This window comes from Lepidochelys kempii, chromosome 11 (genome assembly GCF_965140285.1).
Source record: "Lepidochelys kempii isolate rLepKem1 chromosome 11, rLepKem1.hap1, whole genome shotgun sequence".
Taxonomy (NCBI): Eukaryota; Metazoa; Chordata; order Testudines; family Cheloniidae; genus Lepidochelys; species Lepidochelys kempii.
In genome coordinates this window covers 57,099,132-57,165,696 of record NC_136390.1, presented here as the reverse complement: position 1 = coordinate 57,165,696, position 66,565 = coordinate 57,099,132, and the positions used below count along the sequence as shown (strand labels likewise).

Here is a 66,565-nt window from a genome sequence, read left to right as displayed (position 1 = left end):
TAATGTTAAGTAAAGTAGATTTTCCTCTATTTGGATAGTAAATACCTGTTTCAAAGGTTAGAAATAGCATTAACACAAAATATTAATCTTTCTTGAGAACTAGCAAACAATTCATTTTCATCATAAAACAATTTAATTTGCCATTTTAATGTGATTTTTTTGTATTTAAGGTATTTTAAAATGCATTTCCAAAATAGGTTGCATTAAGACAACAATTTTCTGTGTCCTACACAATTTTTTTACCATTATGTTAATGAACAAACTGCATTCCAATAACAATTTAGTAAACGCTAACAGAACACATGGCTTTACCTGTATGTTAGCATAGTTTTAAAATGTTGGAAGTTTCAAGGATGCGCCTTTATTGTAAGATAGGTTTGTAGAAATGTGTTAAAGGTAAAGTAGTGCAGTAATTTCAGCTCACCTGGATTAAAGCTTTCTTCACTTCATGACGGCTCTCTATTTAAGTGAAGAAAACAAACATTTAACAAGTCATTTTTTAAAGAAATGAAAAATATAATAAGGATGTCTCAATGATACATCTGTACACTCCTATCAGAAAACTAGAACCTGTTGTGCAAAAAAAAAAAAAGTTTGAAATGTGGTAAGCACTTATCATGCTTGGCTAGCTGTACTGTGTAGCTCTCATTTTAAAGAAAATACAAAATAATTTATTTAATACATAGCAGAAAGGTACAGGTCTCTTGGCCTTCATGGACCTTTTGAGATATTAATATTTTTAAATATATTTAAAATGATAGCTTTAAGAGAGCCATACAGTATTACAGAGTATAAACAGAGCCATATATATTTTATACCATAACCTCTTTCCATCAAAATTAGCTGCAGTTAATAATAAATGTATACATTAAATATAAACAGAATGCTCTTTATGTGGTTCATAATAAAGGTTCTTGAGTATTTTGATTTTTGGAAATGGAAGCATGATAAAACTAAAGCTGACATGTGACATAACAGTTTAAGTTTTGTCTTATATTAGTATGCAGGATTTTAGCTAATCGGATGAATGTTTGCTTTGATAATGTATTCCAGGTGCATTTAATCTGGTTACTGCAGCCTTGTTCAGTAAGGTGCTGTTGATGTACAGAAATAAATGTTTAAACAATAAATTCATAGACCTTAAGATTTTAGTAAACCTGTTACCATTTAGAATAGTAAAACAAACATCTAATTTTGTGTTAAAACTGTACATGTGAAATACAGTCATAAAAAACAAGTTTCTGTAGTTTGTAACTTCTAATAAAACTCTGTTTTTGTAACTAAAAGGTTAATTCAAATAAATTTTCCTGTATTTACTGCTCATGGTGTAACTTATTTTTGATCAAGTAGACTAGAATAGTGTAAATGATAAATATAAACATTTATATTTATCAGGGAATTGTTTAAAAAATGAATTTGTAAACTTGTACAATGAGTCTACTGCTTTACTGTCACTTAAACAGAGTTATGTTTTCATATGTGTTAGATTAATTACACTATCTGTTTAGGAAATTAGGTTAAAATAGCATCCAGGTGGAGGAATAGAAAGACTTTTCTTGCCCAAACCATCATCCTCAATGGGCCCATGTTCAAGTTTCCCTCTCTCAGGGTCCCTTAGCAGCCTATCAGTTTCTTCACACAACTAGGAGGGAGATTATGGATTAGGGGATATTCCAGAAAAGGATGAGACACAGAACAAAATAAGTAGAATTTGCCAAACCAAGTAACTTGTAAATGGTATATTCTGTTCTCTGAAAAATAATCTTCAAGTATGTGTCAGTGTGGCTCCCACTATAGGTGTGCATGATCCTCATGTTTTCAGGGTTGAGCATGTAAAGGCATAAAGGGTGCAGCAGTTGCTGTTCTCCCTCTGTTCCCGCTTATTGCCCATGACAGTAAAATTGAACCTGGACTGTGTCCAACGCACTACTGTTTTTGAGCTTCAGACTCAAACTTTTTGTGAAGAACTTTTCTTCACCTTCTTATGAATTTGTTTGTTATTCTTTTTTCTTGGCTGTTCCTATATATATATATAAATAAAAGATGGAGGAGATACCCCCACCAAACTGCTTTACTGCAGGGCGAGCAACTTCATATCAGCTGCTGGCAATAGTAGACTCTAACCCACAATACTGAAACCTTGTTCTTCATGCGATGGTCTTATGCCCTTAATCAATGTACACAGCAGATGTCTTTCCTGCCTCTGGGAAGGACACATCCCTGACAAGTGTTCCATCCACTGCTTATTCTCAACCTGAACCTGAAAATTGAGATATGGGAGTCTCAAATTACATCTTGGAGCAATTGTCAGGAACTCAGCTGGCTCTGGGCACAGTTGCGTGGCAACTCAATGAGCTTGACTGGGCCAATAAGCTCAAGCTAAGTGACTGTGCTCCCTGATTGGACAGAAGAGCCAGCAAATAATCATTTAAGCCTTGTAGCAACAGCAGCTGCTCAATATGTTCTACACCTCACCTGTGCCAGACCTGCTTCCTGTACTGGTCTTTGCTCCAATCTGCACCTGTTCCTGCTTCAGCCCTAGTCTCTACCTTGGTCTGCACACCCTGGCTCTGAGCACAACTCCGGTTTTGTTCTGAATCCTGCCTCTGACCATTGGCTTGTCTCCTGACCACAACTCTGGTTCTGCTTTCCAGCTCTGCTCTGACCAGTAGGTATAATGCCTGTTCCAACAACTAGGTCACACCACCTACACCCCCAGTGTGTGTAACAACAATCCATGACAGGTTTCAGAGTAACAGCCGTGTTAGTCTGTCTTTGCAAAAAGAAAAGGAGTACTTGTGGCACCTTAGAGACTAACCAATTTATTTGAACATGAGCTTTCGTGGGCTACAGCTCACTTCATCGGATGCATACCGTGGAAACTGCAGTAGACATATACACACAGAGACCATGAAACAATACCCCCTCCCATCCCACTGTCCTGCTGGTAATAGCTTATCTAAAGTGATCATCAAGTTGGGCCATTTCCAGCACAAATCCAGGTTTTCTCACCCTCCGCCCCCCCCCCCACACACACACACACAAACTCACTCTCCTGCTGGTAATAGCCCATCCAAAGTGACCGCTCTCTTCACAATGTGTATGAATATCAAGGTGGGTCATTTCCAGCACAAATCCAGGTTCTCTCACTCCCTCACCTTTTTGGAGGGGGGTGAGGGAGTGAGAGAACCTGGATTTGTGCTGGAAATGGCCCAACTTGATGATCACTTTAGATAAGCTATTACCAGCAGGACAGTGGGGTGGGAGGGGGTATTGTTTCATGGTCTCTGTGTGTATATAATGTCTACTGCAGTTTCCATGGTATGCATCCGATGAAGTGAGCTGTAGCTCACGAAAGCTCATGCTCAAATAAATTGGTTAGTCTCTCAGGTGCCACAAGTACTCCTTTTCTTTTAACAATCCATGAAGTTCACATCTGGTCCCAAAGAGGCAGAAATCCTCCAAGATGGAGTTGAGACTAACGTCAGCAATTGCCCCAGAATCCAAGAATCATACCACCAGTTCCAGTGGGAAGAAGTAGTCTAAAAAGGTGCCAAGACCACTGACACTTGACACCAGAATCCTTCGTGTTGATCCAATTAGCACTGATGATGTTGGCACCAAATGCGTCTGCACCATTCAGTTTGGATGCCAAGCAACACACCTGCATTGAGTGCAAGCTCAGACTGGACAATATGTCCATCCCATCAGGAGGACCCAAAACACTACTTCTTCAATATTGAGGGATGGGAGCAGGGCACCGACAATGAAAAAAGGCATGAGAGGCTATATTGACATCGACACAAATTTACCCCAGTATTAACACTGGCACTGACAAAAGAGCCCATCCTATTACAGAGGTGTACTTTCAAGGAACCACCTTCACCGCTCCTCTCAGCATTGGACCCAGCACCATCAGCACCAGACATGTATTCAATGGCACCACCATTCCCAGAGATGTACTTCTCCTTGCTGTCTCCAAGCCATTCCTTCTCCCTGGTTTTGAGCCAGGAACCCTCTCCTGGTAGACTGAAACGATAGCTACAAAAGCACCCTATATTGGGTACTAGTGCATTACTGTCTGTGGATGGGCCACCTGCAGTCTGGCCATTACTTATACAATTTACCACAATGGCCGTAGTAGCCCAATTGATACCCCAGCTTCCCAGAGTGGAGTCCCATCACATGTTTCAGCAAAAAGGAAAGGTCTTGATCATTGTTGACATCAAAAGCCAGCCCCTCTTCACTGGAACTGAGGACCTTCTTTATGAAGCAGCAAAGATTGCTTGAGAAACACGGCAACTGCCCTCCCCAGCTAAGGAATACTCCTCTTCTCCAGTTCAGGCTTTAACCTCAGCCCCAATATCTGTCATCGATGACTTTAGGGACTTCCAAAAACAGCTGAAAGCTTTGATATAGAGGCAGAGGTGATCCAAGAGAACACACACAAATTGTTTGGTAGCCTCAGCTTCGCAGTGCTGACAAGAATTGCTCTTCCAATCAGTGGGAAAATATTGGTCTCAGCAAACGAACTGTGGCACACCCCAACCTTGCTTTCCCCCTACTTTTACACCAGTAGAAAAGTTCTGTCAGGTCCCAGTTCAGGATTTTGAACATTTTTATACGCATCTGACAATACGGTCGCTTGGAGTTTCTGTGGTCCAGGAAGAGTTCAGGTCCACCAAGGGGACGCCAAAAGAATAAGGACCCCAAGAAAGGGACTTCTTTGGCTGAAAGACTTACTTGTCAGCCTCTCTCCAATTCTACATCCTGAACTACTTGGCCCTGTTTGCAAAATACAATTTTCTGATGTAGGTCAGAGCAACTCCCCTTCCTATCAAGGGTCTGGCAGGACTCTAGGGAGGAGCTGAGATACACCATCAAAGAAGGGCAGATAGTAGCAAAAACAGCCCTACAAACAGCAATGGAGGAGCCCAGAATGGCTGCTTGATCCATGGCCATGGTAGTCACAATGTGCTGGGCCTCCTGGTTACAGGCATCTTGAATTCTAAAAGAAGTCCAGGCAACAATAGAATACTTGCCCTTCAAGGGCATGGAGCTCTTCAGGAACCAGACACACAAGACATTCCATTCCTTCATGGATTCAAGGGCAATGCTGAGATCTGTGGGAATTTACACTCCAGTGCTATATCCCAAGATGTTCCTGTACCAGTCCCCACAAAGCATAAAATAATCTTATTTCCACAGTCACCAACTGGAATGCTTGCCTAGAAAGCAATCCTGTTAAAACCAGGAGGTGCCGATCATCCCCCTACTCTACTGTGCACCAGGCTGCCACCCAGAGGCAGCAGATTTGACAGGGATATTGAGAGTCATGTCATCACCATGCCAGAAATTGCCTTGTCCCCACTTTGATTGGGCACGGCCAGAGATTACAGCCAACAAATATCTGCTGTACTTTGTCACCCATAGCTGCTCCATCCAATTTCTTTTCTGGCCCCCTACCCTTGCTCACTACCCTCGCCACTATCATTTTCTCTGTCCTTTAGACTGCTCCATCTATTTGTGACCATAGCTGGCTGCTTCAAAGGTCAGGCTATTTCATTGCAAAAACCGTCAAAATGGATGTTGCATTTCACTATGTTACCAGCTGGTCTCCCACCAATTAGTAAGGGTCTCTCCACCAGAGCCCAATCAACATACTTGTCATACTTCTGAAATGTGTCAATATCTGAAATCTGCAAGGCACATGAAGCAACCCGCTCGCATTTGTCAAGCATTATGCACTGATCTTAACTACTAGATAAGATACCAAGTTTGGGAGAATAGTATGTCAATCTCTATTTAACTGATGTAGCTGATACTAATCATTCCCATCATCCTGAGAGGATACTTATTGACAGTCACCTTCAGTGGGATCCACACTGACACATACTCAGAGAAGATAGAACGGTTATTTTCTGTACAGTAATTGTGGCTCTTGAAGATGTTGTGGTGGGTGTGGAGCCCATGACCTACCCTCCATCCCCACTTGTCAGAGTCATGGACTTAGAATTGCAAGGGAACTGAAGGAGTGTTACAGCCGTTCCATCCTGTATGCCCTCTCACTGGGTCATAAGGAGACTCAGGGTGCACGCATGGCCCCAGCTAACACTGCTATTCCAAAGATTCTGAGTTCATGCACATGAGGTGCACGCACACCTCCAGTGTGATTCAAACTGACTGCGTCATCTCAAAGAACCACAGTTATTGCAGGGTAAATATCCATTCTTTACTTATGAAATATTCTCTTTAAACCCTATACTAAATACATTTCTTGCTTTTTCATGAACCATGAAACAGTTCTTATACATTTAAATGTTGCTACAAAGAAACAACTAACTAATGTCAGTATAGCTTTTTAAACATACATTTTGTTTAACTAAAAAATATGTTGACATTAGTTCTTCATAAAAACATTTACAAGTGTAAGAACTATTTTGCTGTTCATGAAAAAGCAAAGATTTTTTTTAGTACTAGGTTTAAAGATTTAGTAGAAGGTTAAAATAATAGTAGTTGCTGGGGGGGCCTGAGCCAATACTGAGCAATTCTGTATATAAAACATTTGAATACTGAAGTACCCATCCACTTCAGAGTGCTGCTATTTTCTACCTTCATTCATTATTCTAGGACTACTGATTTGGACAGACAGCATCATTCTTATATCATGAAACAGTGGTCTTTTTGGACACTGGAAGGGAATTTAGCAGGGAAACGTAATTTAAGGTGAAATAGTTTTGCAGTCTGGTATGGTTCAACTCATGTAAATCTTTTGTACAGTGTGATTTACAGTCTAACTGTTCAGTTCCTCTCAAATTTCAGCCCAAAGTTTCAGAGAGCCTTTCTCAGTATTTCATCTTTTTTTGTTAATTTTTCTCTAGGTTTTTGAAAGTAAGCCAACTTTAATTTAACCCTTAGTAATAGGAATCCTAAAGGCATATTTTGTACATGCCTATACTTTATTAAATGTCTTATTTCAGTAGTGATTGATATAGTTCTTATTATAATGCTGATCTCTTAACCTTTACATTCATGTGCCTGCGTTGTCTAAAGACCTGAGCATTCAGATCATAATTATGAGAGATGCTTCGTCCAAATATTCTCTCATTCCTTGTTTTTCTGCCTGTGGGTCTAGGAATTATCCACTTTTTGCCTGTCAGTTGCATTTGTCTTGGATCTGTCTGAAACCTTAGGAACTAGTAAGGTTAGTTTGTTTAGTTTTTAGAAAATTAGTACAGCTTTAAGGTTGCTTTAGTTCATTATGTGGTGCCCATTACTCCCTAATCTCAAAATGGAAAATCAGGACGATAGGTCCAGCTTTAAAATATGTGCAGTCTGCAGTAATATGTCTATTGCACATCAGCCCACCAGTGATTTATAGTAGTCTGTGTGAAGACATTCTCAACGATGCCCAGCCAGTGTTGCTTTTTCCCCTTGGCTTGGATAAATTGTTTGAAGTCATCCTCCTCAAAGACCCTTTATGGACTCACTTAGCTCCAACCAGTTGAGTCTCTTCTTAAAGGAGTAGTCTCACAAGTTAGAGAAAGAAGTCTGATCTAAAACAGTTTCTAGATCCTCTGTGACAGTACTTGAGGTATGTTCTAAATCTCAGAAATCTTTGGTTCCACCCTTGGCTTAATTGACCCAAAGGAGCCATGAAGCAGACTGCATGCACAGAATATGGCTTTTTTGAACTAATTACTGGTAAACTTCTTAAATGAAAGCACAAACTATGTATTAACATTATATACACTACAATGGAACAGGAATAAAATCAGAGAACATGAAACTATATGAACTTAATGCACTAGATTTTGGTAGTCAGCCAAAGAGGTTAGGACTAAAGCTGGGTGACATTTTTTGGCAAAACTTTTCTTTGATGAAAAATGCAGATTTAAGTCAATCAAAACATTTCACAAATTCATTTTGATTTCAGTGAATTGTTCTGGTCAAAACAAAAAAAAAAGATTTCAGAAATGTCAAAACGGTTAATTTTGATGTTAAACAAACATCTTTTTTTGATTTTTGGTCTATATTCACACACCAAAAGCACAGGAGGAGGAGGAGCTGCCCCCTCATAACCTCTAGCCCAATGGTTAGGGCACTCAGCTGGGACGGGGAGATGATCTACGTTTGAATCCCCATTCCGGAGCAGAGACTGGAACCCAGGTCTCCCCCTGCCAGGTGACTGCCCTAATCCACAGGTTAAAGGATATTCTGGGGTGGGTCTACATACTTAAATGTTCAGTGCAGGAGGGACTAGAATCCAGGTATCTCCCTACATCCATTTCCCAGTGAATGTCCTAACTACTAGACTAGCAGCTCGTACTCACACTCTCCTCTCTCTCTCTGACAACCCAAAACAAAATTTTTCTGACTTTTTCGATTCACTGAAAATGCCAAAAAATGTTGGGTTTGCTTCAAACTGACCTGAACCAATTCCCCCCCCCCCTTATTTTTTGGAATTGCCGAAAAAATTAATTGCCCAGCTCTGTTTAGGACACCGCATGCAAATTGACAGCAAAATCCAACTCCATTCTCTCTGTGTCTCACCATAACCAGCTCAGATAAACCAATACACGAGACCTTTCCAAAAGACCCCTCCTTTCCAAACTGCTATCCTGATGTAATAAAATACCACACATTAAGCCAAATTCTGTCCTCTGTGTTTCATGTGTGCATCTCCCCCTGAAATCACTGACTATTATTTTGCTCTGATGTACATCCTGAATAACTGCATGCACTGGGTTGTATGTTAGGGCAGAACTGGAACCAGTTACTTCAATGTGAGTTCTGTTCCTGCACCTGAAGATAAAATTGGGTCTACTGTGTCACTGTTGTCTACATTGTTGCTACACCATCTCCCATTTCCTCCACTGTAAAAAGCTCTTTTATGTTACAGGTTCATAGAGCTATGTGATGTGATTTAAAAGCACCTCTTTACTAAGATGAAAATCTATTGCTGTACTAATCACGGTAGTAAGTCTGACAAAAGAAAAGTCTTAACTATTTAATGTACATGGAAAATGGAAGGGAAATGGCCACAGAACTTTATTCATACTGCATAACTTGAAACAACAGTCTCTTCGGTTTAACATAAGGTGCATTTTAGTATGACCTTTTAAAATAAAATATAACAAAAGTTGAATTGTCTTTTATTAACCTGGATTTTTTAAAATAAATTTTACAGTGATCATATATACTCTTCTTGCCAAGAAAATTCTTTATTACAGCATGATCATGTATGCTTTTCCATCAGGAAGAAAATTCCTGTGGAAAGAAAATAAGAACCAAGCTTTCAAATCTAAAATTGAGTCTAAACTGCTTTTCATTTACTTTCCTCCCTTTGAGATGCCAGAAGCAATTTCCTCTTGAAGCTGACTTCCTTTCTGGAAATGATTTTCGTCTCTAACCATATTGAGACTCTCTTTTCTCATTCTTTCATTCTGACTTGCTCTTTTTCCTCTCATTTACTACTGCATCTGAATAGATCTTCTGACAGTAGGTAATTATATATGTTTCCTTCTAACTTTATTATTTCAGTTCTTTTTTGCCTCATTATCAGTCAGCCAAGAGGGACAGACAAAGCACTATTGGTGTCCTCTGCAACAGAATGCTGATGGGGGGGCTGGCTGTAAATTGACGTGGCATGGAAAATCTTTGCTAAGTTGTAGCAGCTTGTACGTTTCTGTAAAATCAAGCCCACTCTTGATGAGTTAGTAGCTTGAAGTCATTACGGGTGCAATGCTTATTTGAAAAAACTAATAGAAAATGTCTTCACTTTCTAACTTGGGAACTGAAATTTTTCTGTCTTTGGATTTTTGGCTACTAGTAAACAAAATCCAAGGCAGTTAAGTTTGTTACTTTTTTTTTTTTCCCTCAGAGTAACAGAACTTGCTGCTTTCCCCACCCCCTTTCCTGTGATTTTTCCTTTGCAGATCTTGCCATGGGGTGCGGACTACGAAAGCTAGAAGACCCAGATGATAGCAGCCCTGGAAAAATATTTTCTACGTTGAAGAGACCGCAAGTGGAAACAAAGACTGACTCTGCTTATGAATATGTATTGCTGGATTTTACTTTAGAAGGTATTTTTCTTCTATTTTATCTTATAAGTTCTTGCTAAAGAAGGAACTACATTTTACTATTTTTATTTCTTCTGATTCAAATAAGAGAAAGTGAAGTTCATTTACCTTATCAAAGCTAATCATACCAGCCTTTTAGTTGGAAATTTTAAATCTAAGGTCCTCAGATAAAATAAAGTTGCAACTTCTTACATATTAAACAAAAAAAAGTTACACAGTTGTCCTTTTAAGGAAACTGGACAGAAATTGCTTGAAAGATTTTCCTAGATTCCGGTGAGCCAGATTCTGCCATCCTTATTGATTTTGAGTAACACACACACACACACACACACACATGCATTTAGTGTGGCTACTCTCAAAAGTAAGTACATTCAGCATGAAATGGTGGAATCTGGCCCTAAATGAATAACTCTTTTTTTAAAATTATTCAGCTTCCAAAAACCTATAGTCATAGCTCATTACTTTATATGGAAATAGTTTTTAAAATGCTATAAGGAAACCTTTTTTTAGCCTTATGGCAGATATTTTAGTGAGAGTCTTATAGATTAGTTATTAATGAGCCTATTTTTAAATCCTTCTTTCTACCTCTTACTTTGTAACTGCTTACTGGTCTTTTAAAATTGTGCCTGAAATAAAATTAAAATCTCTGTGTACAATTAGAGGCAGACAGTGCGCTGTGGGGTACTTCCATTTACATGGTTCCCTGTCTCTGACAGAGTAATTCCCTGTTCCAGAAAGTTGAAAACACAAATAAACAAGTCCAGATGGCTGCCCTCTGACAACAGACAGCTCTGTGCTGCAGTTACTTTGTAAGACTGCACATTTTATAACTAACAGTTTTACGAGATGTTCTTGTTGGTAGGGATTTAAAGTAAATACGCTGATAAATGGAAAGAGTCAAAAGGGGGGAAATTGTGATGTTATCTGTTATGTGACTTGGTACAGGAATATTTTAATAAATATAAAAGTCAGACCTCTATTGAACTAGGTCTTTGAACTGCCAGATTACATTAATGTTCATGTTTATACATATTGAAGTGTTGATGATTAAGTAAGCTGCATGACTTGATGAATAGAAAACATAGCATTGTACTAAATTATAGTACTTGACAACCAACAGTATTTTTAGCTTTTAATTAGAAAGAGGAGTTGTTCATTCACGTGTTCGGTTCAGGAAACAAAACTTCTTTGTATTGAGAAGTAGTAGTAACAATATACTCCAAGACTAGAGCTGGGTTGTGTAATACATAAATTAACTACCTGCTGCTGTATTGCTACGAATGTGTAGGATAATAAAACTTCTTTCCTTGACTCTGAAGTTTGTTTGGAGTTCCTAAATAGTTCATTGTGTTCTAAATCATATTTTTATGCACATACAAGTTTATGAAAACACTCTGGAAGGGATTTGTTTTAAAGAAGTTAGTTGTTTTCTATGTTAAACTAAATATGTACTTAGTAAGGTGTGGGGGAAAAAAGGTGGTTCTTTTAGCATCATCATATGTAATAACCAGTGTCACATTGCAAAAAAATTGTGGTCACATTTTCAAACCATGGTGCATATTACTAGACTCATGAATCCATATTAGGCACTTTACTAAAAGTTATTTGATATTCAGTGCTGCCTAGTACCTGTAGCTTGCATTCACTTCACTGGGAATTATGGGTGCTCAACAACATTGAAATTCAGGTCACTTTCAGTTAGTTGCCTAAAAATAGAGTTAAGAGCCTAGCTTTAGGCAACTAAGTTTGAAAATGTAGGCCTATCTGTGTAAAACAATGTCAGTTGCATGCATATATTTTATATTCTCATATACCTCTGCCTTTCAGAGCTACGTTCATACACACACACACACACACACACACACAATCTCAGTACACACTTGCTCTCGCCCTCTTTTACTAGGAAAATTCTAAATTATAGTGAACTTTGTTTTTGTTCATGGAATACAGGGAGTGGCCAATTTACTGTAGGGCCTGTTTTGAACCTGTACCTTTTTCCTTCATATAAACTATCAGCTCCATCCTGCATCTTATTGCACCAGTACCTTTGGGATAAAGGGAGCTATATTAAGAGCTCAGTTAATATAGTTTATGATCAACCAGCTTGTATCACTTCTGAGCAACATGAATCTCATGCTGTCAGAGACCTGAGTGCTGTCTTCATAGCACTTTCAGTTTCTACTCGTTGAGGAAAAAGAAGATCGTGCCCAACATGTACTGCTCATTGTGTGAATTTTTACACCTAAGTACCTGATCTGGTCCCAAGTAAAAAACTTTTTAAAATCTTACTTTTACACCCTTTCTATCCCCACTTTACATATATTATTGTATATTGGGATGAAAGTATAACAAGCACAGTTACATTAAATTTAAGCTAGTGCAGAGTTTAACTCAACAAGTTTATGCTCAAAGAAACAGAATGAAGGGCTTATCAAGGAGACTATTAAAACTCACTTGATTCTCTATCAAGCCTTTACACCAGTTAGAGCAGCCTAGGAACTATCAACCAGCTAAGCAGAGCTAGAGTACATTGTGATCTGGCCTCTCGTTCTTGTCCCTAACATGCTCCAGGGATGGTGGTCTAAGAACTGGATCAATGGCCACTGGATGCTCCCCCACACCAGAAAAATCCCTAGGTAGGAAGATGCAATCAGTCTTCACTTTGCACCACTTGAGTGGAATAAAGGGAGTGGAATAAAGTAGAGAATCTACCCAACTGTGGTTTTAAGTGTCCATTTCTTAGTGCCAATTTTATCTCCGCAGCTATGAGGTGTGTCTCACATAAGCAGCTAGACTAAAGTATTTTGGAAGGTCAACTAAAACATGTAACTGGGGATCACTAGAATTTTCCCACACTCACTATAATGCTTTATGCCTCCTTCACATCTCTTTTTAATAGAAACCTGTGTCTATGTTCTTCGTATCAGCATGCTGAAATTTCAAACAATAAAAAGCATCTATCACTTTGGATAAACACAAATGTATATACAAATTAATTTGCTATCACCTTTTAACATTTCAAACTTCTGGGTTATATTATTGTAACAGTTGTGATTGGCTGTTGTGAGCAAACACAACAAGATAGAAATTCTGTTTAAATTTTAGAATAGTTGCAACAGTTTGCAACATGATGGAAGTGGGCCATGTTTTACACAAACCTGCTTTTTTGGCTGTGGCATGCAGTCTAAGTTACACCATATGTGTTGCAGTAAACCTGAACATGTCCATTGGCTTCATTATGCAGAATGTGCTTAAAGGAACTATGGTTAGGAATTTTATAGCTCGGTTCACTTAGGGCTAAATTCTGTCATCTAGCATGCAAGGGTTGCGATGGAGAAGATATTTGAAATGAGCCTCTTTTCCTACACCGCACCTCTACAGATCTAGCAAGAAATGTTTCATTTGCACTGTACAACAGTGAATTGTAAGGTATAGCCGGATAACACAACAGCCCTTGCATCATGTCCCCAAGGTAACATAGTTTGTATTAGTGGGAGTATCTAGATTTGTGTCTGCTAGTGCCCATTCTGCCATCAGTGCATATATGGGGATGCATGTTGTTCCTGCCCAGAGGCGCAAAAAAATGTTCCCCACAGTATATTGTCCAGCTGTTGTCAGAAATCTGCCCTGTGCCAGCAAGATTCCTGTGGCAGAGGGCACATCAGGCATTAGGCTTTCCCCCAGGATAGGATTTAATAATACTTTGTAATTACTTCAATAATACTTAGTATTTAATTTTTCAAAGTACTGTACAAACATTAACTAATTAGTCGTTAAAAAAACCTGTGATATACATATGATATCATCCCCAGTTTACATAGGAGAACCAGGCACAGATAGATTGAGACTTTGCAGACCACACTGCAGATTAGTGGCAGAGCTAAGATTGGTTTCAGAGTAACAGCCGTGTTAGTCTGTATTCGCAAAAAGAAAAGGAGTACTTGTGTCTCTAAGTACTTTAGTCTCTAAGGTGCCACAAGTACTCCTTTTCTTAGAGCTAAGATTGAACATCATAAATTTAATCTTAACCACCAGATCCCAAAAGGCTGATGAAATGGAGTGTCCTGGTCAGTATCATATTCTACATGTGTGTTTACATGAGATATGGAAAATAGGTGCACACTCTCTGACTTGTATGTTAGACAGACCCTTTACATGCGGGGAGAAGACATGGTGCCATGAGTATCATGTGCTACAGCACATCTCTTTTCTGGGGAGGTGATTAAGAAGAGGGAGATGGGGAACCTGAATTGAACCATAAGGAATATATTTTCAAAGTGGTGTTTTTATCATTGTGCTTTTATGTACTTTTTCCCCTTTATATCAAAGAGGCTGATGTAAAATCAAAGGAGAGTGAACTCGTTTCAACTTAAGTTATTTTCTTTTGAGAGGGAGAGACAAAGAGGAAAATCCTAAACCAACTCTTAAAAGTGCTTTTTAAATCTAAAAACTACCACCGTGGTTTCGATGTTTAATTCCAATCTGAGTCACACATTGATACTATTGAACAACATTGTCCCTTCCATCTCTTCATCCACCAAAAGCATAGTGAAAAAACTAGGAACTGTAAGAACTCTAAAATGAACTAAAAGATTTGCAGCAGGTGTTCCTGCTGGAGAGTGTCAAATTCCAGTCAAAACAATCTCCTCTCTAGAATTAACAGTTGTGCAGTGGCATAGAAAACATGATACTGACAACTGTATCTGGGGCTGTAAGTGAGAAGAGTGGTAATGACACAGCCACTCCCAGTCTCTGTTCATATTAATATGCAAACTAGATACTTGGGTTAGAATAGAGACTGGGAGCGGCTGGGTCATTACACACATTGAATCTATTTCCCCATGTTAAGTATCCTCACACCTTCTTGTCAACTGTCTAAAATGGGCCATCTTGATTATCACTACAGAAGTTGTTTTCTCCTGCTGATAATAGCTCATCTTAATTAATTAGCCTCTTACTCCACTTTTTCATGTTCTCTTTATGTATGTATATATGTCTTCTTACTATATGTTCCATTCTATGCATCCGATGAAGTGGGCTGTAGACCACGAAAGCTTATGCTCAAATAAATTGGTTAGTCTCTAAGGTGCCACAAGTACTCCTGTTCTTTTTACAAAATAAAATGTGCCTCCAAAAGTACTCGTTTGTGTTTCTGCTAATTCAACCAGAAAATGAGACTATATTGAGCCATCACAGTTTGAACACAACTCCCCAGTGTGACCAAGGGGAATTCTGCTAAAAACTGATGGCATAGTTTGGCCCCTTGCTGCACACCATTCGATTTACTTTGGGATGGGATAAGGATATTAGTGTCTGAGGTCTTGTCTGCACAAGAAAGGTGCTCTCTTTAACTAAAAGTGTGATTTTTAAACTGGTTTTGTTAAACTGGAACAAGACTCCACATGGACACTTATTTTGCTCTAAACCACACTTATTTCAGTTTAGCTTAAATTGATTAGGAATAAGTTACTCTTAAACCAAAATAAAAGTGTCCACACATAGGTTTGCAATATTTTAGCCAAATTGGGTTAACAACTGATTCAAGTTAAACCAATGCAACTCTTTCATGTAGACAAGCCTGAATCCCAGTTTAGAAACAGAGTTTTTATTATGTTCCCTTTTTGTCATCTTCCTTTTCATCAGGAAGGATTGTTGGAGGTATAGATGCTGACACAGCTTTTACGCTCTATTAATAAAGCCAGACAGATCATTAAATTGATGCCAAACTGATTTAAAGTTACTCTGATCTTTCTATTTTGTAAGATGTATAACTTTATCACTGTTTTTATTATCCCTGTATAATTCCTGGTCAACTATGCATCCGCTATATTTTGTATATATGTACATTGGGGAATATAGATGTATTATATCTTTTGTGCTACATTAAGATATAGGTAAGTAGCTTATTTGTATGTATGAACACCTGCATACTGAGTAACACTTGTGCATAATGTCCATGTTTTCTGTTCATTCAATTCCTTTAGTGTCCTCGAATCCAGAAGTTATCAAAATCAGTTCTGTGTTGGATATAGCAACAAAAGTGGAAGAGTATTACATCAAAGGATATGTTGTAGGAGCAATTCATCCTATTATATTACCTGTTGGGCGAAGAAAGCACTTTTCTGCAAGTTATTTGTATCGAGTGGTACTATCACGACTCAAATTAAGGTAAAATATGCAGAGGAGAAAAATTATTTGAATTAAATGACATAGAACTTGCTTCATTCATATTTTAAAAATTTGCAAATGGCTTTTCAACATGCATTCCTTGTAACTTTTAATACTAATCAGGACGTTAGAAAGCACCTTCAAGGATGAAGCAAGGTCTGAATGCTCGAAAGGATTTAGGTGTTGTGACACTGAGCATCACAACGCCAAACTTTGAGCACCTGGATGAATCACCGCAATTCGAAGTCTGAATTAGGCACCTAGGCTCCTGCACATGAATAGGGAGAGATAGGCACCTTAGACTGCCATTCACAAAGGCCAGCAGGCTCTGCAGGGAACAGCATAAGCTAGCCAATGGGAAATGCTGACCAGAGGTGTGTGTTCTAAGCCCCACTTCTCACAGAGATAAGCACCTAAAACTAGTCTACAGGGAAGCTCCTATCTCTGTAAGTCAGGAAAACCTCTTGAGTTAGAGCACCTGTGCCATTTTAGCAAGAAAACAGCTGTCAATTTGTCCTGCAGTGGCTCAAGAGCATAAGTACCCAACCTCAGGGGAGACTGTCAAGAAGCAGGGCACAAACCCCACATTAGTTGTGAGTTCTGTAATTAGATTTCACCAGCCAATTATCAAGTGTAAACTCCTCATGTACTATAACAGCCTTAACATGAAGCCACATACAGTCCCCTTGGGTACTCTATTCTGTCTTGCTGACCAGGTAAGTCTACCTTTGCTAGATTGTCCTTTACACCAAGGATCACAGAAATATTAAGGTTGCTCCCAGCCTCAAAGAACCAGTCACTTACCCCCAGACAATTGCACCTTAGATCTCACACCAAAGACAATGCTTGTAGCCAATCCTATAATAAACAATCTAAAGATTTATTGTACAGGAAAAGGAAATGAGAGATCTTTACAAGGCTAAACCAGAAGACATACACATAAATTGAGTTGCAATCTTAAGTTTCAGAAGATAATAGAAGCAAATTCTATACGTCCTTTAGGGCTAATCCAGGCTAAGCACTGGGGTTCTTTTGCTTATGCCTAGAAAGCTTACCCCTCAGAGTCCAGCATAGAGATGCAATTAAACTAACTTCTTGTTAGGAGTTTTTATTCCCTTCCCCACTTGAGCTCTGAGGAATTCACTTGCATAACTCATCTTTATGGGAGAGAAATCAACAAATTATTTCATTGTCTAATGTTCCACAATCGTTCCATCTGGTGTTGATGAGTCTTCCCTGCTGGGCAGGACATGACACCTTCATTGGCCACCAGCATTTCACACTCTCCTGTCTGTTGATTTACACAGTTACAGAAGCTTACACTACAAATGCTCAATTATCATCTTTTAATATGGGATACAGATGTTAAATGAGATTAATGCATGCCGCATCTTACAAGCACTCCATAAAGTCTAAGCACTAAACACATTCTTTTCATTCTAATTCCTATTTTAACAATACTAACAAACAGGTGAGCCAGACTGATTCCAGCTACATATTTGTCAGTATTCAATTGAGGCATGGGGGTCTTGGCATGAGCTGGCACCTGATCTGCCAGCATCATACTGGGGTGAGTAGGGAGGACCACCCTCGTAACATGTAATCCAGTGGTTAGGGTACTCTCCTGGGAGGTGGGAGACCCCCTGCTCCAGTCCCCCCTCCACTTATGGAGGAGAAGCAATTTAAACAAGGATCTGCTACTAGGGTGAGTGCTCTAACCAGTGATCTGTGGGATATTCTGATGTATGGAGTCCCTCCCTCTCTCCTGTTAAAGCTGTTGCACTGTGGATAAATAATGAAAGACCCATTAGACCAGAGGGACTAGATCCTGGGTCTTCCACATCATGGGTGAGTGGTCTAACCACCAGGCTGCAGAGTCACTCAGGCTTCTGCTCTCTAGCCTAAATAATGGAAAGACAATAGAGCGAGAGCACACAAATGCACGCACAAGCATGAGAATGCCTCTAAAGCCTGGTGGTTCAACCATCACCCACACATGTATGTGTACATTTTGTAGCGCTAATTGCATTCTTTGCCAGTTTCCCTCTACAAATATGTATATTTCATGGTACAAAAACAAAGGGATTGCTGTATGTATCGTTTTTGTAAATGAACATCTTTGTCTGCTTTCCCTGTTTTCTTTATCTCAAATCTAAGCAGAGCAATTTTTTGTGAAAGCTGTATACTTTACCTCTTAAAGCTGTGTTCCCAAGATTAGATGAAAGGGAACTCTTAGCGTTTCTGAAAAAATTTTGTTAACATACTCTGACTTTATCCACTTTGAAAGTGTCTTTTTCAATCTCTAACTTGATGAGTTTTCATTTACATCACTCTTAAATATGTAAGAATGGTCAGGGGAATTCCAGTATTTTTAGGTACTAGTCCAAGTGAGCTCAAGCTTTTTCTCAGTCTCATTCTGCCTTGCACAGAGAGAATTACACGTGTCCTGAGCTCCTACATGACTTTTTTGAAATCTTCCATGGTTTAGTTTTCCCTGCCCTCCTTGTGCCCTACTTCTTGTGCACCTGCTTAGAGGGAGTAGGGAAGTGGTACCAAGTGAACACCATTTGATCTCTCCTTCATCCCTGGACCCAAGTTCCAAGGATTCCCAGCACAGTTATGCAGTGCAGTCTTGTTCTCCTGCATAGTTGCATTAGAGACAGACGCAATTGGGCCCTAAACAGATTGCTGACAGAGGAAATTTCGTCTTAACCCAACTGAACTAGTGGTTGGCTTATGCCTGAAAAGCATGAATTTTATATTCCTTTTCTTAAACGCTGTGAAAGCAAGATACACCATATAAGCTTCTAGGGCAGTGGTCACCAGCCTAGAGGATCTCCCAGTCAATGGAGATCTCTGGCAGTGCAGTGTGACTGCCACTAAGGCAGACTCCCCTGCCAACCCCAGCCCCACGCCGCTCCCGAAAGCGGCCAGCACAGCCCTGCGGCCGGGGGGGTTAGGGGGTGCAAGGGTCTCCCTTCGTGCGCTGCTCCTGCCTGCAAGCACCGCCCCCACAGCTCCCTTGGCCGGGAGAGCTGCTGGGGTGGTGCATGCCGAGAGGGGCCCACACATAGAGCCACGTGCCCCCCGCTCCTCCCCAGGGGCCACAGGGGAGTGTTGGCAGAGAGCCTGCCTTAGCCTTGCTGCACCGCCAACTGGGAGCTGCTGGGGGTAAGTGCTGCCCAGCAAGAGGCCACACCGCAACCCCCATCCCTGAGCTCCTTCCCGGAGCCAGGACACCACACCGCTCCTGCACCCCAAATCCCACCCTGAGCCCCCTCCCAGAGCCATCACCCCAAATCCCCTCCTGCACCCCAACACTCTACCCCATCCCAAAGCCAGCAACCCCATAACCCCTTCTGCACCCCAACACTCTGCCCCAGCCCAGAGCCCCCTCCTACACCCAAACTCTCTCCTAGAGCTTGTACCCCTCACCCCCTCCTGCACCCCAACCTTCTGCTCCAGGCTCAGCCCAGAGCCCCCTCCCACACTGCAAACCCTCGGCCCCAGCCCAGAGCCTGCACCCCCTCCTGAACCCCAACCACTTGCCCCAGCCCAGTGAAAGTGAGTGAGGGTGGGGGAGAGCAAGTGACAGAGAGAGGTGGGGATGGAGTGAGTGGGGCTTTGGGGAAGGGACGGGGTAGATCCTGGGTTGCCCTTAGATTCAAAAAGTGATCTTTTTGTAAAAACGTTGGAGACCACTGTTCTAGGGGGATAAACCTATGGCCACTATGCTCTTTACCCAGCTGTTCTTAAGATAACATCAGGAAAAAAGCACTCAAATCTGCACAGCGAAGCATCAGTGTATAGACTCTGCAGAAATGAAGTTCTCACCCTTCATTTTAAAGAAGTATGGTAAGCTGTGCAATAGAATGGTTAGCAGAGTTATTTCCATTATGTCACGGTAGCAATTAGGGGTTATGTAAATAATTTAAAACTGATATTTTTATATATAGAAAGTTAAAATGCCTAAAGCTTCCATTCTTAACAATGGAATTTAATTACTGCCTAGGGCAGGCACAAACTGCAAATTTACCTAAGAACTCTACCAATACATTTACGTTTTGACCTTCAATCCACTGTATATTCCAGTTCTGTGCCTCTCTTGAACGGAGACTACTCATGCCAATTTGTTTGGTGGTTTTGTTATGCAGATCAATGGCAGGCAACCACAGAGCATAGATTTTGATTTGTAGATTTTGTGCTAGAGTCTCTGGTTTTCTGCTGCCTTTGTCACAAAGGGATCACGAAGTCAGCATAACCAGCCTCTCTGGCACAGATCTATACCATCCACTTTGCAATTCCCAGCGAAAGGGACACGTGGAAGATAAGGATGGGGAAAAGGGGCAGGGCTGCAATGCTCCTGCTATCCCCAGCCGCCATAATAGTCCTGTGGGGATGTGAGCGCCTGGATGCAATTTAGAGCAGCCCTGAAGCTGCTCTATGGGTTTGTCGATAGAAGCACTTAGTCAGCAGTAAAGGGTGTAAATCTACCCCTCACTAGCCTGCTTCATCCTAAGTGTCCGTGTGGACCCTGCTACTGTGCATCTACCCCACCTCCAAACAGGAGTAGCCCAAAACCTCTCTCTCTGGGCTTTTTCTCAGAGCCACATTCCAAACACTTCTTGTTCTGGCTGTGTTTGACTTTTGCTGCTTCTCTGTTTTTCCTGACTCTCTCACACACTGACACATCATTCCAATCCCTCTCTCCCCATCCACCTTTTAGTTTATTAGACCACTGTGGAACCCACTTGGGTCACATGATTCAGCTTCTACTGCAGCCTTGCACATGGCTTTGTTTTGGGCAGATGCCTCTGATGTTTCAGCTATCTGGTTCCACAAAGAAACATAATTGTTTCTAATATTTATCCCAAATGAGTGGCAGCTGTTACATCCACCAGTTTCAACGGGGTTTAACCCAACCCAAAACATTAGTTAATCCTGTGAATCTACATTGCAAGTATTGATTTAAACAAAAACAAACTGAAAAAATCTGCAGTGTACCTTCTGTGAAACAATTAGTAACTATTAAGACACACTAGCTTAAAAATACCCAGTTACAAGCTTCTCTTCTAGTTGCCTCAATCCCACATTCATTCATGGATGCCTAGATTTACAGAGCAACAGTGAATACTTCCTGCCTTAGCTTAAACTTAAAACAAAGAGAGTCCTTAGGTTACAAGATTGCCCAGTTGGTCACTCTCCTGTTTGTCCTAGCTATTAAGGAGCAAACAGATGTGCCTTTAGTGGGTGTTCTTTGGTAAGTTGCCTTCAATCAGAGCCTGGAATGAATTCATTTACAATGTGATTCTACACTGAAATGTGACACTGTAAAATTATATTGTGAGGTTCAGTTTTCTCTCAATGCTTGCAGGCCAGACTGGCTCAATTGACTCATAAAATCATATGTTTTCTCATAGTCAACCATGCATACTAAACTTGGGATCTGATAATCAAGCTAGGTTAATTCTCACTTATACAGCATCTTTAGTCAAAGTTTCTACAATGGAAATTTAGCTAAAAGTTCTGTTGATACACAAGTCAGGAAACAACCCAATTTACTCTCACATAGCTGGAAAGAAGAGGAAGAAAGACTAGTGAAAACTGTGGCTGATATTCTGTACCTCTAGGAGATGCAGCACAGAAAACTTTTTACTACTTTTGCATCCTCCCTCTTCAAGCCTCTGAGGACCAGGAGTTAGTCTAAATTACAGTGCCCCTGCCCGACCACTGCAGCATATATTTGCCATTGCAGCAGGGAGAATCCCTCCTCAGACTCTTTGCATTGGCCTACTAAACCCAGGGTTGCGAGTTCAATCCTTGAGGGGGCCATTTAGGGATCTGGGGCAAAAATTGGGGATTGGTCCTGCTTTGAGCAGGGGGTTGGACTAGATGACCTCCTGAGGTCCCTTCCAACCCTGATATTCTATGATTCTTTTCTCCACATCCTTGCACTATGGGGATTCTTCTACTGCATGCTTCCCCCTGTCCTGAAACCCCTGAAAAGCCCTTGCATTCTCCACCAGGATCCATGAATTTGAGTAAGAAGATGGCCTGGGGGAGCATGTACCTCTCCTGATTCCTCCACACAAGAAACAGTATTTACACTCTGTGCTATGGATCCCCTGTGAACACATCCACTACAGCTGTGTTTGTGTAATGAAAATATTGACAATTTAAATTGACAATGTAGGTACCATATTGTAATTCTTAAAAACATTTTTCCAAGTAAGCAACTGAATAATAAACATACTAGGTAGCTAAATCTCTCTGTTGAAGTGATTTTAGTCACTCCATGTATGCTTTTTTAAGAAGAGATCTTTAACCTATAACTATACAACACTGATTATACCATGTAATTACTTGATATAAATTGTAAAATATTGTATTTGGAAATGACTGTCATATCATAAAAATCTGAACAGGGTACTGTGTATGTAGAACTCCAGAATCATGGCTATATTTTTGAGATTAAAATGACACTGTCTAAGACTATTAGCATTCTATGTATATTCACATAGATTTATTTACATTTGATAGTATAATCTAAGGTTTGTAACATTGTATGTTTCTATTATTTGAGAACACATGGGATTTATTTGCTACGAAAACAATGCCTTTTCACTAAAGTACTTGAATGTTTCAAGAAATGGGTACAAATTTATACTCATACTTAATATAGCTTTTGTTTGTACTTTCACAATAAGGCACAGTACCTGATATTTTGTGTAAACATAGGAAAGAATCACTTCTAAGCAGAAGTGTGAAAAAAGTATTGCCAAGATTTCATTCATAACTTTTTTCAAAAAAGAAAAGAATTCTACATGCAAGCATTTTGTGCAAGTTAGCAGCAAGCTGCTGACAAAGACTGCTTTCTTTCCGTGTTCCAGCCCGAAGCATACAGCACCCAGAAGACAAAGACACCCCAGGCTTGTGATTGAGGAATGTCCTTTAATGTATGAAACACTGACAAATGACGTAGTGAAAGGATTGTTAGAAAAGGTATGGCAGTTTTTGAAAAAAAAAATTAACTTCTCTGCTCACAGGATTCTTAACTGTAACATATGTATTTACATTTACAGATGAATTATTTTTCAATTTGCAAATTTTAACCTGGTTTTCTGGCTTATAAAAATTACCAAGGCATTCATTTAAGTAAGAAGGAAGTGTTGCTTTTCCCCCTTCAGCACTTCTTTTTTTGTTTAGCACTCTGTCATGAACCCATTGAACTCAAAAGGAGATTTCCACTGATGTCATTGGGAGCAGGCTCTGACCTTTATTTTGTTGTTTTTCATGGTTTAGGCAACAGTAATCAAACTTTCTGAAGGGATATGCACATATAGTAGCTCCTTCTAGAATTATGTTGTAATATTGTATTAAATTAAAATCTGAAAATGCATATTTACTTGTTCCTTGTTAAATAATATACTCAAATAAAACTGACATCTGTAGATGGATTTTCTAAGCAAGGACAAATAGATTGTCTCATCTCATTCTGTAAATTACAACTGGCATGCAAAAGTGTTGCTTTTATAGAAGTATTTACCTTTGGTTACTTGTACAGTAAATCTTTTCAAAATTAAAGAATATTCAACTTCCACCCTAATAAACTTTGTCTCTCACTTCCTCTTCTAAATTAAGACCTATTGAAACAGGAAAGTTTTGTTATTACAAAAATGATAGTAATATAGTTGTCTAAATTAGTTGCTAAGGAAAGTTTAAAGGAAGAGCATCTTTAAAATATTTTAGGATCACTGAGGTTGTAGCTGAGAGAGTTGTTTAGAGATTTTAAATGGCTGTATTATAAATACTCTGTGAGGTAATCAGAATTTAAAATGAGATACAGTTTCATGTTTATACCAATTTACTTTGGTAAGTCAGATATACATTAATATTAAATACATATATTAAATGATCAATAAACTTAAAATAAGCATTTGTTCAGTCTCGTACAAGGAAATCTGAAGTATAAGCATTAGGGGAAATATTTTTATTAGTCAAAAAATTACCCTTAAATTCAAATCTTTCCAGTATTTTTTAAAATGATTGCATCAATAATCCATGGTTAAACCTTTTAAAAAGTTAAAAATTTAGTAATTTGGAGGGAGAGTGTCTCTTGTCCTTCTAAATCCCTTAGGCACTTTTAAAAATCTCCCCCAACATTGCTTGCTGCCCTCAAGATAATTTTGGTTCTGTTGCAGAATAGATACCATTTTTGATCCCAAATGGCTGCATTTTAGTGGGTTGTGAAGTTCACACACATGTAATAAAAAGTTTGTTATTCTTCTACATGAAAGGCGCTATATACATTTAAGTTAGTATTACTAGCTAGTATTTGAACACATTTCTTGGCCTAATCATAGAAGCTACCCTGTTTGCAGAATGCCTATTGACTTCAGTGCATGGAGAGCTTGCAGAATCAAGTAAACTGATATTTGCCTTAAAATATAGAACATGAGAACTCCACAATCCTTAAGTACATTGCGTCTTGGATATATTTGCTTGCAAATCAGCATCTTCTTTTATGGAATATGTGTGACGTAGAAGTGTCTTATCTTCAATCTGTAAATTCATAAAGTTTCAGAATAACTCTATTTTATACATGCAGGTCAATGAAGCTGCTAAAAGAGGGAAGAAGTTTGTTGGATTTATAACACAGCATTTTCCACAACCTAAATTCTGTAATGGCACAAACACAGATGGAAATGTGGACTCTGAATCAGCACTAAGCATAAGGAGTAGAGAGCACAGGAAATACAATTATGATGAAAACTATAAAAACTGGAATGAAGGGACTTTGAGTGGTCAGTCATCTGAGAGTGGAATAGAGGAAGAAATTCAGCCAGAAAGGGGACAGTTACAGGATGCTGATTTCCAATTTGGAAAAGAAGGCAGCCCCAGACCTACTAAACCAAGGAAAGGAGAAGGTAAAAAAACACTATGTGTCTATTGCAGTAGCGGGATAATTACATTGAGTTATAGCAAAAAAGGATAACAAAAATGTAAAGCAAAACTTATTACAGTATATTCTAGCTTATAAAATATAGGTTTTAAAGATCTCTAAGTTTAAATACATATTCATTTTTAGAGCAGCTTGACAAATAGAAAACAATACTAATTCTGTCTTCTGTAGTATGTATCCAATATTATGTAGAAATTACCTCTCTCTTCTCATATCTCCCCTGTTTTAAGTGAACTGTTAAAACTTTAGACTGTTAAAGCATAGACAGTAAAAGCTCAATGTTTTTAATATTGCAAGCAAATAACTTTGTATGACAAGTGTGTGCATAAGTGAACACAACTGTGTGTGCCTGAAAAATAGTGTCCTATCATCAAAGGATGAAATTGTGTTACAAGATTTGTTACCCTTATTAATCAGCAAGAAACTTTTAATAGGCCCCTAAGATTACACCACAATTACTCAAACTCCCTAACTTGAATTCAATTTAAGACAAAAGGGACCTATTAGGTGCTAGGGGATATAATTCAAACATACTCCTCTCCAGCCCATGTAATGCATAGCAGACTAATCTATTCTTAATGGACTGATTTTGGTAACATACCTTCAAGAGATACCCTCAGAGAACTCAAATTAGTGCAACAGTGAAATCAAAGAGGATAACAGATAAAGAATTTATTTACATTAGAGGAAACATGCATGAAAAGTGGAGTATAAGAAAACTCATTGGTGAACATTTTTGTTAATATGGCAGAAAGCTTAGTTACAAAAGGAAGATGTAAAGATATTAAAATATATAACCCATTCTGTTTGAGATGTCATCTTCTAGAACACTGTGACTCTGGATGTCAGGCAACTTTACTTTGGCGATTCATTAAGTGTTCATTAAGAAAGAAAATGTGTTCTTCTTTAAGTTAGCTGACGCATGGTAACTAACATGAATAAAATCCTAGTGAAGGCAAGGCAGCTCCTAATTTTCACACATGAACAAGTCGTGGTAAAGCTATGAAGGAATCCAGAGTTTACGTCAACCTGATAACTCATATTACAATTACAAACTGCCATGTCTTCATGAGGACCTCATGTTAGTTACCATGCAATATCTAACACAAGTTAAGAACAGACCTTTTTTCTACTGAGATGCGCCCTTTGTGGGAAACAGAGAGAGGAACACATGGGTTTCCCTATTAGGTCTTTTTAGTCCGTTCATCCTTCCTTCCTTTCTGAGGTGAAGGCTATCAACCTTACCCACCTGCTACCTAATAGATGGGTTTTTAAATGACTGTTTAGCATAGTGAATTCTTCCATTATGTACCAGACACATTCTAATTAAATTCAATGGCAGTTTTTCTACCTTCCTGCCAGGAAACAAGTACCCTCCTTCATTTGAGGACTGTAAAGAAAACCAATTATTATTTATTATTATTATTATTATTTTATTATTAATACCTGAATTCAAGTGGTTCTTGTGCAATGTGCTGAGCCTTTATAACATAACCAGTTAAAGCATAACTCTTTCCTCCCAAAGTGAAAGCCAGGTTTCATTAGTCTCAAAGATTAGTGGAATATAAATATTAAACTTGGAACAAAAAAGTGAGAAATCTTAGTCTGTCACAGCACTCTATACATGGATATTTTTATAACCAGTTTATCAACCAAGACATTTCTTCAATGCAAACATTTTATGGAAATCTTAAAAGATTTCTATCCTGGATTTGTCTTACTTTTCTTCAGCTGTTAGTCACATGTTCATAGAAGTTATTAGCATTTCTAAGATAATAACTTGGAAATGTAACATCCACTCTTTTTGAACACTGCATATCACCCTTATTTCCTTTAAAAAGTTACAAGCATACAGTTTGAAAAAAATTCAATTAACTGCATGCCATTCTGCATGCAGATTTGCATCCTATTTTGATATGCCATGTTCATCTCAATCCTTGTGCAGGAGATACAAAATAAAATGACATGTCAGAGCCAAATTTAAGGAACCATCAGATGTTCAAGGTTTGAATATCTAGTTCTGAGTATATTACTACTGGTATGTAATAAGTCTGGTAGACATGAACATTTGCACAAAATGATAATTGCATTAAGATTTTGTACTTCCTATTAACAAATATGAAAGCATGAAGCAAAAACATTAACTGTGTTAAATTGTATCACTTAACAGTACCGGTACAGATAAAGCAGTATAAGCCCCTGGTATGGATGCAGTTATACTGGTATAAAGGCGGTTATACTGTACAGGAACAATACCATTATAAACACCTTTATACAGCTATAACTGCATCCACGCTAGAGGGGTTGTACTCGTGTTATATCAGTAAATCTATCTGTCTTCTCACAGCCTAACCAACATGGTTATACTAGTAAAAAACTTTGTGTAAACCAGGCCTTAAATGATCTGGTCAGTTGGACCATCTAAAATTGAGTGTGAAAACAAACTATTTTTATGGATGCACGTGTTGTGTGTTAACACAATACTACAAGTAAGGGTCAACTCACCAATGGGCCCCTCCATCAAGGCTAGATATGGCATAGCAGACTCTTCTCCTCTGGGATCCCCTGTTGATGACCACTCCAGCCCTACAGTGGTTTGCCTTGTCTCATGAATCAGCCCTCTAGCCAGGTCACATTTAATCACACCCCATCTGAGATAATAGATAGTCCAACAAAACCAATGTCCGATCCCTCCATCCAATCCACCACACACAATTCTGAGCCCAGTGGTCTGTACACTCTTTTCTCAGGGCTTCTAGTAGTCTATATTCCCTTCTCACGGGCTTCACACCACCTTGCCAGTGGCTGGAAGGAGAACCCTAGCCTGCCCTCTACACTGCGTTCCAGTCCAGGGTCTCTAAGACAGGCAATCAAGGTTCACTCCACCAGACTGCCTGCTGCAACCTCCCTTGACTTCTCAGGCCAGATCCACAGAGATACTTAGGTGGCAAGTCCCATTTTTTGGCACCACTATGATCCATGACACACACACCCCACTACCTTACCCCATATGTTCCTAAACTCACTCAGCACCTACATTTTTGCAGTAAAAGTTCTCTAGCTGCCTACGTTTCTGCCTCTGGTCTCACTCTAGGCACCAGGAGGCCTCTCTCCCACCTAAATCTCAGAGCAATCCACAAACCAGGAGAAGATAGGTGTGCCTCCGCCTAACTCACGTGTAGGGCCCAATCCAATAGGCATAGTCAGAGACCACCTAAGTCCACACAAGACAGTGCCAGGGAGTGAGAGGGACAAGGAGGAGCTCCCTTATTATTTTTAGCCCCTTGGTTAGGGTACTCGCTGGAATGTGGGAGACCCCACTTTCAAGTGCCTGCCTCTGCCAGATGAGGAGAAGGGATCTGAACAGGAATCTGCCACTTCTCAGGTGCGTGCTCTATCCATTGGGCAGTAGCGATTCTTACTCTCACTCTCATCCCAGTTGATTGTTATGCACTTGTTTAAGTAAAGTTCAGCAACTTCAATGGGAGATCCACATCAGAATATCCTGTAGCCCAATGGTTAGAGCACTCACTGACGAGGTAGCAGGTTCCTGTTCAGATCCCTTCTCATCAGGCAGAGGGGGAACTTGAACAGTGTTGGAAGGTCCTCCCTTATTCCAGATAAGTACTCTAACCACTGGGCTCAGCATTATAAGAGAGCACGTCCCTATTGTTTTGTGTGCAGGTAGGCAGACTTTGAACATGCCTATCAGATTGGGTATGGTAGGAGAATTAGGTGGAAGAACACCCATCTTCCCCTAGTTTGTGGATTGCAAGCAGAGATAGGTGCCTAAATCCAGGCTGTAGGGAGATCCTATCCCTGCAAGATGGATAGGGCTTAGGACACACCCCTCTCATCAGCATCTCCCATTTGCTAATTTAAGTGGCTACCTACCTAACCTGTGGCTTTTGTAGATTGTACTCTAAGGTGCCTCTCTCTATAGGGAGCTTAGGCACCTACCTCAGGTTTAATGGATCATGGTGCTGTTCTTGAGGCTTTCTACACACCTAAAAGTTAGGTCATGCTGCACTGAGCATCACAACACCTATATCCTTTTGTGGATGTAGGCCCTTCCTACCAAATATTTTTTGAGACTTTCTGCTCACCCTGCAAAAGGCATCCTGTTCTCTGCAGATCTCATGATTCCCTTCTCCCAAAAGAGCAACCATAGTTTCTTCCCTACAGCCTTTTCTGCTCTAAACTTGGTCTGTTTATAGCACCATCCAGCCCTTTCCCAGCTGCATTTCATCTTTAATCACACCTGGCCCATCCTCCGTATGCAACCAGATGGATTAATTGGCCTCTTGGACCACATTAACCCTTTCAGAGTCATTATGGGGTACATACCCCATCACAGTAAACTATGCATATTCAACCAACTTCTAAAATGTAAATTCTTGCTTGAATTGTCATTTCTATTTTGGCTGCTGTCCATCACTTCCCTGGAAAAGCTAGATTGCAGATGTTTTAAAAGGAAGTGACTTTACTAGCTGTTGCTAGTAAAATGTTCTTCCTTATAAATAGATGGAAAATACTGGAATTGCTTTTTACCATTTTGAAAAGGACAAGGTTTCACCTTTCAAAAAGCTGTATGTATTTTTAAAGGATAATGTTGGAATATAAGAAAAGGAGTACTTGTGGCACCTTAGAGACTAACAAATTTATTTGAGCATAAGTTTTCATGATGCATCAGATGAAGTGAGCTGTAGCTCACGAAACCTTATGCTCAAATAAATTTGTTAGTCTCCAAGTGCCACAAGTACTCCTTTTCTTTTTGCGAATACAGACTAACATGGCTGCTACTCTGAAACCATTGGAATATAAAGATTCTGTATAAAATAAACTACATAAATAATGAAACAGTATCATTAAATAGTACAGATGAAACAAAAGGGCTTTAAACAGTGGAACTTTAATTATCTAGCTCTGATAGAAATATCCAAATGTTCCAAGAATCAGATAATACTGAACATACAGTTCACTTAGCTGTGGAGGAGCCTGGCAATTATCTTTCTTCTCTGCACAGCTTTCAATAACATCAGACTTCTGAGTCTTTTAAATAATACAGATATTCAGTATTGTTCAGTTACTTCAGTTTTCTCCATTCTGGTTCCTGACCTACCCCAAGGCTGAAGAAGAGACATGTAGGGACAGGAGTGAGGGTGGACACTGAGGGTGAAATCCTGGGCCCATTGAAGTCTATGACAAAATGCCCCTGAAGAGCAGAGCCACTTGAGTGAGCTGTGCAAGGAGAGGTCAGGCTCCCTGCATCAGAAAAAACACAGGAAAGGACCAAAAGGCATGCTACAGTGCTCAGACTGTGCCTAGATTTGCTGAAGGCAGTCGGGTCCACACGCAGACACCTTTCAAGCTTAGTCCCAGAAAAAATTCCCCACATATCCCTCATCCCACCCAGGAATATATCCTCTATATAAGTTCCATTTCTAACTCTGAGGCAGTCATGAAATAGTAAATCTTAAGCCTGTCAATGGTCCAGAGTTGACAAATTGCCTAGACTTCACGTCAGACTGGTCATTTTGGATGTGGGGGGAGGAAACATTTCTCTGGTGGGTTTGTTTTTTAGATGGTGCTGCTTAAAGTTGCTCAGGGGTTTGAAATAGTAGTAGTCCCAGGGATTTGATTTGCTGATAAATTAGTCCAAGGTGTGCACAAAAAAATGCAGTTTATTCCATGGCTTTGCCCATAAATATACGAGCATGTGTGTATATGTAATTATATACCTATGTAGTAAACATTTGTTTAGCTAAAGCCTTATATAACCAGTCACTGCAGTGTTCTTTAAGAGGTTTGGATTTGTGGAATTAATTCATCTGGAACTCCATTTACTGGTTGTTATATTTGTTTAGTATAATAGCATTATTTTAATGCTTAGATATAGAAAATAAGTGAGATTCATGTTTTTTCAGTAGATTCCCTAAAAAATTTAATGATTTTAATGGGTTAAAGGAATACCATCAACTCACGATCTAGTCAGTTAAAAAAAAAGTTAAAAGTAGTTTCAAGCACTACACCTTCCCCTGAATCACCCTGACAATTCTTGTGGTTTTATAATTACATTTTTCTGGGGTTTTTTCCAAGTTTTTTCCCTGCCATGTTGCTGTGTGAAAAGATCCACATAATCAAAGAAAACTGACTGATTGACAGGGAAACCACAAAAATTATATACAGAGTGCTCTCATTGTATAGAAAAGTTGAAAGTAGAGAAAAATAATTTGTCAAATAATAATCTTAATGGTTATTTGTAATAAAAATAGCAAATAATATTCAGACAGAAGTGTAATTTTTAAGTTGATTGTATTCCTTTAAGACATTACTTTTTCTGATCTTTTTCTATTCTTATATTTTCACTCAGATAATAAATTATATACAGTCTTCAATGTTTTTGATGATGACTCAACCTGCTGGACCTATTATGAGGGCATTTTGTCTATGAAAGTAACAAGAAAAGGGGCAGTCATTAGTACTCTGGATGCAGACTGGCTAGAACTAACCGCATTTTATTATAAACAAGGATTGTCATTAATTGATTCTTTTGTATACTGGGAAACTTCTAAAGGTAAGTAAGTGTATTTTTCATGAGATTTTAAACCGTGCAAAACATAGGTCAGATTTTGCTTCTCAATATAGAGGAGCAAATCTGATATCCCTGTTTGTAAAAATGATGGGTACTATGGTAATTTTTGTTGTTGCAACTTCACAGAACGAGACCTGATTTAAAGAGGAAAAACTTTCACTGTTTCCTTGACAGTCATATCTTAAAATAATTGAAATTTCTCTTTTGTTTTACCCAGCTCAAAGTTTTCCAAAGGGAAAAAATATTATTTTTAATAATAAAGTATTAATTAGAGCATCCCTTACTGCTAATGCTATTTTATTCAAATACTTATTGCTAATAATAATTACATATAGTAACAAAATATTAGGCATAATATTCTCAGAATGCGTATCAACTGGTATTCATAGAAGGCCTAGTCCTGCGATTTGTTGAGTCCTTCCAGTGAAATTCCGAGTACCCTCAATTCCCATTGAGTATACAGTGTTATAAATACACTATAAGATAAATACTAAAGACCTGTTCCTGCAGTCTTTATTCCAGCATGATGCATTCTGAAATCAATGAGAGTGTTTTGTGTGTGTTAGGATGGAAGGATTAGACCCGTAGGGTGAAATCCTGGCCTCAGTGAAATCAATGAGAGTTTTACCCACTGACTTCACTGGGGCCAGGATTTTACCCCTAGTGTTTTCTGATAGTATCTGTTAACAAAACTGCTATGACCAAATTGCTTATACTTTCATTGCTTATGTACGCCAACAGGGTCCACTTGACCAGTTAGTGAACAACATGCTGGTGCGTGCTAGAATTCATACCCCAGCTGGTGCACACTAATGCCCTTAAATTTTTCTCCTTGGCTATTGAGTCTTTTTTTTATCTTTTTCACTGACTACCACAGTGTACTCCGCACTTACTAAAATAAATTGTAGTAATTAGAGATGGCCCTAAACCAAACCTTGCATCTGAACACCCATGAACTCTGGGGAAGTTTGGAATCTGTTCTAGAGCCAGAGTTTTTGTCTTTGGCTTATCTCCAGTAGTGATCCCCTCTTTTGTAAATGTTGTGATAAGGCAAATGTCATTTCTGATCATTCCAAATGATTAATGTACAAAGCGTCACATCACCTGCAACCGGTCAGGTGCTTGTTTTGGATAGTCACTGACAATAGCCACATTATATTTAAACACAACACCATACATTGTAGAAGTTAACATTTAATCCTTTAATCATTTATTATCCAGTCAGTAAAGTATGACATATAGGTCACTCTAATTACACAGCTAGCTCCTCAAACAATTATTTAAGGACCGCGTTTCTATTAATCATTTAAGTAACAAAATTTGGATGTGATTGGGTATTATGTTGGTTTATAGTTTCAGCGCTCTTTAAAAGACAAGCCCAGACCTTCACACCAGCCTGAAGTTCCATTTATTTCAGTCACTTGGCAAGAGAGGGGGTTATTTCTTCTTTTTTCCAATAGTAGTTAGCCATAGGGTTTGTTGTTGTGGAGGTTTGTTTTTTGTTTGTTTTAAAAGAAGCAAGATTTTACCAATGGCTCTATTACAGGGGTTGGGTTGGGACCCCAAAGTGGGTCATGACCCCATTTTAATGGGGTCGCCAAGGCTGGTGTTGGCCTTGGGCCCCAGCAAGTCTGAAGCCCAAGCCGAAGCCCCACCACCTGGGACTGAAGCTGAAGCCCAAGTCCCCCTGCCTAGGGCTAAGGTTACATGCCCCCTGCCCAAGGCAGAAGCCACCGGGCTTCAGCTTTGGCCCCCCCCACCGCGCCTGAGGTGGCAGGACTCGGGCAGCGGGGCTCAGGCGGGCTCGGTCTTTGGTCCCCCCTCCTACGGTCGTGTAGAAATTTTTGTTGTCAGAAAGGGGTCAGAGTGCAATGAAGTTTGAGAACCGCTACTCTATTAGTTAGACTTCAGGACAGAAACCAATAAACCTGGCTTCTGTTCTCAGCTTTGTCACAGAATTGCTGTATTACCTGGGGCAAGTCATTTAGTACCTCTGGGACTGTAAGCTCTTTGGGGCAGGGACTGGTTCTTACTAAATGTTTGTAGAGTACTTAGCACACTGTGCCCTAACCTCATTTGATGCTTTTAGCAGGGTCTTTCTTGAACTGGCAATGGACCCTGCCAGTGCCTCAATTTCCCCTTCTTTGCATTCTCAGAAAGTGCCCCTACCCTCTTATGCAAATCAAATACCATCTCTTCTTGGAGTCTGGTTTATTAAAATCACTCAGTTCCAATATCAACTTAAATCAAAACAAGTCTTTCCCCCTCTCCAGTTTCTTCAACCCTTTGCTGGGCTCAACAATTCTTTCCACTTCCTGCTGCTTGTTTCCTCAAGCCTCTTCCTCTTAAGGTTTCTGTCCTGCCCCTCACTGAAGGTGGCTCCAGTCAGACCTTTTAATCTGGCTGCTGTAGAGAGCTTCTTTCCTGTTCCTCTATATCACTCAGTGCTCTCTGGATCCCCACAAGGAGCCTCCCAATTTCCTGCAAGTCTTTCTCCTTGGCTGTACTGAGGCTTCAGCGTCCAGCTTGCATGGGTGCACATGCACTTGCTTGTTTGCTCTCTGTTCTTTACATTCCTCTGGGCAGAGGAGCTCTACCAGGCCCACTCTGAGCTTATCTAGAGAGACTTCCCCATGCTCTTTCCTAGCCTCTGATCTAACACTACTTTGACAGAGCAAGCTCCTTCTTTTAGGAAGTCCTGTCCCTTGGCATCATGTGATGCCTGGTTACCTACCACCCAGCACCAGATGATAAGGCACAGGTAGGGTTGAGTCCAAATCCCTTGAAGAGTCAGCCCACCCTGTGACAGACCCTCTGAGCTCTACTGTACTACAAATGATACCTTCAAAAGCTGTTTCTTACTAGAAAGTCTGTGGCTTCAGTATTAGACTACTGTACTATTTAAGGTATGATTAATATTTTAATTAAGATAGAATTATTATTAATATTTGTTAACTATTTTTCAACTGAATATGATGTGAGAAACAGGAAATTATCTTACTGGATTGCAAAACAAAATAATTTATGTAGCAATTTCTTTTGCAAGTATTTGAAACTGAACCTTACATACCAAATGTAAATTTTTAGTCAAAATTAATTAATACATTGCTGTCTTCCTTACCTAATATTAGTTGATTTAAGATTAGAATATAATGCAAAGAAGAGAATATTTTATAGCAATACTCTGTTAGGTGAACAGACTTGAACTGCTTGACCTATTTATCTCCTTGAATTTTACTCTTAAGTTATTTTGTGCTGAATGAAGAGTTTAAGTTCCTCTAAAGTGGTATTTTGTCTGTTGCCCAAGTTTTGTTGTTTTTCGGTTGTCCTAGATTCTAAATGGTCAGTGTTCTTTTAGAATTGTTTATGGCAGTTGTGTATGAATGAATGGAGCACAGGACTTTAATTCAGAAAAGCTGCTTTGTAAAAGTTCATTGAAGTGTTTCTTCACAGACTCTCACAAACAGTTTGTGCAAGACTCAAACTCATTCTGTGTAAATTAATCAAGTATATTAAGAGTGCTAGCTAAATAATATATTTTAAGGTAACTTTTTATGAGTCATTTAGTATCTACCTGTTCCCTGACAGTTCTATCCCCACTGTACCAATCAATTTTTCTGTTTATATGGCAATTAACTTTTGCTGTGCATCACTCAATCTCTGTAAATCATGAGGCCACAGTTCTAAGCCAAATTCATTCAGTGCATGTGTGTGTTTGAGAAAAGGCTGTCATTCTTCAGTTTGCAGACAAAAAGGTATCCCAGAGTTACTAGAGAATTATTTTAAAAGGCCTAGAATATAAAAGTGAGGAAGCCTGTTATTTGTGACTTTCATCAGACAACATGATTAAGAGGAGGTGCTCCAAAAACTCTCTCTTTTCCCTCCCCCTTAAGCAATAATTCCTGCAACAACTTAACTTGCTTCTCTTTGCCTGATCTGATTGATCCTCCCACCTCACAGGGTCCTAGAACCCAGGCTCCAGCCTGTCGCAATTAAAGAGCCCTGTAGCCTGAGCCCAAGTCAGCTGGCACAGGACAGCTGCAGGTTTTTAATTACAGTGTAGACATATGCTTTGACTTCAGTGGGAGTGGAATCATGCCCTTAGACTTTAGTAGATTTCTCCCAGTGCTGGAAATAGAGGGGACAATACCTGTTCTAATTCATTGAGGAAAACTGCTTTAAACCAAAATTAACCTCCGCAACTGTTGTCCAACAGAAGTTCCACAGGCCTCCTATTCTCCACAAGTCTTTACCATTTTGTTCTTACGAAGAACTCTCCCATTGTTAACACCTGGGGAACATCTTACTTCGGCATTCCATGCTGCCTCCTTTGAACAACGGGTGCCTCTGATTCTGCCCAGCCTGATTGTTATATATTGCAGTGGAGATCTTGGGAGTAACAATGCTGGATTAAAATGTATACGTTTAAAGAGACAATCTAACGTGTGGGTGGGCTTTTCTCCTTCTCAAGTGTCTGTAACCTGGGAAAGAGTTTACAAAGAGACTAGAGCTGAATTTAGCTACTGGATTCTTTCTTGCCTGGTTTGTTTGTTCTTGACGTCAACCTAAAAGAGTTTATATAATCAGTTGAATATTTGGGCCTCCCAGAGAGCTGAAATCTAACACCTTTCTGAACAAAAATAAATAGATAAAATGGAATTTAAACAATGAGTGCCTCCCACCACCTTGTCTACTTTGTTCGTGTGTTGCATCCTTTATCCTCGCTTTTTTTTTTTTTAACAGGTGTTGCGTTCTTTTTAGCAGGAGTTGTCTTCCTATTTGTCTGTACATCACCTAGTACATTTTAGGCTTTATTACAATATGAATAAGTAACACCACATGTAGCCCAAACAGCTGCAGAAATGGTCATTTGGCTCAGGCCCTATGGAATTTTAAAAAAGAGCATTTTAGCAAAGAAAACAGAAGTATTTCCAGAAGCTATCAGAACAAAACTTGGCAGTATTCTGTTTATTTGAGTGGTTGAACTAGTTCCTATTTTAATGCAAGAGAAAATATAATGAATATCGAGCCACAACAGAGTTCACTATTTCTAACGCAGAAAAAGCTGTCGTGGCAACATTTTATTTGCTCTTCTGTTTGTACAACTATCTATGAGATATTTTAAAAAATATTATACTCTAGAATTTGTTTTGGGTACTAGCATTCAAAATGGTAAATTACTATCATAGACTAGACGGACAAAAAGTCCAAATGCATTCCTACTGAAACTCCACTGAAGTTGATAGAGTTTCACAAGGGAGGAATTTGTCACTAAATATTTTGTGAATGTTATAAACAGATACTGGAATTTTTAAAAATATCTCAGCAGAGAGGTGACTTTTATTTCAATAATTTTGTAAAATATAGAAGACCTATCTGACAACATTGAAATATTAAATGTTAAAATATTTCCTAATTTTGACTGTCTATTTCAAGCACCTACCTAAAACCTGAAGAGAAGATCTGCAGTTAATGAATTTATAGAATTGAACTATTTGCAAACCCTAATAAAGTGTGTGCGGGTGTATTGTGTACACACTCAATCACATACATATATACACACACACATTTACACACTCAGCCACATTGTGTGCGCGCGTGTGTGTGTGTGAAAATTAAACATTACACATTCTATTTCAATACATGCATGATAGGTATATTTGCCTGTAAATATGTAATTTAAAATACACATATCTCCAAAAACAGGTAAGATTTACTGCAAATGCAGACCCAAAAAGAAGTAAGATTATTGTGACTCTTTTAATACTTAGCATTGATTAGGAAATTGATGTTTGAGATGGTCAAATTCATACTATATTTAGAAAATTTATGTCCATCTGGTAAAATTCCAAGTCAGACCAACTGTGGAATTCTTTCAGTTATTCTCCAAACAAAATTACAGTATCACAGTATTTGTGCATAACCATAAGTTATGTCACAGAGACAATCTTCTCTGTACATTCATGGTATGTTGGAGAAGATTTAAAATATTGAAGAGTATTTCTATTTTCTGTTTAAATTTAGTTTAATTTTTTTTAGTTTTTAAGATTCTCGGCTATTGAGGTACCACTACAGAAAGGGCTTCCAGATGGCTCTTAGGAGATGCACTATGCTATCAAAGACAGAAAATGAACCAACATATGATGCACAGCTTTAGTTTGGGCCAGCTGGATATTATCAAACTCTCACAAGAAGTAAGTCAGGGAGGTGTTCTCTGAAACTTCCTTCCCATCAGGAATCCTCCTACATTTACTTCTGTTTCAGGCTCTTCCTGTGGCCATTTCATATTTTTTTTAAGTGACTGTGGATAGACCCTGTAATTTGTTTTGTTTTTCTTTAATCCTCTCCCATCTCCAACAACTGTATTTGTTTTGGTCAGACATATGTGATTTCAAAGCTGAGTATAGAGTTTCTGTGTGCTTCATAAATAGTGGTTATCTTTCTGTTGTATAAGAAACAGGAATTCAAACTCAAATATGGCACTTACTTGCTAATGCTTTTAATAATATGGAAATTTGCATTTAATTAATAGCTGACTCCCTGTAGAAAGGGAAAATACAGTAATTTGATTAAGAATATGACTTCATAGCTTATAAAGTGGCGACTGAGACAGCTGAAAAAAACATTAAAAATGAATGTATGATGTCTCAGATAATGTGATTCCAATGGGACTATAAGCAGTGTATAAAGTTAAGAAGATGTGTACATCGTTGCAGGATATGTGCCTAAGTCTTTATAGTTCACCTTACACATGTCCTTGCTTCCACAGGAGACCACATGCCCAAATCTTTAGAAGGATTATTTATATATGAAGAAGAAGGTTCAGGAGTTCCAGGTTCTAACAGGAAAGGAAATGACACAATAGTTGTAGAACAATGGACTGTCATTGAGGTAACTCGCTGTTTATTTACCAATTTAACATTTTATCTTTAATTTTCTGTATTGTTTTTTCTTCGGATGTTTGTATCAGAGTTAGATACAAGTTTAGTATGCCTTCTTACAGTCATCTTTACACAAACAAGACTACCATTGAAATCATAAGACTGAATGCTGAATTTGTATATTTTTAATCAAATCCATAAAATAGACAAGTAAGATCTAGCAATCAGACTCTACATGTAGTGTAGAAATTTGATCAAAAATAGATGAAAAATCATCTTTTACACTTGCTTAAGAGTGGCGTATTTGTTTTACAGACTGTAATGTTTGAAAATGTGCTTTAATTCATTTCTTTCTACATCAGCGGTTCTCAAACTGTGGATCGGGACCCAATGTGGGTCACGACCCTGTTTTAATGGGGTCACCAGGGCTGGCTTAGACTTGCTCGGGCCTGGGCCCGAAGCCAGAGTCCCACCAACTGGAGCCAAAAGCTGAAGCCTAAGGGCTTTAGCCCTAGGCGGTGCAGCTCAGGTTACAGGCCCCCAGCCTGGGGCTGAAGCTTTGCTCCCTGCCAACCAGGGGGAGGCAGGGCTTGGGTGGGCTCAGGCTTCAGTTCCCCCTCCTGGGGTCACGTAGTAATTTTTATTGTCAGAAGGGGGTCACCGTGCAATGAAGTTTGAGAATCCTTGTTCTGCATCCATTTATTAAACATTTTCATGCCAGGTTGCTGATAAATAGGTGACCAGTAACCACTGCCAAGTCTTCTGCTTTAAGTAACTAGTTTCTCAATCTCCTCTATGGTCAGGTCCCATAATCTCAGAAAAGTCCCTTCTGTTCTCAGTAAATTTGATCACATATGATTGTCTTTTTAATCAGTGACATTACAGTGTTACCCTTCTCAAGCTCCATTTACTGTGACAGAATACACCTTCCACCTTATTTGCCTATAGGCCAGCTTTTTCTATGGAAACATTTACACAGTTTATTAGTGTGTCAGTTCGGCACACTTTGTAAAAGGTATAATTTTATACCCCTCATTTCTTTGGAGTTCTTATTTACTGGGCTTCAAAATTTTCAATCCTTTCAAAAATTATAGTTAATGCAGTTGGGACTTCAATTTGACAAGGAGTAGTATTCTCAGAACAAAATTAGACTGGAACTGTGTGAAATTTTTTGATAAACTTTTTTCAGCAAAATATGCAAATTCAATGACACCAAACAGTTGCAGATTTGTATTAATTTCACTAAACTGTTTCAGTTAAAAAAAACTCAACACATATTTCTGAAAAAATTGAAATATTTCATTTTGATATTTTGGGAATTAAACATTTTGATTTTTCTGTTTCAAATGACTGTTTCAAAATTTCCTTTAATTTTATTTTAAAAATAAAAAATGTTTTTAATTGGTCAAAATTGAAACACAGAATGTTTTGTTTGACCAAAACAAATTTTTTTAATTTTTCAGAATTGCCAGCAAACTGAAAAAAATCACAAGCAATTAGCTCTAATTCAGCTGCCTTTATACAGTATAAAGTACTATTATGGGGGCGGGGGGAGATTTAAAAATGTAAAGATAATTATTTTCTGGGCAAAACATGGATCTAGTCTGCAAACATTTGGCACTTGAGTAACTTTACACATGTGAATAGGGACAGTGAACTCAACGGGACTGCACAAAATTGAGACATGGTACAAACAAGAATAACTTCACTGAAGTCAGTGAAATTGCACCTGCTTAAACTGAGATCTGAATTTGGCCTCCAATACATAACACTTAGATGTTTCCTTTGGCAGCTAGATTTGTTTGTAGTGCACAAAGGAAGGATTTCAGGTAAAATTTTCCAAAGTGCCCTAAATGCCCTTGGAGCCCAATTCCCATTTTCAAAAGCAATTTAGGCATTTAGAAGCCTAAACCTCACTGACAGTCTATAGGACTCAAACTCCTAGGTCACTTCGGTATTTTTGAAAATATTACCCTTCCTCACAAGAGCTTTTCGCAGTTTTTTAAAAGCTTTGTTTTCATCAGAAGATGTTTATTGAAAATCCATTAGTTTTCAGACAAAGAAAAAGATTTGAGGTCTTACATATCACAGTCATTCCAATGGAATATTACTGACCAGCTCTACAGATGACCACTAGCTTCAGGTCGTGAGGTGTCTTTTATCCTGTTCATTTTCTCTCTTGCCTCACTTTTTCCCTTTTATACTTCCTGTTTTCTTTTTTCTTTTCATATATTCTGAATCCCCACCCCCCCCCATGCCTTTTTTTCCTCCTTATTCCTTGTTGCCCTTTTACATATTTTCACTGGTTCTTCTGCCTCTCTCCAGTAGCTCTGCCCATACACTGGAACGGAGGTAGGAAAACTATGGTCCGGGGCCGCATCCGGCCCTCCAGACATTTTAATCCGACCCTCAAGCTCCTGTCGGGGAGCGGGGTCCGGGGCTTGCCCCGCTCCAGCCGGGGAGCGGAGTTAGGGGCTTGCCCCGCTCCGCACATCTTCTAAAAGCAGCGGCATGTCCCCTCTCTGGCTCCTAGCGCCTCCCCCGCAGCTCCCATTAGTCGGGAACCACGGCCAATGGGAGCTGCAGGGGCAGCTCCTGCAGACGGAACACCGCGCAGAGCTGCCTGGCCACACCTCCGCATAGGAGCCAGAGAGGGGACATGCTGCTGGTTTTGGAAGCTGCTTGAGGTAAGCACTGGCCAGAGCCTGAAGCCCTGACCCCCTCCCATGCCCCAACCCCCTGCCGCAGCCTTGATCTCCCTCCCGTCCTCTGAATCCCTCGGTCCCAGCCCAGAGGACCCTCCTGCACTCCCAACTCCTCAGCCCACACCCCCAGCCAGAGCCCTCACCCCCTCCCCACCCCAACCCCCAATTTTGTGAGCATTCATGGCCTGCCATACAATTTCCATACCCAGATGTGGCCCTCGGGCCAAAACATTTGCCCACCCCTGCACTAGACTCTGCAGCTCATGCAGTCATAGGCTGTTAACACTGCAGGACAAGCAAGAGGAAAAAGCAATTTAAAAAAATGATTTTATTTATTTTTAAAAGGTGGCCTCTCCACGTTCACATTTGTGGACTACATTGCACCTCATCCTTAACATATTTAAAAGTAGACTGGAGAAATCAATAAGAAGCATACTTTCACAAACGATCTTGCATTGACAGTGGGAGAGACTAGATCTCTTTTCCATATTTAATTTCTGTGATTCTGTAATCAGAAATCTAGTTTTGATTGGTAATTAAATAATCTCAATTTCTAAAGCTAAGATCCTTGTATACTTACACTGCTCTTCTCTTTTCTTCTACTTCGTTCCCTGTTTCCACTGTAGTCAAAGCTGCCAATTTCCCCACTCCTCCCCACTCAGTGCTGTCCTGAAGCCTGATCAGCTGCTTTTTAGTATAAATTTAATTTTTAACAATTCAAGTAAATGAAGGCAACTAGCCCTTTTCTCGGCCATCTTTCAGGAACTGTAGTATCTGTTGGAATTCAGTCTTTGATCCAGGCATCAGTCCCCTGTTTTTTCCACCCTTGCTTGGTCTCTAGTGCTTATAGGAGGGTTCAGATGTCCTCCTATAAGCACTAGAGACCAAGCAAGGGTGGAAAAAACTCTTGATCCAAATGAACTATTTGTGATGAGATGCCCTGTTAAGAAGCCATAGTAGCACCACTCCAAACAGTACTACATTAATGCAACCTAGGGAACTTTTAGTGCTTGCCAGCAGGATCCACAATGGGCCTAAAAGTTAGTGTGCAGCATACTTACACAAAGAAGTATTGTTGAGACACAGTCCTGGAGAAACCACAATGGGAAGGAAAAAGTTAATTGTTTTTATACCTGGGTATTCCAGAGGTCTTTGGTGTTGCCTATATGGTAAAGGCCATTTTTCCCACTCTCATTCATGTGTGCTCCGCTGCTGGAAAAAGGTGGAAAAATTGTATAGTAAAACAGGTTTCTAAGTAATTAGCACATTTAGAAGTTGACTTGTTCAGTTTTCCTTCTGCATAGGTCTCAGATTCTTAGGATCCTAAAATAATATTTTCCTAGATCCTGATAGGTTTTTTAATAATTATTCCTTTACATTTTTACCTGCAAAAATCATTAGCTTTGAGCTTAACTCAGTGACATGTTTGTTCAGAATGCAAAGTCAAAAATCAGGTTAAAAAAATCAATGTAATTAAAAATGATTATTCTACTATTATAATTAAAATGGAAATTTTCTGTTAGGCCCCAAGTCAACAAAGTACTCAAGTACATACCTAACATTAAGCACGCGAGGTGCTTGCTGAAGTATCGTGAAGAATTTGGGCTTTAGTCCTAAGCCCATATACCGAATTAATACCCCCATCTCTTTGTTTTATTCACCTGTTGTCTATAGTCTGACACGAAGATTGTGAATTCTTTGAGGCAGGGACTGTCTGTTTGTTATATAGGTGTATACTGCCTAACACAATTACAATCCAGCCTCAAGGTATTATTTCAATAAAATAATAATGTCAATTGTAATTTGTTACATTAAATATGGAAATAAGGTAAAACTGCAGAGTGCACTTACTGTTTTTATATTGGTTTATTAATGTAGGGATGTGAAATTAAAACAGATTATGGACCTTTACTGCACACGCTTGCTGAGTTTGGATGGCTTCTTACATGTGTACTGCCTACACCGATCATCCGACATGACAGGTAACCAGAAAGTAGCTTAAAGCATAAAATATGCAATTCTGGAATATATTAGAAATAGAAATCTCGGAGTGTATATCTGTATACATAACTAATCTATATGCAATAAGGAAGAATATATAAAAATGTTAATGAGACTCAGGATGTAAGTAGCTTTATTTAGATAAGATTTTGTGGATTTTAAAAATGTGCCTTGTGATTTAGGGCCATTGACTTCAAAGGAGTTTGGATTAGGCCCCGAGGCCTCAACTCAGCAAAAAATTTAAGGGAGTGCTTAATTCTAAGCATGAGAATAATCCCATTCCTATTTAGGAAAGCATTTAAGATTTTACTTATTCCATTTGACTTTAATGAATAAGGATGGGATAACTTGTATGGTTAAAGTTAAGCACAACAGTGTTTTGCTGAGTCAGGGCCTGAGAGAATAGAAACATGTTTCAACCACTTAAGAAACAACACTACCATAAAACCAGGTACATACTCTTTATAGCAAATTAAGGCGTGTGCTAATCCAGGAAAATTGAGCCTGTTCATCTCCTTTGATGAGTGTGCCATGTTTCATCATTATTTTCATAGCAAACTAGTTGTGTATTTTTTTTTGTCACTTCAGATAATTCCTTCTCACTCATTCTCTCTCTCACACACACACTTTATAATGCATGGGTTCTCAAACTGAGGGTCAGGACACCTCAGAGGGTCGCGAGGTTATTACATGGGGGGTCGTGAGCAGTCAGCCTCCAACCCAAACCCCAACCCCGTTTTGCCTCCAGCATTTATAATGGCGTTAAATATATAAAAAGTGTTTTTAATTTATAAGGGGGCTGAGGCACTCAGAAGCATGCTATGTGAAAGTGCAAAAGTTTGAGAACCACTGTTCTAATGCATAGGTTTTTAAATCTATAAAGGCATGACAGCAGCAGTTCATGGATTATTGTTTCAGATCTGGGAAAGGGAGGGATATGCAGAGTCTGGCGAGTCTGCCCTCTCCTCTAACTCCCCATCTCGAGGGTTAGGTCACATAGGACACAGGAAATAGTTCTTTAAAAACATTTTTCTTTGCTGTATAAAACATAACCATTTTTTGTTCAGTTCAGCTGCAGCATGTTGTAGAGGTGTCTGGTGAAGTGCCTTTGGAAGAAATTCACTTACATTTATATAGTGCCTATCAGATTCATTTTAAGTCCCTGTATAAAGGGACAGTGTGAATTGATAAAACTGTTATAAAGAAGAAAGTGTTGTCCCGTCAGTCTGAGTAGAATTTATATTGATAACTGCTATTTCCAGGTCTCAATATAGCTATCTTTTAAAAAAGAGGAAATTCCTGAAAAGCTAGTATTTGTGTGATAGGCATTATGCCATCATCAGATTATCCTAAGAATCTAAATTAAAAGTCTGAATACAGAAGAGCATTCTATGAGGTCTGTACAGCTGTTCCTTTTCCCAGACTTTGAACTCTGACCTCAAAACCAAGATAGAATATTAACAGGTTTCAGAAACAGTATCTAATAGCCTACACTGCCAAGAACAGTCACAATTAGCATTTTTATCTCCATTAAATGGAGCACTTTGGGAGGTTATTTAGTAGAGCACTAAGAATTCTGGCAGATGATTTCTCCGTATCTTTAAACAAAGTTAACTTGTATAAAATAATTCTTAATGAAACTCTGTTTAAAAGCAAAGACTAGTTTACAGCAAAATCTGCTTTCCATTTTTAATTTCTTCTTTAAAAGTTTTCTATTTTCTCTCACTCTTGTCCCAATTTATCACACAGAATCTATTCTCTGCATTAATCATTAATGTTCATTGTTTGTTTTTCTTTGTAGAGATGTGATGGTCTCAAAGCTGACATTAATAAAACTGGCTGATCCTCCTTCCATTAATGTTAGCATAGAAACTCACATTTAAGGAAAACAGGGTTGGGTTCTAGCCAGATTTATCATGTGATGATTGGGCTTTCTTTTCTGTGTCATGTGGTTCTGATCTGAATCAGTGTGGTGTGATACACTGAAGTTGTAGATTCAACTTCTGGAACTTTTAATAATTTTCCTGTTTTTGCAATAGATATTCTACTTTACAAAATAAAAGCTCCTATAAAGGCATGACAGCAGCAGTTCATGGATTATTGTCTCAGATCTGGGAAAGGGAGTGATGAGCAGAGTCTGGCAAGACTGCCCTCTCCTCTAACTCCCCATCTCGAGGGTAAGGTCACATGGGGCAAAGGAAATATTTCCTTAAAAACAGTTTTCTTTGCTGTTTAAAACCGTAGCAGAGAAGCTGGACATCAGGACCTAAAACCTACAGCACTGTATGTTTGTGCAATGACGTTTGAAAAACAAGCAGTGACTTTGTAGTAATTAGTACAGTATTTGCCACAGAGGATCAGCATTGTTGTGATTGTATTGTTGGAGTACAGTGGAGAGTGTCTTGGAGAAATGGATACCTGACATGACTTTTTAAAATATTTGAGATACTGATGGATGCTATTATTCTGATAGCAATAGCTGAGGGGTCAACTGAACCTTGGTAAGGGCAAGAACAAAAATAGAGTTAAGACTTGTAATCATTCTGAATATGAAGTAAAGGGTATTAGCATTCTCTGGACTGCTTATTAAAGAAAAAGGTAATTTACAAATAAAACCTGAAATGTAAGAAAACATTTTTCACACTCAGAAGTTATTTGCCAGATCTTGAGAATTACCAAAAGTTCAGATGCTCAGGATAATATTATTAGTAATTTTAGAATGAAATGTGTTGCCTCTCTTCTTACTGGTGGATAAAGCTTTTGCTGGGAAATCTACCCAACAATCTCTAATGCTGCGATAGTTACTGATACAGATTTACTCTAAATTCACAGGATGAACAGAGTCCTGGGAGTCTAGGATTAAATCTCTTCTGCATCATTTTTTGAAGAATTTTCCCTGTTGTAGTAGTGGACTCTCCAGTTGAAAGCAGAGAGACTGAACTCTCCAAACTAATCCACGATTGTTGGAAAGCCTGAATGTTGTTTAACTCAAACTGATGGCACAGCATTATTTTCAGGATCATAAACAAACTGAGTTTGGGATTAGAATTTACAACCCAGCTTCTTGCCTTCTTTTCCTAGGAAACGTCCCTAAACTTCATCTTAAACATTTGAAATATCCTGCATGATAGTATCACCCACATACACTATATTCAAGCATGACAAATAGTATCTTAGTATCAGAGCTGGTGGCAACCTTAACAAGCTCCATAATTTTTTAAAGGACTGCTTTAATGATCATATGTGTATTAAGACGACAAATTTATTGCCCACACACCATAAACAGACAAACAAATTGCCAGTGGGATTAACAAAATAGTCTCTGTGCTGCTCTCCCATGACCACCCTGCCAAAAAGGACACTGGGGGGGAAAAAAAAAAGGAAAAACATCTCCCCTACAGAGATTTCAGCAGCTTTACTTTATAGTGACCTTTATTTCCCCTCACTGATTACTGCAGTCCCTGAAAATGAGCAGGACAGACAGTCTACAAGCACCAGAAAGCAAATATAGTGCAAAAAAAATGACATTGCTGTAATTAGTGTATTGTCACTTATTATTTAACCTAAGTTCTCATAATGCATTGGGCCTAGGAGAAAGAGGGAACTTGGGAATGAGAGGAAAACTTGAAATAGCTCATTTTATGTATTTTTCTCTTTCTAATTTAAATTCTGTGGCCATCCCACTGTCATTCAATTCTGTTGAGAATTAAGCCCATGGCTGTTTTGTTGTGTGCAGCATTTCAATAAGGCTGGACTTTAAAAATTGTTAGTTTGCCTGTTACCTACCCAGCATTCACCATCTCCCCTTTTCTTGATCAGAGTTTAAACATTTAAAAGCTTAATATTATTTGTTTTTCCATTCCTGTATACAAGATGGGATGTACAAGTTCTAAATCAGGCAGAGGCCCTGCCCCATGCTAGAGAAACCATTCAACCTGAAAGAGAGGATTCCCACCTCGTATCCTTGAGGCAGGCATTTAAGCAGGAGGGAAGTGTGTGGGTGGGGGCCTTTTGGGGCATGCCTATACCCAAGTACAAGCCCACATGTCTCCCTGGGCTAGTCTGTGCCACAACATCCATACTGCTATTTTTTATTTATTTATTTTTAAGTACAGCTAGCATGTGTCTGTCTACCTAGGCTGGGAATCACGCTCCCAACTGCAGTGCATACATACTCTCCAAAGGAAGGAGCTACTAACTCCCTACTCCAGGGAGTAAGAGCCAGGAAGCTCTCAGACCAAATCCCAACCAAGATGCATGAAGACCCTGAGAAACAGACTGGTTGGTCACACCAGAGGTCTGTAGTATTTGACTCTCCTCTTAATTCAAGTTGGTCATGAAGCTAGGCAACTCCCAGATCAAGAAGCATTAGTAGCTTGGGGAAACTGACAGTTTCATCCCCTCCAGAGGGCTGTATTCCTCAACACAGAGTCTGTTAAGATTGTTTATTTTCCCCATCCAAGAAAAGTGTGCAAAGGCAAAACTATGAGTATGTGAAACAGTCACCGATATATAGCAGTGGCCATTTTAAATAAGGCTGTGCATGCTGCTGTTCCACCTTACCACTTATCTTCCAGTAGTAGTCACCAGGGCATAGACAACTGGGACCTTTACTCTCTCTTCCCCGCCCCCCCGCAAAAAAAAAGTGTAGGGATTTCATCATTAAATAAAGGAAATGGTGAGTTTGGAACAGAAGCTCATTTATCTTGCTTTATTAAAAGTGGACAAATTTACTTAAGTCCAGAATCAGTCATTAAAGTGATATTCAACCTTTTTTTATTGGGGGGCAGGTGCTATGGATAAAATACTGTGTCCCTCCCAGATATTTCAGCACATTTTATTATACACATAGAAGCCTCATTGCATGTTATCCAGAACGGATTTGTATACAGCAAAAATAATTATGTTACTGTTTGGTATCTGGTGATTCCAAAAATAGTAATATATTTTCTTCTTCCCCTATGTAAAAGTTTCCTATGAAAGTATTTCCCACATAGGAAATGGTCTGAGCCATTATTATTATTATTATTTTATTGTGGATTTAGAGCTTATAATAGCTGCTCAGTTGACACCTTTTATCCACAGAAGTAGCAGTGCAAACTTCTCACATTGGCCCTGTTACTGCCCAGTTCCTACCAAGAAACAGTTTTTAGTCACCAGCAAAATATGCCATTTCCAGTGTTTTCTATTCATTAAAGTATAAGCAGATACAGAGCCACAAAGGGAATCTGAGGACATTTGTTAAAGACCTGGATTGGGTCAAAATGGGCCTTTCCATGGTGGTACCAGCACTTATCTTGTGGCCTTATCAATTTCTGCAAAACATAAGCTTTAATTGCTTTTAAAAATTAAGTTTCTAGCTCTTATAGTTGTGAAAACTTTCCTTCTGAACATGAACCAATACAGTACTGAGTCTGTAGACCAGCAGAATGAAACAGCTTTAAAGGCCAAATACCGAGTCCACCCCATCGCTCACTGGAGACGGAAGATCCTAAACAATGTGCCCTTGCCATGGTTCCACTGCAGAGTTTCAGCAAAGGGGGCAGAGACAGAACTGACCCCTCAGCACACAGGCAGCCCATTGTGGGTAGGGTTTATGTACAGTAGTGGGGCAACTTGCATTCCTACAGATCACGCTGCAGCTGTTTTGTGATTTCATAGAGGCCACCAGACTAGGGCTGTCCATCTGGCACCTTTCATCAGTAGTAAATTCATTTAGCGTGGGATTTTCAAAAGCACCTAAATGACTTAGGACCACTATTCTGTTGTATACCATATGATTCACCCTAGTATCTGAGCACATTCCAGCATTGCACTAAGCAACGTGACTAATATCTGTCATGTGTCTGTTCTCTGATCCTCTCCCCAGGGGAGAAGTTTCAGAGTAGCAGCCGTGTTAGTCTGTATCCATAAAAAGAAAAGTACTTGTGGCACCTTAGAGACTAACAAATTTATTAGAGCATAAGCTTTTGTGAGCTACAGCTCACTTCATCGGATGCATTGTGTGCAGTGGAGTGTGTTTGGTTTTAACTGTGTCTGTCTATAAGTTTGTTAGAGAAAGGAAGGGGAAAGAGAGAAAGTCCCATTGACTTTCACGAGCAACATTAAAAAGATTGAAACGTGAATGTTAACACTATAGCAGTAAAGTGCTAAAGTAGAAACACTGACACTTGGAACTTCCAGTAAGATGGATTTATCATTTTGAATATCTTTAAACATTATAGTAGATAATTCCTAATATATAACAATTTCTGAAGTGGAATTTACTCATCCAACTCTCTTTGCTTCTGCATTTATATTTAACTGCATGCATACAAATAAAAGTCAATATGTTTTTTACATTTCAGGAACATGTGAGGGGAACAAAGATACACTGTAACCGGTGTCTCATACTTTCAGCATCCCTTGACAATCATGAGCCATAGGATTCGTTAAAGTCAGCTTATCTTGGCAGGCTGATAACAGGACAGTATTGTACTAGTTAGACAATCTGGGCAGCATGTGAACAAATAGAAAATAATTTCAAATGTTACATAGTGCAGGCAATCCTAGAAACTATTGGGCTGTTCCAGCTAAATCAAAGGTCACATCAAAGATACTCTGCTGCGCCACAGAGAGATCCTAAGTGTCAACCACAAAAGATGTCTCAGCTTTGTAGTGAATTCACAGACATCTTTTAAGATCACGTTAAATTGCCCTGAAAATCACTGGGGTGTTAAAATAAATACACACATAACATTTAGTGTGGGTGAAATTGTACTCTCCCATGAAAAGCCCGAGTAAATGCAAAAGAAAAGATAAAATTCTCCACCTCACAGCCCACAGTCAGGGTATAGGTTATCCAGGCTCAGTTGGATTTCAGCTACTACTTTGATCCATAGATTCCCACTGTACTTAATCAGGTTTCAGAGTAACAGCCGTGTTAGTCTGTATTCGCAAAAAGAAAAGGAGTACTTGTGGCACCTTAGAGACGGTTAGTACTTAATCACAAACTCTCCTCTCTCCCTAGCATGCTACCATGTAAGTGAATCACTGAAGAGCTGAGTTCCAGAGTACACAGGTGGCTGTGGAGTTCAGCTACATTTTGAGATTTGTGCACCCCTTGATGATTAGGATCATTTCTCTTTTAAAGAATAAAGAGAAGGCAGAAACACAGTGAGAAGGGATGAATTTCCTCTTTTGAGTCCAATTTTTTTAAATTATAGGAAAGGCTCAGTTCTTACATTGGTGTGAATGCAAAGCATCTTCATTGAAGTCAGTGGAGGTACTCCACCGTAACTGAAATTTACACCCGTGTACCTGAGAACACAATTATTTGGTCCAGTGTATAATAATCAGAGTATGGAATAACAGAAAATACATGGCATTTATTTCTTTTACAAGTATCTGAGCTAATTAATTTCTTCATGTAGTGAAACAACAGCCTGGAGTATATACAATATGTGGGCAAAGAAAAATGCTTATAATGAAGAAAGAATGCAGAATAAGTATAACTGTCTGACTTCTTTCAATCAGAGGAGTCCTGAATAATATAAAAATAGTATAATGGCATGTCCTAGCTCATCATGAAGAAAGATACTGTTGGAATTAAATCTCAGATGGATGTTTTAAATAAATTCAAGTTCAAACGTTTATCTGAACAGTGCTTTGAAAATGGCAATGTAGCGTTTTTGTTAACATCTCCTCCTGAAAGCATAAAATAGCTCTTCTATCAAAGCAATTTTAAATGAACTCTATCCTGAATGAGAAATATCCTTCTTTTCCCCTTACCGCTGGGAGTTACGGTCATGCTAAAAGGTGATTAGAGTCAATCCCATTATCCGCTGCCATCTTTAAAAATGCTGAGTTATGTATAAATTAATTGCATCAATAACTATTGATATTCTAGGTTGGGCACTCACCATGTATCTTAGAAAATGCTGGTGATTCTTCTCATACTTCTTGTTGTTGTTGTTCCACAGAAGAACTTGGTAGTACACAGTAGCAAATACATTAGGGCGTGTCTATGTGGGGCAGTAGTGCACATCAGAGGGGTGTGAATTCTAATGCACACCAACGCGTGGCTCACTAGCTGACCTGTGTAAACCCTGCTGGCACACACTAAAAATTCCCTAGTGCGTGTTAATATAGACCCATTTCAAACAGTACTACATTAATGCACACTAGGGAACTTTTAGTGAACACCAGCAGGGTCTACACGGGCCACTTAGTGCACAACACATGGGAGTACATTAGAATTGTGCACTGATGAGCACCACCACACTATGCGGACAAGCCCGTAGAGACCTTCATGCATAATAAAAATTGTTGCTCAGTCAACATCAGTCACAAAGCAGCCCCTGCCTACTAATCTAGTGAGCACTCCTGAAAATCATTTCAGAAGGATTCGAGTTCCCCAGCTATCTTTGGGAAGGTTAAAGTGCCATGATGATAGTTGGTTTGGGAATGTCACAGGGGAGAAAAAAGAATAAATGACAAAGTCTTAATATGCAAAGTTAATCATTCTCAGAGGTGAAAACTTATTAGAGGTGTTCACAATCACACACGTACAAAATGCATTTACATAGATGTGTGTGTATATGTGTGTTGTGCATACAAAAACAAACTATATGAATGTTCAGGTTGCAAAACTAAGTACTAAAAAATTAGGAAATGCCAGATTTAAGATTGTCTGTGAGTATACAGGCTTCTACCACATGAGCTAACTGAAACTGGCAGCAATAGTAGGCTATTATCCTCTATGTGACTCAGCCACTAGAGGGTGATGAGAGACAGATTTAGCCAGTGTGTTTAACAGCTATTTGACAACAGAGGAATGTGGAGACTCAGGAATCCTGGATTCGATTCCAGGTTTTAGAGGGAGTGTGGTTTAGTGACCTATAGACCCTTCTGTCTCTGTACCCACTATTCTCTTTCTCTGATCCCCTCTGCATCGATCCATCCCTACCCCCAACTTGCTCCTCACCTCTCTGTATTCCTTCAGATCAGGTAGCTTCCTCTTCACTGCCTAGGCACTAGCAGCAGGAGCATGGAGAGAGAGAGAGAGAGAATCTTTCTACTGTCAGTTCTGGTGCCACAACAGCCCCCAGCGGCCGGGAACAGTGATTAATTGAAGGAAACGTCCTCCTCTCCATTGTCCAAACCCGGGGATAGAGCATGCTCAGTTGTTCTGTGGAGAAGGAGCATGCTCATTATAGTCGATACATAGGAGCTGTGAGAGTATGGGGAATGCTAAGTGCAGACAAAATTTTTGGAGAATGATATTGACAAACTCTAACAAATCTCTATTCGGCATGTGTGAGCTGCACTTTTCAGAAGTTTATATCTTAGATTTTCATGGGGCAATAAAAGGAACATTCCTGCCACAAGGACACCCCATTTTTCCACCACCGTCAGCCAAATTTCAAGTCCCTGCGCTAACCTATGGCATCATTACAGCTTCTCAATAAAGGAGTTTGTAAGAATTTTTTAACATGGGCAAGACAACATTTTCCCTAATCTCTGCCTCATAAATGACTGCATTATTTCATCTAAAACTTTCCAAAAAACTTCAGGCCAACACAAGGACTGGCATGGAAATTTTCAGCCCAAATGGTTAAAGTTTGGCAAAATTAAAAGCAACTGAAAACAGGGCCTATATAAGAAAGTGTTAGACAACCTTAATTATAGGCGATACTTCCAACGCCTTCTATAGCATATGTTGTGTGTGCATCATAAAATGTAGTTATCCTGAAAGTCTAGATAAATCAAAAGCAAGTTACAAATGTTATTCCCTCTAAAAACACTCAAATTATCTGCTTTAATTTGCAGTGAAGGAAATCTGGCCACAAAGCAAGTTGTTTTCCTTCAGAGACCTGTTATGTGGAATTCAAACACCCAGACCCCAGAGGTGAGTAAAGATTATGTTCTTACTGAGTCAGTATAAGGAGATAGTTGAATATGGACAGCTTTTGGTGGCTAAAGTCAGAGAGAGGAGGTAGAAGGGGAGGTGAGTTAATACCTTTTTTATTGGACCAACTCTGTTTGTGAGAGAGACAAGCTTTTGAATTTACACAGAGCTCTTCAGGTCTGGGAGGAGGTCTGAGTTATGCTAGTCTAGGCAAGAGATAATCAGGGCATGGACCAGGATCAGAGAGGGAGTGGGAGATTAGTACAGGATGTGGTGACAGCTTGGATGTGAGGAGAGAAGGACAGGGAGGGTTCAAATATGACTCCAACGACTCTGAGATTCTGGGAGGCTAATGGAGTTGTCAACACAGATGGACACAGGGAAGTTGTCTTATTATATCACACAAAACTATTACAATAATGTTTATCTGTGAAGTTGCTAATTTGGGGCTGGATACAGATGAACATTTCTGCAGCATCTTACAAGGCTGAGAATGCTAGCTCAAAGTAGAGGCAAATCTAGCTAGGGGGAAAGTGTGACCTGCACATGAAAGCCAGAAAGATAATAAAAGGGAAGGTCCATGGTAGAGATTTACAAAGCTATTTGGCAAAGGAGAGCTCACCAGTGCAGGATTTGTCCTGCCTTCCCTGCTGGGGCTGTGTGGATGCCAGAATTTACTGCACTCCATATCTGCAACTGCTGGTGCAACTCTGGCCCTTGACAGCATGTGATTATTACCACCAGCTGTATAATGCTCAATGTGCCTTTTATAGTGCTGCTACAAGGAGGGAGTTTCCCAAATGGAACAGGGAGCAGCTGAACTTCAGCTGCTGCAGGGGCTACTTTTAGGTCTTTTATTGTTAACACATTTTTTTCATGTGGTAACAGGTCCTGTCACACAGCTCACCTAAAGATTATGTTATCACTTGCATATTCTTCTCAATGAGTTTTGAGATCAGAATGAAGTTTTCTTTTTGATGTGGAATACCAGCAGAATTTGTATGGTTGCAGTGCACTGAAAGGCTTTCCAAAGTTCTTGATGGAACAAGCTACAGGATATCCAACCAGAGAAGTGATTAACTCTGGAAACAATATTTCAGTCTAAATAATAGCTTTTAGGCTATATACAAGATATTGTTTTCATCCATGTACTGCTTCACTTATTAACTAACTGCATTGCTACAGAAAAATTGAAATAAAATGCAAACCAGTCAAGAAGGGGAAAAACTAAACTAAACTAAAAAACCACAATGCAACCTATTACTGAGACAACTGCTAATATCCTCCAGAAACCTGCATCTAACTTTCTATAGTTAAGGCTCATTCTATCACTCTTTATTCCCTGATTTCAAATCCTAGTTTGCTTCTGTATGAAACTAAAAATCATTACCTAAAACTGTTGATACAAAAGCACCCTGCCTCTTGTCCCTCCCTTTCCACTTAAATAAATATATACAGCTCAAATTGTTATCTCCAATAATGTCACATTCTCTTCATCTACATACTTGCATTTTTTTAATCCTTTCACTGCTTTCTTGTCTCTTTACTCAAAGTATGAACTCCTTGCCTTCAAGACTCTGTATGCTGTCGCCCTTGCCTACATCTCAATAGGCTTCAACATATTCCTCCTCTTAGTTTTTGCCAGCACCTCAGGTTTTAATGCACCCTTTGTCTTTAGTCTCCAGCTTGTTGCTTTGCAACTTTTTTCACACTGCCCCTTTGTCTGGAACAGTTTCCTTCCTCCAGTACGCCAAACATCCTCAGTTATACTCTTCAAATCCTGTTATTTACTCTTCTCATGCCTGACATTAAACTCTTAATAATTTATCTCATTAAATTTTTTAAAAGGACATCTTGTTTGTTCCAAATCAGTGTTAGTTGTTAACAAACCAAACTATGTGACTTTTCTGAACTTTTCCTTTCCCTGTGTTTTTTTTTCTGCATTCTGTATAATTTGGATTGTAAATAATCTCTCAAGGACCTTGTCTTCCTGTATATCTGTAATACACCACACACACTACTGTTAATTATTATTATTATCTTCACCATGACCTATAAAGCAACATAGCTGCTCATGGTCAATTATAGAACAATTAAGACAGGTTCCCACTGTGAGAGGTTTACAAGCCAAGTAAACTATATAGTTTGTTAAAAATAATCCATCTGAGTGACTGATCAATCTTGTAAACGTGCTTGAAGTTCAAGACAGGAGACATTTGTACCCACCCGTTTAAATTCTCTGCATCACCTAATCTTGTGACAATCAGCAGTTAGATGACCTTTACATCCTTTGAGTTAAAGAACCATAAGGAGAGGGTGTGCTGTAGCCATTCTTTTATTTCATTGTAATCTGAATGCCTTGGCTTAAATATTAATGTACAGGAAGTCTGTAAATAAGGAATAGTTGATGTGTATCTACCTATTCTCATATGGGACCAGTGTATTTAAAACATAAAAGAACTCAGTATCTAAATACACATGCCCCTTCTAGCACTGATGAATGTTTTGTTTCTCTAGCAGGAAATCTCAATGCACTGAGGTCATTTCAGTGTGGAATGAGTAAGTGGTTCAGTCTGGAGCTGAATAGCATTTTCTAAACTTTTCCTGTTTTTTCCATTTATAACCTGATTTTTGTCTAAATCTTAAACTTGACTAAAGAGACAAAATGTCATAAAGGATAAATCATTTCAACAAAATGACCATGGATTAGCAACCAAACAATTCTTAACTCTATATACCTCCATTTAAGGGATGAAATCCATATGTTTACTAATTCTGCCTGACTAATGTAATCTGTCTCTCAAGCTGTGTACTATGCAGATAGATTTCAGGTATAAACTCAGTTACTGAGATCTGAAGCATTCTCCATTTTTAACCTCTGCCCTAGAAACCCTTCATGAATAAATTCTCATTAAGGTGATCCTTGCATGGGCTAGTTATAATCTGATATACGTGAGGTATTAAACACTGGCAAATTAATGTTTCTTTTTGCTTAGAGAGACCTAGGTGACCTCCATGGTGCTGAGGATTACACTTTGACTTATATTTTATTCCTATGTCTTTTTTCTGATGGCTGTTGTGAAGTTTGCATTATGTTGAAGCTGTAGTTTTTCAAGAAACCTCTTTAGGCCCAAAATGTAGGCTTTATGAAAACAAGAGAATTGTCTGTTGTTTAAAAATAAAATTCTGATGGAAACAGTTTTTTTGTTTGGGTCTAAACATCCCCCTAAAGCATTTGCAGCTCAACATTCCAGCACAATATAGCCCTTGACAGTCAGAAAGTGAAACTGACTAGGTTACTTCAGTGTTTAAACTGGCTGAATGACACAAAGTAAATAAACAGCCTTAGTATTGCCTATTCCATCATTTAAATATAATGAGTCAAGCTCCAGAAACCATGAGATTGGCTTAAAAATCATGAAATTTTAAAATCAGTAATTTTGAGGTTCTTTTTATTTGCTTTCTCATATTGGAGTCTTTAGGGTTCACAAGTTTTAAGCTTTTCTCTGCAACTATAAGGGCTAGAAATGCACTTTATTTTTGTTTTCTAAGAAAGTTGAGATTACCAGGTAATAACATGATTCTAGCAGCAGGGGCTTTAAGAAAAACACCAAATATCACAGCATTCATAGTAAAAGTCATGAGAGTTGGCAACACTGTAAATATCAGCCCCTGTCCTCCCTTCTACTGCAAAGGGTGTGGAAGCCCAACCCCAGATAGCGGCTGGTATATGCAGCTTACTTTTCTCAGCAGCAAGCATCTGCACGGTTTTGGGGAAAATGCCCCAAACTTGTCCTGTGGCTCCACAGGCCCCCTCCCCCCCACTCTGAAGAAAGCATTAATTAGGAACTGTCCATTTCCTCTCTCCCCCACTTCAGGCTTTATGATGGGATGGTAGAGTTTTGTCTGGCCCATGATTTCCTTACTTTACCAGAAGAGGTGTAATATTTCAATGGCCTCTTGGATTACAGGGCCATATTATTTTAATGTTTTTTGTCTAATCAGAGTTATAACATTTGTTTCCCTCGGCAAATGGTTCAGAGGGTGGTGCAGCTAAGTCAGAAAAGCAACCTTGAATGATAAAGCTCTGACACTGACCCATACACAAAGTTTTATTTTACTTTTTTCCTTCCTTTCGTGCAGGCCTCGCCACCGCCTCACTGAGGCAGCCAAACAAAACCTATTTCCCTTCTCTTTCTCCAGGGGCCACTACTTCCCTTTCGTCTTAATTCACAGTCTGTCATGTATCACTCACCTCCACATCCCTTTCCTTTAGCCAAAAGGGACATTTTTTAATAGTTTCAGAAGGGGTGCAGGAAAAAGGGGTGCAGTTCAAACTGTATAGGAGAGAATTAATTCTGTCTAATGGTTTGAGAATGGCACAAGGGGTCAGGAACTCCTGTGTTCTCATCTTTGCTCTGACACTGACTTTGTGTGATCTTGGTCAACTCATTTAACCTATCCGTGCCTCAGTTTTCTCAACTACAAAATAGAAATAATTATGCCTATTCAAAGGGGTGAAATGAGAAATAGTTGGTTAATGTTTGTAAATGGCTCTGAATCTGTAAAGTGCTATATAAGTGATAAATAATATAACAGCTACTTTCTGTTAACATGGGTCCGTGTGCTTGCTCTAACCTTGGTCCTGTACAGTGTCTTTGCTTGCCTTTTGATCTGAGGCAATTACTTTCTTCTTTCTCAAACTGAATAAATTATTTCTTAAGTTTTATTCTTTATATTTATTTCTCATTTCTATACTCCAAAGGAGTTTGTAATGTAGGGCAGCTATATTCTGGAACAAAAAATTCCTGTGGTGTCACATAAATCTCCTCTGTAACTACTCCTTAAATTAAATTCATACCTTTTTGGTGTGGAACCTTTTTAATCCTTTTAGCTGTTCATTCCGAAATCCAGGTTCTAACTCAGTTTTTTGCCTGTTCTATTTAACTCAATGCTCAAACATCTCTTGTGTTTCAGAAGAAATCCACAAGGCAGCTCAGAAGTGATGAGAAAGGCAAAGTCTCTAGCAGAAGTATTGGATTAGACACAGCTACATCTCGCCCTGCAGAAAGTGGGCATCCACCTGATGAGTTTCATCTGTCTCCTTTTAAACCATGTTGGAGCAAGGAGGGATCTGCCCCATATGAAAGCTTCTCAGGATTCAATAGCAGCGATAGTGTGTTAAGGGAACTGGATGATGGACAGTTCGAGCAGGAAGATGGAGCCACTCAGGTCACATGTATGTGACCAAGTAAGTAACTTGTATTGGAGGGAACTGTAAATAATTAAAACAAATGTAAAGACTGAATTTACTACATTACTTTATATGCATTTGTATAATCCTTTGGTTTTCCCAGACTCATGTTTATATATCTTTTGCTTCTTTCTAGAGTTATACTGTTAGCAAATAATACTACTACTGTAAAATACCGTGGGTTTATGTCTGTTCTTAATGGAACATTGCATTTCTAGAACTCTGCTAACTTCACTGGTGATATTCTCAATGATGCTTATAAACAACAGGGAAGAAAACCTGGCAGATCAGTTATGGCTTGTGGTCTAAGAGACAGTGGAGTGGGAAAACAATGCTTTCCACAAGTAGAGGGAAATGGTATTTTTCTAAAAGAGTATCACAAATGTTAGAGGATTTTAAAAAGTTAACTATAAAATACTTGACTGTCCTTTTAAGTTTTAATTGCAATTTTCAGTTTATTTGCCTTGCCTAAATCCAGAACCTGTTAAACCTAGAAATTTCAGTGCTGCACTTTCAGTCTCAATGAGAGTACTATAGCAGGATGTACCTAACACACAAAGCCACATTCCAGCTTGCATGTGTGCACACCGTTAAAACCAAGGGCAATGGGAGTGTGTGGGGTGGATGTTTTCTGCCCTTATTCAGTTCCATCTAAAATAAAGGAGCTGTCAGGGACAATCCAAAGCTAAGACAAAGGACCTCCCAGGGCATAGTCAGCACAACTAAGTATTACCTTGCCAGTTAATAGAAACAGGTCATTTGGAAGGCTATGCAGAGAGTGCTACCAGTAAGATTATGGATGCACAGTAATGCTGCGTGTATATAGCTCTGTTTTGGGGGCAGTCATGTGGAGAGGCAAAATTTGACCCCTTGGCTCATATATGAAAATATAAAAGCTATGTCTCAACTGAATACCTAATCAGTGTGTGTAAAATGTATTCACCTGTTCATAAAGTTCCTGGCTGGAAGAGTCTTGCTTGCAGAGGTAATTATGAAAACTATTATAGATCAGCATCCTCAAGGAGAGTAGCTCAAGAGGCTTGAGTACTAAAAGACCCTAACATTGATGTAGGTGTGTTGGAAGAGGTGTTAATAATGATTTTCTGCAGCTATATTGCAATAATACTTGATTCAGTCACTGCCTAATTTGATCAGCCATTTAGTTTATTAAAAACCTCTGGAACCAAGTCATTAGTATAAAAATAAATTAACATCCTTTCATCCTTTATTCTGATCAATGTTGGGCTCTTTAGGCTGGTATTGTAATTCAGTCATTGCCTATAGAAAGTTGCCATTTAATTAGAATCATAGAATATCAGGGTTGGAAGGGACCTCAGGAGGTCATCTAGTCCAACCCCCTGGTCAAAGCAGGACCAAATCCCCATTTTTTGCCCCAGATCCCTAATAGAGAATGCAAAAATTTTAAATGAGAAAAGTGTTGAGAATGGGGGAAGCTAAAGAAAAATGTCTGTGCTGATGATAAAGGTGATTGAGTGCAACTAAAACTTGCATTATTCAAACACTGTTATGGACATTATAAGCACAAGCTGTGACATGCACCTTCACAAGGCATTTGTTTAACTGAAATTAGTGATTGATCCTATTAAACTGATGGAAACAGATTTGGCCAAAATAAGAATGGCACAGTACTAAGGAAATGTAATTAAATGACAATCAGGGTCTTTTTACTACAGCTGGATGGAAGGAAGGCCTCACTTAACTGACCCTTCTCTTTCTTTAACCACTTTGCGCACACGATGTATTAGGTAAAATCCCCCTCTTGTATGATCCCATATACCTCCCCATTGAAGTGCCTTTATTCCAGTAAATATTTGTACTTCAAAGAAGGCCACTGTGTTCTATTGCCATAGTGGAGATCAGCAATGGAGAGAACAGCATTAACAGACTGCAAAGGGACTTTTGGCCTAGACTGGTAGGAGAGCGGAATTCACAGTGTACAGACAGAATGATACTGGGATCCTCAGGGGCCAGCAGAGTGGGGAGAACATGTTTGTTATTACTGTGTAATGAGCAACACTGAATCAGGGAAAGGTTTAGTGCTATTTCAGTTCAATTCAATTCCGTGAGGTGGTTTGTTTGTTTGTTTGTTTGTTTGTTTCCAGAAAATCCAAGAAATAGCACACGTCAGATAATAAAGTTATTGTAATGGGAGCTGGTAACAACCCCTCCATGTAAGCTGCCTAACAGCTTTTCTATTGTAGAAGATTCTTGCCGGTTTGTTCAGGTGTTCTGAGAAACTGTAACACCTCTAGGTATTTAAATTTGGCAGAGCCAAATGCTTGGATTAGAGATGTGCCTTTTACTTGTCCCATGAAATTCCATTCAGGTTTGGCGGAGTTATAAATGGTTTAAAATTGCCATTTCCCTTCTTGCTCTTGAATTCCTCAGGAAAATGCTGGCAGCGTGTCAAAATAATAACTGAATTCGAAAGTTTTAAGAGCCAAGTCCATCCCACAGCAGCGCACACAACTGGGTACACTGGGAACTGCCAGAGTAGCTATAGCAGTGGGGTTTGGGGGAAGAGCTTAGATGGGGCTTCCCCCATGCCCTCAGCCAAACAGACCCAGCATCTCATCCATTTCTGGGGAGCTTGCTACACCTCCCAAAGTGGAGGGGACAGAGAAATCTAAGCCCTGGTCTACACTGAGGTGGGCGGGGGGGGATCAATCTAAGTTACGCAACTTCAGCTATGTGAATAACGGAGCTGAAGTCGACATACTTAGATCGACTTACCATGGTGTCTTCACCACGGTGAGTCGACTGCTGCTGCGCCCCCGTTGACTCTGCCTACGCTTCTCTCCGCGGTGGAGTACAGGAGTCAACGGGAGAGCACTTGGGAATCAATTTATCGTGTCTAGACTAGACTAGATATGATAAATTGATCCCCGCTGGATCCATCGCTGCCCGCCAATCCGGCGAGTAGTGAAAACATACCATAAGTCAGGCTCCTCAACCACCTCCAGGGATCCAGCACATAGTTCCACTCCTCCTCTAGGATAATAGCCTTCTTCTGCAGCCAGCTAATGTAGTTAGTCCTGTAGCTCAGGTGGTAGTTTGTTTTGCATTGCTGAAAGTTTGGGGTTCAAATTATCATAATGATGCAGGAATGGGGGGTGTAAGTTCTTACAGTTGTACATAAAATGTTTTTACTTTTTTCCTTTAAAAAAGCTACATTAAAAAATAGTTTGGGTTGCAAAGCCTAGCACTTGCAGGTTAGGAGATGCCAGTTTTAGGGCTGCCAATGCAACCTTCATTTGGCTCCCTGGTGCCTATTAATTATGGTGATTCTTTTTTGAACCCTGTTATGGTCTTGGCCTTCACAACATCTTCTGGCAAGGAGTTCCACAGGTTGACTGGGCGCTATGTGAAGAAATACTTCCTTTTATTTGTTTTAAACCTGCTGCCTACTAATTTCATTTGGTGACCCCTAATTCTTGTGTTATGTTGTGTTATGGTAAAGTCTTTAATTGTATTATCACATGCTGTTTTTTCTGCAGGACCCCTGCTTCAATCAGTACACAAGGGGAAACTTAAAAGCTAGGAAATGCCAGATTTATGTTGAGTGCTTGACTTTGTAACCAGAAAAACAAATGACATTAAAAGATAGTTAATATACAATAAATACTTAGAGTATACCAGTCAAATCTGAAGAAGCAGCTAAATACACACAGGAAATAGGCAAATGTATCATTACAATATACCAAGAATTTGGTAACATGCAAACTTAAAGCTTTTTCCAAGTTATAAAAGCTCCAGTCCACCTACTTTTGGGGGAAAAGGGCTAACTTGTATTCCTGTGTGGGATAGTTTAATGGAAATAAATCCTAGAGAACATAAAACTTAACTGCAACCTCAAGTAACATGTTATCATTGAAGAGTATTAAATTAAGCACAATTAATCTTTCTGGGTAAAGTTAAATACGTTCACCTCCAAAAAAGAACAAAAGCTAACATAACATACACTAGTTTAGAACTAATTTTTCTCTGAGATCAGCTGTTGGAATCTCAGATAAGCAATGCAAATAAAGAATTATCTTGCCCATGTGCATAAACTGGAGGATTTTTCCGTACTCTGAACAGAGTTTATGCTAGATTCACACCACTTGCATGTCGGGGAAAAGGGATCTTTCAGAAGGTAAGTGGGGTTTGTGCAGAGAGTGTGTTTTTTAGCACATCCCCACTTTTAGAAAAACAGGTTTTGTTTGTTAATTGAGAGACAAGCGACACCTCTAAAGTCAGGACAAATAAAATCTGATCACCTCTGTTTAATTCCCTCCTCCTTCCTGCAAGCTTTAACTGTAGCTCAGTCTTTGTCCCTTAGATACTAGTGATAATCCAGCTTTAATATCTTACCAGCTTCTGTGAAGCCTTTCCCAACCCTATAAACCCCTTTGACACATAGTAAAGCTGTAGGCCATCGCCCATAACCCTATTCTACAGCTGTGCTGACGCCCAGCACTTTTGTATTTCACTCATTTAATAGACGATAGATGAGTTTCTTCTCCCCCCTGCAGGAGGCCCGGTATACAGACTATTTAACTCAGGCGTGATTTTCTCAGAACACTCATCTTGTATACTAGGACTTTTTATTTTCTTTTGCCACATAACCAGTGAGTGTAAGGGCTTTCGTAATTCTTCCCCGTCTGCCTATAAATTCCTGCCACAGGCTTGAGGTCACTTAAGAGAGATGGAACTTTCAAAGGATGACCCTACAAAACAACATCAGAAACGTAAATACAGTTAGTCACCAGAACTGGTGGTATTCATCTAAAGGAGATAAAATACAGACTAAAAGATCTAGAGTAGAGCACAGCCTGAAGGATAGAAATTGTTCCTTAAAACAAAGCAGTAACTTATCCGGTGTCCAGATTGAAGAAAAGCAGCTGAGATGGGGATGGGTAATAAGATACGAAGCCTTTCACCTCTCAGAATACTGCCCTGCAAAGTTCTGCACACCCTCAACTCCCACTACAGTCACATTAGGTCACTCAGCACCTTGCAGAATTGGGCCCCAAATTGCCAGTTCGGCAGCAACCCAAAGTTACTGCTGTTTGGTAGCCATTACAAAATGAGTTTATGGTCTTCGTTCAGGTGAGCTACTGAGCTGCTTTTTTCAAATCTATTTTTGACCAAATATAAAGTAGCACAGACAATTTGGGAGTAATTAAAACATTCTGAATAACTAGTGAAAAAAGGTAGCTAACAGGAATGCTTAGAAAATGATAGACCTATCAGCAGATTTTGATAACATGCCTCCTAGGGCAAAATGGAATTGACTAAAGAATTTATCAAACTGATAATTCTTTTTGAAGCTGTAGGAGAAATAGGCCTGGAAAAAATATGGTACTTATATTCAGAAAAGGGAGGAAAGGAATGGTCCCAGTAATTACTTCTGGTAAATCTATCTTTTATTCTTAGCAAGATGGTAGAAGAAATGTTAGCGAGAGAATGTACAAGTTGAGAAGATAATAAACTATGAGCAATCTGCACAGGTTTATCAAGAAAAACTGCACCAAACTCGATTGCTATTTTTGATAAAATTACAAAATTAGGCCCTGATACAGCAATGAGTTTTATAGCTCATTGCAGGATGGGAGACTTAGTGGACAAAAATAATAAAGTAGCTGTTATATTTTTAACTTTTAGTAAAGCACACTGTCCCATGAAATTTTGGTTGGAATATGAATTCATGTGGGTTCTCCCTGAGCACTGGCACCAAAATTGAACAGTCTGAAAAACCATTAAAGATAAATTAATAATAAAGTCAAAGGATAGCACTGGGGGAAAGTGCCTAGTGGGGTTCTGCTGAGATTTGTGTTGGGTCCAAATCACTGGAAGTTCAGTGGCTATATTTAGTTCCTCCCAGCTGCTTCCTGCTGTCCATCATGTTCAAAGCACAGCAAAGAGATGTCCAAATATTAAGACAGACACACCTTGAAATAAAATTGCTCAGTGAGGTATTGGAAGACATTATCAATGTTTAGAGTCACTCCTTTTCCTGTTTGAATAGCATAATGCTGTTGTATTTGGGCTTCCAGTACTGCATGACAAATGTTCTAAGACAAGTTTTCATAACAACATTTGTTAGCTTTTGTAACCCTCAGGCCCCAGTTTTTAAACAAAACAAACTTGGAACCTCAATAATCTGGCAGTGTCCCACTTAAAGACCTAAAGTTGTAAGGTACTGGACCAAATTCAGAGGTGGTATGTAATTTCCACCTCAGCATTGCCCGTCTAGGCTGCTGTAAGTCACTTACATTAATTTTAACATCCTTACATTCACCTCTGAATTTGGCCCATTAATTCAAAATTGCCTTCATTGTATTCAAAATTCTCCCTGGTTCTGTGCCAGAGTATCTAATGGACACTGTGTATCTTTTCTCCCCTCCTGCTTACTTCCTCTTCAATTTTCAATAATTGAGCTGGTATTGGTAAGAAAATTTGCTGTTTAAAACTTTTATTTCTTCGAGTGCTTGCTCTCACCGATTCCAATTAGGTGTGTGCATGCGCCATGTGCACGGCCGTTGGAAAGATTTTCCCCTAGCAGCATCTGTCGGGTTTGCTTGGAGCTCCCTGGAGTGGTGCCTGCATGACGCTCAATATATGACCCTGCTGACCCAGCGCCCCCTCAGTTCCTCCTTGCCAGCTACTCCGACAGAGGGGAAGAGGGGCAGGTTTGGAATGGATATGAGCAACACATCTCGAAGAACAACAGTTACAAAGGTGAGTAACCGCTTTTTCTTCTTCAAGTGCTTGTTCATATCGATTCCAATTAGGTGACTCCCAAGCCTTACCTAGGTGGTGGGGTTGGAGTGAAGGAACGTTGACTGGAGTACCGCTCTACCGAAAGCTTCATTGTCTCTGGCGTGCCAGACGATGGTGTAGTGCGAGGACCAAGTCGCTGCCCTGCAGATTTCCTGGATCGGTACCTGGGCCAGGAACACCACTGATGAGGCCTGGGCCCTAGTGGAGTGTGCGGTGACAGCTGGGGTCATCACACCCGCCAGCTCATAGCAAGCACAGATGCAGGACTTGATCCAGGAGAAAATTCTTTGAGAGGAGATGGGGAGGCCCTTCATCCAGTCCGCCACTGCAATGAAGAGCTGGGTCGATTTCCTGAATGGCTTAGTGCACTTGATGTAGGAAGCCAGAGCCCTGTGGACATTGAGGGAATGCATTCGCTTTTCCTGGGAGTAGCATGAGGTTTAGGGTAAAAAACTGGCAGGAAAATATCCTGGCTGGTGTGAAAGGCCAACACCACCTTGGGGAGAAAGGCCAGGTGCGGTCAGAGTTGCACCTTATCCTTGTGGAAGACCTATGTAATGGCGACCAGGAAAGCTGTCTTCCAGGAAAGATACAGGAGGGAGCACGTGGCCAGCAGTTTGAACAGGGGCCCCATGAGTCGCGAAAGGACCAGGTTGAGGACATGACAGCATCCTGGTAAGCTTTGGTTTGAGACCTGCAATTTGGGCCCCCCTCAGGTTAACATTAGACTGTTAAAGAAGAGCCAATGAAGAATGAAGGTCTTGTGAAGCTTTTGGCACTGTTGCTATACTGAATAGGCTAGCTACTACTGAAAACTTGCCAGCAGGCAGGCATTTTAAGCAGCTGATGACTAGACCTTTTATTTAACTTCATTCTAGGGTACAATTACATAGTAACTCGGGCATGTTGGGAATTGAGATTAAATAGACATTGCCTATGGCAAATCTTCCCTATTGCAGCAATATCTGAGGCAGTCAATGCTGAGGAATGACAAATCAGACAGCTGTAAAATGACATTTTGGCTTCTGTGACCAGGGCATATTGATACCTCTGTAACAAAGAGTTTACACTGCTAATGAACACAGATAGAAGTGTTTATCAGTCTGACTCTGTTTACCAATAATGTGTCACAAGCTTGACTACTTTTAGACTCACAGTTGACTTATGTTTTTATAATTGAAACAGGATCTAAGTGAGGACTTCAAAAACTAATTAATTTCTTTTTTCAATTTTCTGGTTCTA

At 39.4% G+C, this 66,565-nt stretch overlaps 1 protein-coding gene across 2 annotated transcripts; it reads left to right on the top strand.

Annotated features, from left to right (window-relative positions):
• The first annotated feature begins 9,416 nt into the window (after positions 1 to 9,416).
• On the top strand, positions 9,417 to 62,593 carry RFTN2 (raftlin family member 2). 2 transcript variants are annotated; one of them, XM_073306313.1, is made up of 11 exons: positions 9,417 to 9,505; positions 9,939 to 10,085; positions 16,067 to 16,250; positions 23,141 to 23,252; positions 24,859 to 25,177; positions 31,586 to 31,789; positions 38,577 to 38,698; positions 43,272 to 43,375; positions 47,533 to 47,691; positions 53,205 to 53,283; positions 58,261 to 62,593. In XM_073306313.1, the coding sequence occupies exons 2-11, from the start codon at positions 9,947 to 9,949 to the stop codon at positions 58,528 to 58,530; spliced, it is 1,692 nt and encodes a 563-aa protein (XP_073162414.1). In that variant the 5' UTR covers positions 9,417 to 9,505; positions 9,939 to 9,946; the 3' UTR covers positions 58,531 to 62,593. The 2 variants fall into 2 exon arrangements, with proteins under 2 accessions (XP_073162414.1, XP_078704135.1); XM_078848009.1 differs by lacking the exon at positions 47,533 to 47,691.
• The last annotated feature ends 3,972 nt before the right edge of the window (positions 62,594 to 66,565 follow it).

Bases quoted from the DNA above. Each gene is read 5' to 3' on its own strand.
- RFTN2 (XM_073306313.1), top strand. From the start codon at position 9,947: ATGGGGTGCGGACTACGAAAGCTAGAAGACCCAGATGATAGCAGCCCT. The intron at 10,086-16,066 runs GTATTTTTCTTC...CAATTCCTTTAG, and splicing joins GCTGGATTTTACTTTAGAAG to TGTCCTCGAATCCAGAAGTT. The intron at 23,253-24,858 runs GTATGGCAGTTT...TTATACATGCAG, and splicing joins TGAAAGGATTGTTAGAAAAG to GTCAATGAAGCTGCTAAAAG.